The sequence below is a fragment of the Podarcis raffonei genome, chromosome 5, assembly GCF_027172205.1.
Source record: "Podarcis raffonei isolate rPodRaf1 chromosome 5, rPodRaf1.pri, whole genome shotgun sequence".
Taxonomy (NCBI): domain Eukaryota; kingdom Metazoa; phylum Chordata; class Lepidosauria; order Squamata; family Lacertidae; genus Podarcis; species Podarcis raffonei.
Genome location: NC_070606.1, coordinates 100,722,894 through 100,793,919, shown reverse-complemented (window position 1 = coordinate 100,793,919; position 71,026 = coordinate 100,722,894). Strand labels below are relative to the sequence as shown.

Here is a 71,026-nt window from a genome sequence, read left to right as displayed (position 1 = left end):
TATGGTCCAGCTCTCACTTCCATACATCACTACTGGGAAAACCATAGCTTTAACTATACGGACCTTTGTTGGCAAGGTGATGTTTCTGCTTTTTAAGATGCTGTCTAGGTTTGCCATCGCCTTTCTCCCAAGAAGCAGGCGTCTTTTAATTTCGTGGCTGCTGTCACCATCTGCAGTGATCATGGAGCCCAAGAAAGTAAAATCTCTCACTGCCTCCATTTCTTCCCCTTCTATTTGCCAGGAGGTGATGGGACCAGTGGCCATGAACTTAATTTTTTTTATGTTGAGTTTCAGACCATATTTTGTGCTCTCCTCTTTCACTCTCATTAAAAGGTTATTTAATTCCTCCTCACTTTCTGCCATCAAGGTTGTGTCATCTGCATATCTGAGGTTGTTGATATTTCTTCCAACAATCTTAATTCCGGCTTGGGATTCATCCAGCCCTGCCTTTCGCATGTTGAACACACCACAATCTTGTGTAAAGTATATAATAAGTTTACTCACACATTCAGTTCACAGATGGATCCCTGTAGGCAGACTTAGTTGCAAAGTATATTCATGTGGAACTATCCCATATGGAGATAGTCCCTTTGTCCTCTGTTGGCATCTCTAGCTAAAAAGAGCTGTTGCTCCAATGAAGGAGGAAGTCGAAGAGAGGAAAGAGAGGAGGAGGGCTGTGTGCCTTGTGGTGGTTTTGTTACCTGCACAGGTAAGGTCATGCCCACCTCTAGTCCCATGCAAGAGGAAGGATGTCCCAGCCCAGGAGGAAACAGGAAGCTCCGACTGGCTGGAGCAAACATCCCCTTGCAAGTCCACTCTAGGAAAATGAGGAATGTTGTACTTGACTGCTATCTATGTATCATATCCCAGAACGTCAAGGGGCCATATATCTCCTTGTTAGTCCTCTTCACAGGATAAAAGGTACTTAAGGGGCTTCCTGAGGAACGGGCAGCACTGGGTACCAGAAGAAGAAGAAGAAGAAGAAGAAGAAGAAGAAGAAGAAGAAGAAGAAGAAGAAGGGGAGTTTGGATTTGATATCCCGCCTTTCACTCCCCTTCAGGAGTCTCAAAGCGGCTAACAATCTCCTTTCCCTTCCTCCCCCACAACAAACACTCTGTGAGGTGAGTGGGGCTGAGAGACTTCACAGAAGTGTGACTGGCCCAAGGTCACCCAGCAGCTGCATGTGGAGGAGCAGGGAAGCAAACCCGGTTCACCAGATTACGAGTCTACCGCTCTTAACCACTACACTACACTGGCTCTCAAGTGTTTCAGCAGGACATGTTTCACTTTGATGCAGAAGCAAAAAAAGCTAATGCGATTCTAGGCTGCATCAACAGAAGTCTAGTGTTCAGATCAAGGGAAGTCAGAGTCCCACTCTATTATGCCTTAGTCAGACCCCACCTGGAGTCCTGTGTCCTGTTCAGGGCCCCACAATTTAAGAAGGATGTTGACAAGCTGGAAGGTGGGCAGAGGTGGGCGACCAAGATGATCCAGGGTCTGGAAACCAAAACTCATGAGGAACAGTTGGGGATGTCCAGCCTGGATCAAAGGACACTGAGAGGAACTATGAAAGTCATCTTCTGATCTCCATGAGGGCTGCTCCATGGAAGATGGCGAAAGCTTGTTATCTCATGCCCTGGAGGGGAGTACCCAAACAAGGGATTCAAATGACAAGAAAGGAGATTCGGACTAACCAACAGGAAGAACTTTCTGAGAGTAAGAGCTGTTTGGCGGTTCAACATTTCATTTTAAAAAACAACAACACACACAAGGATTCATGCAGAACGAATATTCTTCTTCTAGAACAGGCATAGGCAAACTCCGGCCCTCCAGATGTTTTGGAACTACAATTCCCATCATCCCTAGCTAAGAGGACCAGTGGTCAGGTATGATGGGAATTGTAGTCTCAAAACATCTGGAGGGCCGGAGTTTGAAGCAGCTACTAGAATTTTCAGGCCAGCTTTCTTAAGTGCTTCTAGAACAGGCATAGGCAAACTCCGGCCCTCCAGATGTTTTGAGACTACAATTCGCATCATACCTGACCACTGTTCCTGTTAGCTAGGGATGATGGGAATTGTAGTTCCAAAACATCTGGAGGGCCGGAGTTTGCCTATGCCTGTTCTAGAAGCACTTAGGAAAGCTGGCCTGAAAATTCTAGCAGCTGCTTCAAGATCTGTGTTGCTTGCAAGAAGTCCACCATATACAGTAATTGTCTGTTTGTTTTTAATATAGACCTGGAGACAGTTTTAATTCTATTGTTTAATTGTTTTTTTAATTATTGTTTCCCACCCACCAATATTTTAATTGTTATTATTTCTCTGTAAGCTGCCTTGAGGTGATCATATAAGCTCACTTTGAGGCCACATTTTTTCTTTTCTTTTTTGCCATTACATTTACATCCATGAGAGACAGGCCACTGCTGTGAAGAGGAGGAGGAGGAAGAAGAAGAAGAGGAGGGGGAAGAAGAAGAAGAAGAGGAGGAGGAGGAGGAAGAGGAGGAAGAAGAAGAGGAGGAGGAGGAAGAGGAGGAAGAAGAAGAAGAGGAGGAAGAAGAAGAAGAGGAAGGGGAAGAAGAAGAAGAAGAGGAGGAGGAAGAAGAAGAGGAAGAAGAAGAAGAGGAGGAAGAAGAAGAAGAGGAGGAAGAAGAGGAAGAAGAGGAGGAAGAAGAAGAAGAGGAGGAAGAAGAGGAAGTAGAAGAGGAAGAAGAAGAGGAGGAAGAAGAAGAAGAACTACTACTTCTTATTGATTCTACCCTGCCCATCTGGCCGGGTTTCCCCAGTCACTCTGGGCAGCTTCCAACAAAAGATTAAAAATACATTAAATAAACGTGTTGTGAACACACAACAGCATCACCTGTAACTTTGCAAGAGATCTGGGAGCATCTCCCTCCGTCTGTGCAATGCAGCTCTGTCCGAGGTCTGGGAAATGTCCTGGGCCTCATCCACCATTGCAGCTGAAGCTGGATGAGAGACCTTTTGCTGCCCTTGGACTGACATTGTTTTCGGTCTGAGTCGCTGGAGGACAAGCTGGACTCCTAAAGGATTGGAGTTGTGTGGGGGAACGGACGGGAGGGGTGAACACACACACAAGTCCTGTCCAATGACTTCTGATCCGTTACTGTGAGAGAGAGGCAGCACGGACGAGAGCAGAGCATTGCCGCTGTCTCTGCTAATAAGGAGATTTTTCACGGTGCCACTCCTGAAGTGGAAGGAGCTGTCAAATGAGCCGCTTGACAAATAGCCGTGCCGCAGAGTCCCTTACTTTGTCATTGTAAATAGAGGCCTTGTGCAGGCTGCACGGTTAAGCCCCCGCCTAAGTCTCTCCTCTGCCTCCACCACAGATATTTGACAGCCTGGCATGGAAGCCATTTCCCAGCTAATTGAACACACCAGGTTTGATCCAGGAGGAGGCCAAGGTCCTCTGTTTCAGGACTGGGAAGTTCTGGTAGGGCTGGGGTTGAAATAGCAGAGCCGTTGGGCAGATAAAAATTGTACCCCATGTGAAATGATTTGGGAGGCTTTGACTATGATAGAGAAGAAACAGAAAGGGAGTGTAGCCTTATTGGAAACCCATTCCTTCAGGAGGGCAAAAAGTACAAGAGGTTACCATATCTGGTGGCCCAACTCTATTATTGTTACTGCCCCAACTCTGTTCATTATTTTCATTGCATGACTTTGTCAAAGGGAAACTCTCCACCGGAGTAGAAATCATATATTGAACAGATGGAAAGCTCTTCAATTTGAGCAGGCTGAAAGCAAAGAGTAAGGTTACCGTAACTTCCGCCATAGAGCTCCAGTATGCTGCTGACAGCGTAGTGTGCGCATGCTCAGAGGATGACCTCCACACCATCCTAAATATCTTAGAAGAAGCTTATGAAAAGCTTGGCCTATCGCTCAACATCCAAAAAACCAAAGTGCTGCACCAACAAGTACAAAATAACCCATCTGAAGCACCAGAAAACCAACTCAATGGTGTAACACTGGAAAATGTTGATCACTTCTCCTACCTAGGCAGTTATCTTTCCACAAGGGCCAACATTGATGCCAAAATCTAGCACTGCCTGAGCTCTGAGAGTGCAGCTTTCTCCCAATTGAAGTGCAGAGGGTTTGAGGGCTGGGACATTCGCAGGGAAACCAAAATGCTTGTTTACAAAGCTATTGTGCTTCCAACGTTACTGTATGCTTGTGAAACATGGACCACTTATAAACGCCATCTCCAACTCCTCGGAAGATTCCATCAACGGGGTCTCCGAGAAATGTTACACATCACTTGGGAAGACAGGTGAACAAATGCCAGTGTACTGGAAGAAGCAAAGATCACCAGTGTTGAAGCAATGATTCTTCAACATCAACTTTGCTGGACTGGTCATGTTGTGCGGATGCCTGATGATCGTCTTCCAAAGCAACTACTCTATTCTGAACTTAAAAATGGAAAGCGTAATGCTGGTGGTCAACAAAAGAGGTTTAAAGACTCTCTCAAGGCAAATCTTAAAAAATGTAGTATAAACACCAACAACTGGGAAACACTGGCCTGCGAGCGCTCCAGTTGGAGAACAGCCTTGACCAAAGGTGTCTTGGGCTTTGAAGACACTTGAACTCAGGACGCAAGGGAGAAACGTGCCAAGAGGAAGGCATGCTTGGAAAACCCTCACCGTGATCAACTCCTGCCCGGAAACCAATGTCCCCACTGTGGAAGGAGGTGTGGATTCAGAATTGGCCTCCACAGTCACTTACAGACTCACTGTTAAAACCGAGTTTATGGAAGACCATCTTACTCGGCTATGAGGGATCGCCAAAGAAGAAGAATCTGGTGGCAATGTAAAATCATTAAAAAGGCCTGGGAAAAGACATATAAAGACTTGAAGAGAATGCGGGAAATGACTCTTGTTAAAAAAAACCTGAAGTCATGGTATTGAGATGCACAGAACTTGATGTGCTTATAGAGTGAACGATTTTGTTCCTGCATCTGAGTGTTGACAGATCAGCCCATCCCTATAGAAGGAAGAAGCCACTGCCAAAGAAGTTAAAGAAGATTGGCAAAAAATAATTAATGAACTATGCAGGACATATTAGATAATTTGAAACCCAAGAAAGAAAGAGGATATTGTTCTTTTTTTAAAAAAGGGGGGGAAATGTTTAATGCATATTTTTCAAGGGTTGTGTATAGACTTTTGCATTAGTAGAACTTTTTAAAGTCCCTTGTATTAAGATGAATAAGGTTTGAAAATTGGATTGTTAAGAGTATAAGGCCTTATGGCTGCGCATGAATAAGTTAATACAATGGAATCAAGAGGGGGAGCGGAGGGAGGCCATCTGAGTTAAGATTTATGATTTGAATTTCTATATTTGTTTTGTTTTGCTTTGTTTTTGTATTGTTATTGTTTTTATTTTTATTTTTATTTTTTGTCATTTTTGGAAAATTAATAAATTGTTATCAAAAAAGTGGGGGGGACAGAAATACTGAGCCGCACTCCCTGGGAAGATATGTTCACACCACCAAAGGACCAGAAAAGACTGTTTATGTACACGGCAACAGCCACACGGATGCTACTAGCTCAGAGATGGAAGGAAGAAACAACGCCGACCAGAGAAGAATGGCAAACCAAGTTGATGGGCTGTGGTGAAACGGCAAAATTAACTGGGAAGGTCAGAAATCAAGGACTTTTCAAAAGAGTGGGATGGGGAAAGTATATGATTTACTTACGAGACCACTGCAAGCAAGTTCAAACATTGCCCAAATTTTAACCACACGGAAAGTATGGATAATTTAGAAGGATAAAAATTTGGATAAGTATTGATATGCAGTTGTAAATATTATCAGTAGGACCCATGGAAGGGAGGGGGCTAAGTAAGGAGATTCAGAATAATCTTGATATTTGGACTTTGAATTGAAATTATATATATATATATATATATATATATATATACACACACACACACACACACACACACACACACACACACACCATATTTTTCGCTCTATAATACGCTCCCAACCATAACACGCACATAGTTTTTAGAGGAGGAAAACAAGAAAAAAAATATTCTTTTTGGTTCATGCTGTGGCCACAGACATGTGATCTGACGGTGAGTTTGGGGTAGCCCAATGCAAAAATCCTGAGGATCCATGTGGATCCATGCTTTGTAACCACGTTTTAAGTGGGGAGGGAAGGAAAAGCACTCAAGGGACAAGGAACACGCGTGGGGTGTGTGGAGAAGGATGCTGTTAATAATGCAGAAGAGGGATATAAGAGGAGAAGCAAGCAGGCTCTGCTTCTCTCCCTCCTCCCCGGCTCGCTGAAAAACTTTGCTGCTATTTAGCGAGCTGAGTGGGGAGGAGAGAGGGACAGAGAGCCTGCTTGCTTTAAAGGAGCCAACCGGACAGAAGCCGCTTACACTCGTGTAAGCGGCTCCTCTCCTCTCCCACTTTGCTCCTTTAAAGCAAGCAGGCTCTCTGTCCCTCTCTCCTCCCCACTCAGCGGCTCTTCTCCCACTTTGCTGTTTCAAAGCGAGCCACGGAGGAGGGAAGGAAGGAGAACCATGGATCCTCTGCTCACGACTGCAGCAGATCCCCCCACCATCCGTAGGCATTCGCTCCATAACACGCACAGACATTTCCCCTTACTTTCTAGGAGGAAAAAAGTGTTATGGTGCAAAAAATACGGTATACACACACACACACACACACACACACACACACACACACACCTTCATGGATCACTGCCTTGCTGTGGCGAAGGGCTTGAATAAGAGAAGCTATGAACTATGCCGTGCAGGGCACCCAAGATGGACAGGTCATAGTGGAGAGTTTTGATCAAACGTGATCCACCTGGAGGAGGAACCGGCAAGCCACTCCAGTATCCCTGCCAAGAAAACTCCATGGACAAAGACAACAGGCATATATAAGTTATGACACTGGAAGATGAGCCCCTCAGGTTGGAACCATGAACCTGGGTAAGTTGGATGTGGTCAAAAATGAGATGGCAAGAATAAATATTGACATCCGTGGCATCAGTGAACTAAAATGGACGGGAATGGGCGAATTCAATTCGGATGAATTATGGTGCTGGAGGAGACTCTTGAGAGTCCCATGGACTGCAAGAAGATCAAACCTCTCCATTCTGAAGGAAATCAGCCCTGAGTGCTCACTGGAAGGACAGATCCTGAAGCTGAGGCTCCAATACTTTGGCCACCTCATGAGAAGAGAAGTCTCCCTGGAAAAGACCCTGATGTTGGGAAAGATGGAGGGCACAAGGAGAAGGGGACGACAGAGGACGAGATGGTGGGACAGTGTTCTCAAAGCTACCAGCATGAGTTTGACCAAACTGCGGGAGGCAGTGGAAGACAGGAGTGCCTGGCATGCTCTGGTCCAGGGGGACATGAAGAGTCGGACATGACTAAACGACTAAACAACAACAACAACCAGGAGGTTTAGAAAGCTACTGGGAGTTTGAATGTTTTTAGGCCATTGTTGCTGGCTGGAGAACTGCATCGCAACATCTGGAGACAAGGGGATTTCAAAGGACGGCTCTGCTTTGCATTGCATACGGTTTTAGAAAGTGTGAATTAGGCCGGTTTGCCTTTAGATGAATTTAAGCTGACTTTCTCCCTGCTTATAGCAGCTTCCCAGCTCCACCTGTGCACTCCCAAGCTCATGGAGAGGGGCTCTCATGGAGAGAGAGAGATGGGTTTCAATACCTGATAGCTGTTATCTATTTGATGCGCTGTTTAATATACACTTGCAATGCTTTCCTTTCCTGCCCCAGAGCCTCTGGAATCTGACTTGCTATTTTTTTAAGCAATCTGATAAATAGATGCACCATTCTTCAGTTCCTTACAGAACACAAGTTTGATATACCTTCTTCCTTATATTCCAATTCAGATGAGGAAGAGAGGGAGAAAACAGGCCATTATAGGGGATATTGCAGTTGCAGACCAGGAGGTGGTCTGCACGGCTTTGAATTTCGTTTCCAAAGAGTTGCAGGAGATTATTTTCTCTCTTTTTCTGGAGCTGGGGCAAGTGATGGGCTTTCATGGAACAGGAAGAGACATGCCTTGACAGCATTAAATTAGCAATATGAGGGTTGGTTTATGCTGTAGACATGGAGAGCTTTGAAACAAGCAAGTGTTTTCGTTTTAACCTTCTGTCTGAGGTCAGGCATCTCATTTTGCAGACGGGGAATTGAGGTGTGGAATCTGGATATTTTAAACAGTTTACCTGTTCGCTTTGTTCACAGAGGACGAGATGGTGGGACAGTGTTCTTGAAGCTACCAGCATGAGTCTGACCAAACTGTGGGAGGCAGTGGAAGACAGGAGTGCCTGGCGTGCTCTGGTCCAGGGGGTCATAAAGAGTCGGACACAACTAAACAACTAAACAACAACCACCACCACCACAACAAAAATAGAAGTCTTCAGGCAGCCACCCCCCTCCCGTGTGTGTGTTTGAGAGAGAGAGAGAGAGAGACAGACAGACAGACAGACAGACCGACAGACCAGAGACATGTCTGCAGCCTCTTCATCCCGAGAATGGAATAATTTGTCCCCTGTAGTAAATTCCATAATGAAGCGATGAATCACCAGGAATAAATCTGCACTATTACAAGCGGGTGAGAACAAACTGCTATTGATTTACAGCCTGCAAATCCTGCATGTCTTCCTGTCACAGGAGGGGAAGGCAAGAGGTGTCCTGAGGACGTGGTGTCAACACCTGCTTGGTTTTTAATCCAACTTTTCTCTTCGTTTTATGGCATGCACATAATCATTAGGGAGATTGGGGGGGGGAGAAATCTGGTTCAGGGTACATTTTATTGCAAATGAAAAAGGTGGAAGAGCAGCTTTTGAACTGGTTGCAGCGGGGGTGGGAATCCGGCAGGAGCTGAGGAGGGTCCAGTTTGGAATATATCCCCCCCCCGCCCTCAAACGAAAATTTAAATGTGGGCGGCAGAGAATCATGCGTTTTGAGTGCAGGAACCCAGGATAGCAATTCCGAGAGGCCAAAGCAGGGAAAGTGAAAATGCAAGGGACAAAGGCAGACAGATGCTAGACCCATGCAGGTAGCTAAAGGTAAAAGGTAAAGGACCCCTGGACAGCTACCGTATTTTTCGCTCTGTGACACACTTTTCCCCTCCTAAAAAGTAAGGGGAAATATGTGTGCATCTTATGGAGCGAATGCAGGCTGCGCAGCTATCTCTGAAGCCAGCAGAGCAAGAGGGATGGGTGCGCACCAATTCCTCTTGCTCTCCTGGCTTCAGGGATAGCCGTGTGAAGCCTCTTGAGTGCAGCGGGAGCGCTCCTGCCTCTTCGCTCAAGAGGCTTTGCATTGCTTTCTTGTTTTCCTCATCTAAAAACTAGGTGCGTCTTATGGTCAGGTGCGTCTTATAGAGCGAAAAATACGGTAAGTCCAGTCAAAGGTTAAGTCCATCAAAGGTGATCAACTCTTGCCCGGAAACCAATGTCCTCACTGTGGAAGGACATGTGGATCCAGAATTGGCCTCCACAGTCACTTACGGACTCATTGTTAAAACCGTGTTTATGGAAGACAAACTTACTTGGCTATGTGTTGTTTAGTCGTTTCCGACTCTTCGTGACCCCATGGACCAGAGCACGCCAGGCATGGACCACTGCCTTGCCGTGGCAAAGGAGCTCGAATAACTCAGAGAAGCTATGAACTATGCCATGCAGGACTTGGCTATGAGGGATCGCCAAAGAAGAAGATGACGACGACCAAGTCTGTACCGAATTGCCAGCCTTTTGCTGGGGTAGTTGAGAGCAGAACCTCATCTGGAGTCCAAGAGGGGCCTCCATCAAACAAGTTTCCAAACTCACGATCCCTCTTTACTGTATGGATTAGAGCCTTCGCAGAGCATTTGTTCCCAATTTCCATCAACACTCTTGATAGCAGTGAGCAAATAAAAGACACTACAACCAGAGATTTAAGATGTCTCGGCTGCCTCCTAGTGGCAGCTCTTATATACTTATTTTGCTTTGCCTTTTTGAGAATGTCACGCTGGGCAGTGGGCTCGATCCAGCAGGGTCCTTGGCTTCTCCCGTGCTAAACGGCCGGCCTGCCTGCACTCTCAAGGGTGTCGCTGGGGCCTGGATCTGCTTGGAATGGTAGCACATTTTCCTGGAAGCAAGGTTGCCAGATTTTGGGGGGCAAAGCTGTACTACCAACCTTACTGTATGCTTATGAAACATGGACCACTTGTAAACGCCATCTCCAACTCCTCGAAAGACTCCATCAACGGTGTCTCCAGAAATTTTTACTCTTGGGAAGACAGGAGTACTAATACCAGTGTCCTGAAAGAAGCAAAGATCACCAGTGTTGAAGCAATGATTCTTCAACATCAATATCGTTGGACTGGTCATGTTGTGCGGATGGCTGATTATTGTCCTTGACCAAAGGTGTCATGGGCTTTGAAGACACTCGAACTCAGGATGCAAGGGAGAAACGTGCCAAGAGGAAGGCACGCTTGGCAAATCCACACCGTGATCAACTCGCGCCCAGAAACCAATGTCCCCACTGTGGAAGGACGTGTGGATCCAGAATTGGCCTCCACAGTCACTTACAGACTCATTGTTAAAACCGTGTTTACGGAAGACAATCTTACTCGGCTATGAGGGATCGCCAAAGAAGACGACGACTCCTATTCAGTAGAAAGACAAAGTACATAAGAAATCAGAAGATTCCTGCAGGAACAGGCCCATGGTCCACCTAGTCCAGCGTTCTGCTCTCACAGTGGCCAACCAGATGCCTCAAAGGGGAACCCACAAGTAGGATTCGAACACGAGCCCTCTCTTCTCCTGTGGTCTCCAGCAACTGACATTCAGAAGCATTGCTTCCTCTGTGCAGGCAGAGCAGCGCTATCCTGGCCAGTAGCCATCAACAGTCCTCTCCCTCATTAGTCTAGTCCTCTTTTCAAGCCATCCAAGTTGGTGGCCATCCCTGCCTCCTGTGGCAGGGAGTTCCAGAGTTTAGCTCTGCACTGCGTGAAGAAGTCATTTACAACAATTCTGTCCTGAATCTTCCAAGTACTCAGCTTCACTGAATGTCCCCAAGTTCTCAGAGGGGGACTGGTAGGGGGGAATTCAGCCCATTTTGTCTGGGGTTGCGTTTCCCTTGAGGGCTCAGATTATGTTGCATTGTACTCTGCATTCTTCCCTGGGTGCTCAGTTTTGGAGCAGAGTCCATAAGTGCTTTTGCACAGCTCACAAAGGTCACCTTTCCTGGATCTGACCACCTGAATCTGGTGTACTGTAACGCACCTTCCCTGAATGACTTCAAGTCTTAGTGTCCAAATCAAGGGAAGTCATAGCATTGCTCTATTCTCTTTGGGCTAGGCCTCACCTGGAATCCTGTGTCCAGTTCTGGGTGCCACCATTTTAGGAGGGTCTGGAAACCACGCCTGATGAGGAATGGTTGAGGGCGTATCTAGCCTGGAGAAAAGAAGACTGAGAAGTGATAGGATAGCCAACTTCAGATATCTAAAGGGCTCTCCTATGGAAGATGGAGCCAGCTTGTTTTCCGCTGCTTCCGAACCAATGGACTCAAACGGGAAGGAAGGAGATTCCAGCTAAACATCAGGAGGAACTTTCTGAAGGCAAGACCCACTCAACAGTGGGGTGGATTCCATCAAAAGGAGGTGGACTCTCCTTCCTTGGAGGTTTTAAGGCAGAGGTTGGATGGTTAAATGTCAGGGATTCTTCAGCTGCGATTCCTGCATAGCAGGGGGTGGACTGGATGACCCCTAGGGTCTCCTCCAACTGATTCTATAATAAGGAATACAAGCATTCTGTTCCCCCTCTTTGAATGCACCCCAGGACAGGAGCCAAAAGCAGCTTCTAGGCCCTCGGTGGGGTCTTAAAGGAGGAAAGACACCTTTGGCTGCACAGCATTTGCTAACATCCTCCCCATGTTCATGGAAGCAAGAAGAATTACTGACGAAAGAAGAATGGAGGATGAAGTTGATGGACTACGCAGAATTAGACAATTAACAGGAAGGATTCAAAACCTGTGGGATCAGAGTTTCTTAGAAGACTGGAGTAAATATATGAACTATTTGGAAAGTAACTGTGATGAACAGATTATGCTAGTAGGACTGCCAGAAGTTCTGCAAGGTGGATTATTTGAAACATTGCAATAAAGACTAAGAAGAGAACTAGAGTTAAGGACAATTAAATGTAATATAGAAATTAAGAAATGCAGAATAAGTGATGAAGAACGGAAAATCATCAGAAGTGTTGACGGAAGTCTAAAATATTGTATAAGATGAGAAGCTATGTTGTATGACTGTTGGAACCGTTATGTTTTTAAAAAATGTGTGTGTGTGTGTGTATATATATCTATATATACTATATAGATATATATATATATATATATATATATATATATATATATATATAGTATTTTTCGCTCTATAAGATGCACCAGACCACAAGACGCACCTAGTTTTTGGAGGAGGAAAACAAGAAAAAAAATATTCTGAATCCCAGAAGCCAGAACAGCAAGAGGGATCACTGTGCAGTGAAAGCAGCAATCCCTCTTGCTGTTCTGGCTTCTGGGATAGCTGCGCAGCCTGCATTCACTCCATAAGACGCACACACATTTCCCCTTACTTTTAAGGAGGGAAAAAGTGAGTCTTCTAGAGCAAAAAATACAGTATACACACACACACACACACACACACACACACACACATCCTTCCCATGTTCTTGAAGAGTGGAAAATGCACGTCGATGAACGGATTCACTTGCCAGTGACAGAGCCCCAGCAACATATGCACACACACTGTAGATAAATGCCAGTCCTTTTATTTATTCCAACATTGCCATCTCCAAAGGAAAACACAGCCTCGAATCCTGCCCCAGCATTACAGCGCACTTTCCAGTCTCTCAGCAGAGAACAGTGAAGATATGAGGTCCAGCACAACTTCCCGCCAACCTGACGTGCTCCCAGATGTTTTGGACGGCAACTCCCAGCGCAGCTGTAGTGGCTGACGAGAACTGTAGCACAAAACTTCTGAAAGGCAGCCAGGCTGGGAAAGGCTGGTTTTTGCAACTTCTAACCGATTGGAAGAACGTCGATGCATCGTCTGTGCAATGGCAAAGGAGGAGTGCAAAGGCCAGGAGTCTGCGAGAGCCTTGCACAGAAAGCAAACCATGGAGAACAACAATTTTTGACTGAAAATAGAAAGAAAACATAAGGAAATGGGGAAGGAACGCAAAGGTCTGTAGTGCTTGGCTGAACTGGAAAGGCTTCATTCAGACAACCCTGGAAGCCCATGGAAAACTGCATCGGAAGTACGGCGGCAAACATAAAACAGTTTATCGGGCTCCGTTGCTTTAGGCACATGCTGGTTTCTTCGTCACGCATATGAACTTTGGACCATGCAGAATCTTGAGAAAGTCCTTGTGCTTGCCCTTCAGCCACCCAAATGCCTTAGGGGTGGGTGGGGGTGTTTCTGTACACAATGCAACAACCCCCCACCAACTTCAGTGTGTGCCTCTCCCTTTGGCGTAAACTCACCACACCTTCCACAACTTCGCAAACGGATTTTACATTTAAGAGCAATAATTGTAGCAGTGGGCATGGGTCAGAGAGCAGAGAGACGCACCAAGCCATTGTCTCTCCAGTGGCTCCCCCACCCAAGCTGGAAAAACAATATATATATATATAACATTTTTTAAAGGCAAAATGGCTCATTGTACATCCAGATGTCTTGCACACGCACGCCTCTGGGTTACAGGCGCTGTGCAGTATCGGTTTGGACATTTATGAAGTATCAAGATTTTAATTCAAAACGAAAGGTACAGTCGCACATTACATTGCCAAGCAAAACACAGCAATTGTGGGGGAATCGGGAAGACAGCTCACTGCCTTGACAAAATCTGTTGGAGAGATCTAGATCTTTTAATCAGCACTTCAAAAACCTGATGCACGGGAAGCTCCCCAGCTTTGCACAGTCTTCTAAAACGCCAGATCCCTTCAGATGTGTATTAAACAACCTCCCAAATTATTCCATTTCCCCCTCCTCTGACCCAGGAAAATTTCCGATTTGACTTCTCAAACCCTGCTTCGAAAGAAAACAATTTACAAATCTATTAGGAAAGAGAGACAGGTGCAATAGATGTAGGGGGGCAGGAGGTGTCCCCCCTTTACATTCAGAATCCAGGGTACCAAAAGCAGACAACACAACCTGGGAAGGAGGACAGGCTGAACCGCAAAACAAAGCCAAGCCAGATTATTGCAGGTGGGGTTGTCTTGTTAAGTGTTTAGAAGGAAAGCCTAGCTGCTCATGCTAGATGCTGCTTCTACTCTAGCAATAAAGCCCCCCCAAGACTTTGCACACTCAAGTTTTTGTGGGATTGCTCAGTTGCAGCCTGAAAAGGTTGGTTGGCTGGCATTGGAAGAGTGTGCAAAGGGGAAACCAGTAATAAAACCCACTCTGCCTGAAGGAGCAGGAAGCAACAAATTAAATCGTTGCGTGAAGTAGTCAGAGCTTTGCAGAGTAAAGCGCTGTTATTTTAGCGTAAGGGTTGAGGGGAAGAGGAGGTGTTGCTCTTTTAAGTGCACTGAGAAGCCACCCTATGAATTTCTCTCCCAGCTGACTGGGGGGGAAAGGGAAGCCTCAGTCAAGCCAAAAGTCCTAGCATGGAAGCAACCTTAGGGGCGAGAAACCTTATAGCTCCTGGAAAGGGATGGGACAGGGCGGGCTCAACTTTGACTCTCTAAAGCCAAACCTCCACATGCTACATTGGAGAATGGCAGCCGAAGAGAAGCAGCTGCTGGTTATTCCTCTGCCAAAGAAGGTAGTTTGGGGACAGGTACTACAGTACGGAAACGCGGAAGGAGGCACCGAGGGAGAACTCCCTGTCCGGGGACTCAGCTACAAATAAAATGCTTCAAAGGTGTTGTAAAGTGCAATATACATATGTGGCACTAGGTGGCGACAGAGAGCTAGGCAAAATTCAAAGCGTTTTTAAAAACAGAGCATTTTCACAGCGTTTTTTTAATGTGTGTGTTGATTCCACCTGGGAGCTGCAGAAGAGGCAAGCCGCAAGCCGCCCGACATGTAATGCTGGGGAGGGAACGGGCAGCGGTATTGCTTGCTAACTGAGGGGGGGGGACGACGACGACTCTTGTCTTCAGGCAGAAGTAATGTAAGTGTGTGTGAGACATGGAACTTTGTGCTTTTAAGTGTGCAAGGTGGGGGTTGCCTCCAACCAAAGTGGGGCCATGAGGCACTTTGCAGCAGGAGCTGCTCCTGAGGTTCAGGTGTCCATAATGCCTCCACATATCTTGAAGGGGGATCAGTTACGGAGACCAGGAACCAAGACCCCAACACAAAAGGGTCCAGCTTCCCAGCTGTGTGCAAAGTTCCCTGAGGGATGGACGGACAGGTCATACAACCTCAGCTAAGTGCCCCAATGCCACAAATGATGCCTCCCTGGGAACCCCAGGCCTAGCCGTGCCAGCTCTAGTTGCAAGCCGCAGCCAGGGAAGCTCACCTTGGCAATGAGACCTGGATGTGCCCAGGGAGACCCATGGATGGCATCTGCAAAGGGGGCGGCCTTTCCTCCCAGGAGTGGGTAGGACAGGGGTCAGCAACCCAAGGCCCATGGTCCACAAGCGGCCCATAGACCCCCACTGGCTGTTCGGGGACCCCCGCTGCCCACAGCCAATGGGAAGCTGCACATGCCTCCTCTGCGCCAGAAGGAACACCAGAAATAGCATTTTCGCTTCCGTGCGTGCCTACCGTGGCATCTGATGCAGCAGCAAAAAAAGCTAATGCGATTCTAGGCTGCATCCGCAGAAGTCTAGTGCCCAGATGAAGGGAAGTCAGAGTGCCACTCTATTCCGCCTTGGTCAGGCAAACACCTGGAATGCTGTGTCCAATTCTGGGCATCACAAATTAAGGAGGATGTTGACAAGCTGGAAAGTGGGCAGGAGACCAAGATGATCAAGGGAACTAAGCCTGATGAGGAGCGGTTGAAGGAGCTGGGTATCTTTAGCCTGGAAAAGAGGAGACTGAGAGGAGATAGGAGAGCCATCTTCAAATATCTGTTTTTAAAATGAGTTAAACTAGTTTTGATTGGAATTTAATAAATGTGCAATTGTTACTGTTTCGAACTTTAATTACCTTCTTTAGTGGGTGGTGCAAAGCCTTATTCTATAAGGCTTTTTAATAGGGTTTGAGGGCAACGGGGGTGAGTTTATGGAACAAAGGAGGCAGTGGCTCCAAAGGCTGGGGAAGCCCTGTGCTGGATGATGAACACCCCTTTGGACAAACCAGTTTCACCTGCATGGGAAACTATTTTGGAGCAACTGACTGGGAAGCACTCCTGCACGGAAAGGAGCAGAGGAAAAGGAACAGCGCCAGGTTCAAGGAGGCTTGCTCAGGAAAATTTTTTCCTGCACGAAGGTCCTCATTGTCTGCACTCAGCCTTGCAAGGACCCAAATGCGTTTACGTGTCTGTGCCCTTAAGAAGAAAGTCTTGGCCCCCAAACCTAGTCTTTGACAGGACCTCCCCAAAGTTTCCCAGCATGTTTGGGGGGTGGAGGCACCAGCGAGTAATCTGGGGACAGAGGAAGACCCTTTCTCCCTGCCATGATCCCAATGTCCAACCAGGGGGTAAACATCCAGAGGTTTAAGCATCTCTCAATTTCCTTTCCCTTTGCTGAGCGTCAACAGACTGATGGCCTCTGCTCACCCCGCAAGGGAAATGGAGAAAAGACCCCCCAAAGATGCTTCATGGGAGAGGCTGACAAGACTTAGCAACGGAGGAAGAGACCCCAGTTGTGTGTGTACACAGGCAAGCTTTTGGCACCTGAAACAGCATCGTTCAACGCCGAGCAATAATAAATACAAGGTTTGGATGGGATGCAGCAACATTGGAGAAGTGGGAAATGGCAGATTCATCAGTTAAAAAAAAAAAACATCAACCAACAACCATCAACTATTCTATGTCATATAAAAATAAACCATATATTAAAAAAACAACAACCAGACCATATGGCACCGTGGGAGATGGAGAACAGAACGGAAAGTCCCAATGTGTGTGTTGGTCGATTTGCTGCAAGAGAGAGTTAACACTTTCTGACCAAAAAGGGCAAACAAGCCTAAAAGATCAGGAGGGGAGGGCAGGGCAGTGAAATCTAGGCCGGGACGCAAGTTTGGGAAGGAGAGGAGAGCCATTCCTTTAGAGGGTTTTTTCCAGGGTGCAGATGGTTCAGGTAGGTAGCCGTGTTGGTCTGACGCAGTCAAAATAAATTAAAAAATCCAAAAATTGTCCAGTAGCACCTTAGAGACCAACTAAGTTTGTTCTGCGTATAAGCTTTCCTGTGCATGCATACGAAAGCTTATACCCAGAACAAACTTTGTTGGTCTCTAAGGTGCTACTGGACATTTTTTTGATTTTTTAAATTTATTTCTAGGTGGTGCATCTTAGGGCAAAGTGGGCAACCTGGATTCCCCCTCCCCGCCCAAGGCACTTCAGAACAGCCTATTATAGTGTGCTTCTTTAAAGTTCCTAGGCCTCATTGTTTCAGGAATACGAATGAAACCACAAAGGCTGAAACTTCTGTAAATTGAGAGGAAAGTAAGTCTAAGGCCAGTAGCTAACCTGCTAGGCGTTTCAGAAGAATGCCGAAAGTATGCTTGGCAGCTGTATCTCATTCAGAATATGTCGAGAACATTTGTGCAGGAAAACCTTAGCCTGGAACCAGCCTGAGGTGACTCCATTTCTATGCATGTGTGAAGTTAAGGTGAGGAAATGTGTCTCCAGAAGCCGGTGAAATTTATACACCAGGAGACTGCACTTTTGCTATGCCTGAGTAAAGTTGCCTTAAATACCACAATGGTGCGGCTTTTAAAAAGACCACCGACACAACCTTCTCGTCTTCTCAAATCCACGTGACGCTTCCACCTAGAAGGTGGAATGAACTATCTTTGTCTCCTGTTTGCATTCGCACCAAAGAGGGAAGGAATAACAGAAGGAGCCAAAGAACATCTTGTTGGCAAATTGCGGCCTTGTGAATTGCAGGAGGCAACAAGGATGCAAGAGCATCTCCCCTGGATCAGGCCTACGGGGTCCCCCCCCATCCAGCATCGTCTTCTCACACTGGCCAGCCAGATGCACATCTATGCGTAGCCTGCAAGCCAGCCAGGAGTGCTGTGGCTCTCTTCAAATCTGCAATTCCCAGCAAATGGTACCGTATTTTTCGCTCCATAAGGCACACCGGACCATAAGGCGCACCTAGTTCTGGGAGGAGGAAAACAAGATAAAATTATTCTGGATCCCAGAAGCCAGAACAGCAAGAGGGATCTGGTTTCTGGGATACCGTGTGGCTGTTCTGGCTTCTGGGATAACCAAGCCACTTCAGGGCAGCGGGATAAAGGCTCCCCCTGCCCGAAGAGGCTGTGCACGGCTAAGGCAGACGCCAGGACAGGTGCGTCGCTGAAGGACTGCGCAGTTCTCCCTCTCTGCACAGCACCCCTTCAGCGAAGCTGCAGAAGGAACAGGAGGATGAGACCCTTCTGTTCCTCCTCCGGCTTCGCAGAACGGGCGCTTCACTGAGCGGGCGTTGCGCAGCTCTCCCTCTCTGCGCAGCGCCATTTGCTCCGTAAGATGCACTTACATTTCCCCTTAGCTTTTAGGAGGAAAAAAGTGTGTCTTATGGAGCGAAAAATACGGTGCTCAGAGCACCTCCTCCGTTATGTCGACCCCTCTCTGAAAGCCATCTAAGTTCGTGGCCGCTGCTAGATACTGGGAGAGCCGAGGCTCTGTTTTAAATATGTGCTGCATGAATAAAGCGCTACCTTGGTTCCTGAACGGCTTAGCTGACGGACAAATCGGCTCCCGAACCCTGCAAACCCAGAAGTACGTGTTCCAGTTAGCGAACATTTTTTTTGGAAGCCGAATGTCCGTTTCAGCTGTCGGCATTGTTTCCAGAGCCAATCAGAAGCCATGCCTTGGTTTGGGAAGTTGAATGGACTTCCGGAACGGATGGAGTCCAAGAACCAAGGTACCACTGTAATCGCTTCCTCTTTGTCTGCCCTGAAATCTCCCAAATTTCAGTCAGAGGCATTTGGGTTCTAGAATTACGAGAGAGGAGGGGGAAACCTCTTTGTCCCCACGGTCTCCGCAAAGGAGGGGAAATCTCCATCACACTTTTCCCCCATTAAAAGAAACAGTCCCAAACACCATCGCTTTTCCTCGCTGGGGAGTCTCTCCCGTTCCCTTTATCATGAAGGCATTGGGCTTTCCTTCACGGGAGGTTTCTAAGCAGAGGTTGGACAGCCCTCGGTCAGGGATTTTTTAAAGCTGTGGTTCCTGCATTGCAGCGGGTTGGGCTGGATGACCTTTGGGGATCCCTCTCAACCCTGCGACCCTGGGCTTGTTTCGGCTGCCCCCTTCCCAGCCCCACGAGATCCTCGCTGGGCAGTGGCGGCTGGAAGGCGGCACGACGAGATCCCCAAACCGAAATGCGCGACGGGAGAGGTGGGCTGTGAAAAAGCTGCCCCACAAAAGCCAGATTTAACTGCCCTGCCCAGGAGACCGGAGGGAGATCACCAACAGAGAAACTCAACGGACTGAAGAAGAGGCACTGTTTGTGGACGTCGCGATGCTCAGGAAGGAGACCATCCCCCAGGAGATCCTTGGAGGCTGGAAGGAACCCAGGAGATCTCCAGGAAGGATTCCAGCAAAGTTTGCTACAGAAGAGAGTCAGTATCAGCAAAAAAAAATTGCCTCGTTCGTCCTACTGCTTATAGTGGTAACCTGCAAACAAAAGAAAGAGAAATATTAAGTGGCTTTCAGTCCCCTCGCTGTCTTGAGAAGAGCAACAAACCTTTCAGCTCTTGTGGAAAACAAACACGCTATTATTTTAGTGCCGTATATCAACATGTTTTTAAAAAGAACACAGGAACATGTTGCGGTTCTTAAAACGTCTTACAACTAAATTAACTGGTGTCTGTTTTTAACTTTTTGTGTGACTTCCCTTCTGTACCTTTGTATTAAAACTGCTTTGATATCTGTATGAAACAGCGGTATATAAATATTTCTATAAATAAATTAGGTAAGGGTATCGGCAAGTTTAAATCAGTCCTTCCTGTTTAAAAGACCACAGAGCTGATCGAACCTCATTTCCCTTTCCTGCTTCTGGGCAAGATGGTCGGTGGCGGAGGCTTTCTCAAGAGGCCGACACTTCAAAATTAATTTTTGCAGCTTGTAGATACAAGAATTTGCTGAAAGGGCGCAGTTAACAAATATCCTGAGAGGCATTTCAAAACAAAAATTTATGGAAAAGTGGGATAGATATAAAACATTATGCTCAAAAATACAGTAAAGGTTCGCTGTCTATGCTAGCATTTGACTGACGTTGGAGTGAGACTGAGTTGAGCAATAAGACTAAGAGCACATATTGATATAGGAATGTGTTAGATCATATGTAAAGAAACATACAATAGTAAGAGTACGTTCATTTGTAAAAAAGGAATATGCAACGGGAAAACAAGAAGTGTAGTGTGATGGTATGTATAAGATTTGGGGGGGGTGTTTTTGTTTTTTCCCTTTGTTCTTTCTTTTTTTGTTTCATTTTCTTTCTAGGTATAAAAAAATTGTATATAATGGTATATAATATACAATTACAATTGTATATAATTAAATATACAAATATACAATATAATAAAAGTATATAATATATAATTGTATATAAGACTACTAGTCAGGATTTTAATTATTATTATTATTATTATTATTATTATTATTATTATTATTATTATTAAACCGCCCTACACCTGGTGGTCTCAGGGCAGCTGACAGAACAATGTGGAATGATGGAAGATATGCCTTGTGATTATGCTGTAGCAGCAATATAGTTGGCAGATTCCCAGACTGGATCAAAAGCCTAAGGATACTTCTGAACCTTCAAGGTCCAGAATATGGGAAGTCCATTTGAAATTTAATAATTTGGATTGTAATTTGGGTTTTTTTTTTCTTGATTTGGATTATGATTGGGTTTGATTTGTTATTAATTGGATGTTTATAATGGAAAACTAATAAATATTTTTTTTAAAAAAAAAAGCCTAAGAATGTTCTGTATTCTGCAAATTTTAGAAGTATGTTTGCAACAAGTATAAAGCAAGGAATTCAACACCACAGTATTATAGTCAGAGGCCAGCAATATATCTGGATTCCAGTTGTTGGGGAAAATAAAAATAAAAATAAAATAAAATAAAATTCTGTCTGTCAGGAGGAGTGTTCTCCTTTGTTTCTGTTCTGCTTCCTGGTTTCCCATTAGGGCATCAGGATGGCCACAGGATGCTGGGCTATTATTTTGATTAATTAAATTTGCCCTTCATCCGTAAATCTCAGGGCTGTTTGCAGCATAAACATACAAGAAACCCAACCCCCCCACACAAAATACATAATAAAAACAAGAAGAGAAACAAGGCAATAACCCACAGCCTCCCCCACAACACATTTGAGAGGGTATCAGATGTTAAATCTAGATGGGCCAACAGCACCCAAAAAATAAGCAAGTTGGAGACGGAAAAGGAGTGCCGCTATTCCCCTGAGTGGGTGGGCGTGCTGCCCCCCTCACCTTTATGAGAAGGCTCTGGTCTGGGTGTTTGATGTGCCAAGTTCTGCTGGCTTGTAAGGTTGCAAAGGTGGTCCAGATCCTCGGAGGGCGGAGGGGGAGGCCTGGCAAAGAGAGCAGGGAAACGGTTTGGAAAAAGGATCCGTCGGCCAGCCTGTTCCCCAAAGGTTGATGCTGCAAAGCTTTCCCCCCAAAGGGTCCACTTACAGGTGGTTCTCCCCCTCCCAAACACTTTTTTAGTGTTCTAAATACTTGTTTTTTGCCGATCATCTTACTGATTTATTCTCTTTGTCAGCTGCTTGGAGGGTCTCTGCTCCCCCGCCCTTTACAATCGAGCGGCGTGTAAATTTTATGGAACAAACAGGACTGAGCCACTGTCTGTTAAACATCAATTTCAGCCTCAGTCCCTCCATCTGTAAAATGGGACCTAACCCCGCACACAGAAAGCACTCTGTGAAACATTCACACGATGCCAACGAAGCACCAGCGGTGTGCGCACGACACAATATTGTGAGCCGAAGGGCTGGCGATCTGGTTGCATAGCTTGAGAGGGAAGCAGGGCAAGTTTTTGCTGAGGTGAGCTACCCGCCATGTGACGTGAACTGCGGGTAGAATCTCGTCTGGCTCAACCTTCCTCCCTGCACTTAGAAAGTTGGTGCCAGGGAGAAGGTGACTCCCTTCTACCCGACATACTTTTAAATCAGAACCAGTGAAGGCGGTGAAGGTCCTGTGTGAGTGCCTGGAGGCGGTTGGAGGGTGGATGGTGGCTAACAGATTGAGGTTGAATCCTGACAAGACAGAAGTACTGTTTTGGGGGGACAGGCGGCGGGCAGGTGTGGGGGACTCCCTGGTCCTGAATGGGGCAACTGTGCCCCCTGAAGGACCAGGTGCGCAGCCTGGGAGTCATTTTGGACTCAGAGCTGTCCATGGAGGCACAGGTCAATTCTGTGTCCAGGGCAGCTGTTTATCAGCTCCATCTGGTACGCAGGCTGAGACCCTCCCTGCCCACAGACTGTCTGGCCAGAGTGGTGCATGCTCTGGTTATCTCCCGCTTGGACAACTGCAATGCGCTCTACGTGGGGCGACCTTTGAAGGTGACCTGGAAACTACAACTAATCCAGAATGCGGCAGCTAGACTGGGGACTGGGAGTGGCCGCCAAGACCACATAACACCAGTCCTGAGAGATCTGCATTGGCTCCCAGTACGTTTCCGAGCACAATTAAAAGTGTTGGTGCTGACCTTTCAAGCCCTTAATGGCCTCGGTCCAGTAGACCTGAAGGAGCGTCTCCACCCCCATCATTCTGCCCGTACACTGAGGTCCAGCTCCGAGGGCCTTCTGGCGGTTCCCTCCCTGAGAGAAGTGAGGTTACAGGGAACCAGACAGAGGGCCTTCTCGGTAGTGGCGCCCACCATGTGGAATGCCCTCGCTTCAGATGTGAAGGAAATAAGCAGCTATCTTCTTTTTAAAAGACATCTGAAGGCAGCCCTGTTTAGGGAAGTTTTTAATATTTAATGCTGTATTGTTTTTAACACTTGATTGGGAGCAGCCCAGAGTGGCTGGGGAAACTCAGCCAGATGGGCGGGGTATAAATAATAAATTATTATTATTATTATTATTATTATTATTATTATTACTAGTTTTCTATGTGCAGGGAGATAGAGAATTGAATCACAAAACTGCAAGGTCCAATCCCTTAAAGGAGGCATGGCCAAACTTGGCCCTCCAGCTGTTTGGGGACTACAATTCCCATCATCCCTGACCACTGGTCCTGTTATCTAGGGATGATGGGAGTTGTAGTCCCAAACATCTGGAGGGCCGAGATTGAGGAAGCCTGCCTTAAAGAGATGGAGATGAAAGAGACACAAACCAAAAAATGCATCCTGGCATCACACCGCCATCGTGCCCTGCTTACAACCGAGGCCATTTGACCAGATGAGGCTTCCCCACCTGCACTCCTGGGTCACGGATCGGGGATCCCTCTCACCTCGTTGGCTTGTCGCTTCTGGACCGGTGACCTTCGTGACCTTCCCTTGACCTCGGGCGCACCGATTCATGTGAGTCGTGCTGGGGAGAGGAGAGAGAGCAGGGTGGTCAGCTCAGACCGGAAGACGACAAAATCAAGTCCTCCTTCACGCAGCGCAGAGTTAACCTGTGGAACTCCCTGCCCCAGGAGCCAGCAAGGGCCACCAACTGGGAAGCCTTTAAAAGAGGATCAGACTGCAGTGGCACCTTGGTACTCAAACACTGCAAACCCGGAAGTCAGTGTTCTCGTTTGTGAACTTTTTTCGGAAGCTGAACATGCTCCATTTTGAGTGTTACACTTCCGATTTGAGTGTTATGCTGAGGTCTGTCTGTTTTTGCTATTTATTTTGCGTTTTTGCGGCTCTTCTTGTTTTGTTTTTGCGACTGTGTGGAACCCAGTTCAGCTACTGACAGATTGATTGTGTGACTGATTGTTGTTGTTTAGTCGTGTCTGACACTTAGTGACCCCATGGTGACTGCAGTACATTGTTGACTGCTTTCATTTTATGGCTCAATGGTCTCATTAGATAGTAAAATTCATGTTAAATTGCTGTTTTAGCGTTGTTTTTAAAAGTCTGGAACAGATTAATCCCTTTTGCATTACTTTCTATGGGAAAGCAGTGCGCCTTGGTTTTGGAACGCTTTGGTTTTGGAACGGACTTCCGGAACAGATTAAGTTTGAGAACCAAGGTACCGTTGTAATTCCTTTGGCCTTGGGGATGCTTTTAATAGATTTCTCTTTCCTCTTGGTTTTAATGTACCTGTGCTGGTTTGCTGTCTATTGGTTTAGTTGCTGTCTATTGTCTATCTATTGGTTTAGTTGTAAGTCGCTTTGGGTTGTCCTGGGCAGATTAAATCAATCATCGTAGGAGAGCTTCGCCCGGCAAAGAGAGACAAAGTCAACTGAGGACGCATCACCCACCTTCCAGTCTGGTTCCTGCCTCTTCTTCTCCAGAGAAGACTTTCCCCGTTCCTTCGCTTTCTTGTAAGCTTTCTTCTCCTCCGCCAGCAACAGGCGAGCGATTTCCTAGCAGAAACAGCAGGATAAGAAGGTTGCAAGGATGCTTTGAAAGAGAATATGATGAAAATGATGTATAGATGGTATATTACACCAGTGAAATCAGCTAAAAAGTATAAGACAAATAATAAATGTTGGAAATGTAAAGGAAAAAAAGGAACATTTTATCATATGTGGTGGGAATGTAAAAAAAGTAAAGAACTCCTGGGAAATGATATATAATGAGATGAAAAAGATGTTGAAATATACATTTGTTAAAAAAACCAGAAGCATTTTTACTTGGTATTATAGGTCAGGACATTAATAGGCAAGATGTTAAATTGTTTTTATATGCAACTAAACAGCAGCAAGAGTATTGTTAGCCCAGAAATGGAAACAAGAAGAAATTCCGACAAAAGAAGAATGGCAGATGAAATTAATGGACTATGCAGAATTGGACAAAATGACAGGAAGGATTCGAAACCTGCGGGAGCAAAGATTTACAGAAGGTTGGAAGAAGTATATGAATTACTTGAAGAGCAACTGTAATCAGCAAATTAGGCTAGGAGGACTACAAGAAGTTTTCTAAGGAGAAATATACGAAGTGTTACAAAGTAGAAAAAGATAGAGATATTGGTTATGAGTTTGAAATGTAATAGGGAAGATAAGAAATGCATACTGAGAGATTAGATTGGAAAATTTTCAGACAGGATTGATGGAAGTCAAAAATTTGAATAAGATGCAAAAGTATGTTTAATTACTGTTGAAAATGATATGTTAAACACACACACACGTATATATATATATATATAACGTTACAAGGAGCTCGGCAGCTGGATTAGGCCCACGAGGGGCCCAGCTAGACCAGCATCGTCACAGGGGCCGAAACCCTCCAGGAGGATGCGAGTGGAAGAGCCTTCTCCCGCTCTTGTTCTCTACCGTGATTAAGGTAGGCTGGCTTTGCCCATGGAGGCTCCATTTAGGAATCCCAAGGAGCTAAGAAGAGGCCAGGCAGCTGGGCTCCTCCTCACAGTGGCCAACCAGGCTCCCACAAGGAAATCCCACAAGCAGGACCCCACTGCGCTCTCCCCTCCGGCAGAAAAGCTTTCCTCAAAGATGCTTCAATTTAGAATCCTGCATTGCAGGGGGTTGGACTAGATGACCCTCGGAGTCCCTTTGAACCGTATGATTCGACCGTTTGCAGCAACTGGCATTCAGAAGCATCGCTGCGTCCGGTCATGGGGGCAGAGCAAGCTGACCGCTTTACCCGCCGTGAATTTGTCTTTCAAAGCCACCTGAGGGGCCGTAGCCGCCTCCTGCGGCAGCGAGTTCCACAGTTTAACTACGTGTGGCTACAGGGCACAACCCAAGTGGGCAAAACAGAGGCAAGTCCTTCGGCCACAACCACGGCCTCCCACACCGGGGGACAAGTTGCAGCGTTGGCCTTGGGGTTCGAGGCTAATGCGAGAGCGGGACTCCAACCACGTCCGTAGGTCCCCTGACTGGCTAGCTGAAAGCAACACATTTGGGCCCAAAGGGGTCTAGGATCCGAACTGCTTGGGGGAGCAAGACAGGGACCCCTGTTTACACGCAAGAAAATGGGTCCCAACGGAGAACAAAAGTGGTAAGCTTTCACCACCCTGGCAATTGGAGCGCAGAAAAGACCCACATTTGTCCGATTGCAGCCAGGTACGTTGTTAGGGCTGTGCTCCCCCTCCTGGCCCTAGACTTGAATCCGCCCCACCGCTCTGCCCTCCAGGCACTTTCCCCTGGCCAGAAAACTCTCCTGGGCGCCTCTCCAGCCTGCAGGAAAATGGTCTGTCTTCCTTGCGCCACCAAAAACAAGTTTCTTGGGCAGCGGCGAAGCTACATGGAAGGTTGCAGGCTCCCCATCGAAGGCTGCCAACTTTCCCACCTGCCTTGCTCCTCTCCCCCGCCAGAGACCCTCATAAGGCAAAGACTCTCATCTTCACATTTTTGCAGGGAATGTTCTTCACCTTTAGGGCAGCAGCATGGACGCATTTGGGGTTGTTTTTTTTTTATACCCTTGAAATGCTTTCATCTCTTCCACTGCTCGCTTTCACATCCCTGTTCAATTCTCATCATTCGCATCGTTTTGTATCTGCATGCATATTTACTCCAGAGAGCCTTTTTGGCTGAAAGGTCAACGAACAGTATCCTAGCATGGGGGAAGGAGGATTTGGGTCTGGCTCTGAGCAAGGCCAGCTTTTGGGGGGGGGTGCAGAGAGGCAGCCAATGGCAGGAAGCAAAGGGGACAGCTGCTGGCAGGCTCCCTGCACAGAGATATTTGCAAGCCTGAGCTTGAACACAAAGGAGGGAAAGGAGGGGGATCAGTGGAAAGAGCCTGGAGTCGGAGCTCCACTAAGAAGCAAAGATCTCAGAAAGCCAGTTGCCTCCTCAGCTCCAAAGGCAGACACTCCCCATTCCCTTATTTGAATATGCAAATGCCTACCTCGTCCTGGGCGACCTGCGCTGCTCTCTTGTCCACGTGGCTGGCCTGAAGAGGAGACAAGAGGAAAAAGAAGACCTTTCGTGAAACAATAAACCCAGGCATGGTTGGTCAGCTGCGGTTCTTTCCTTTTAGGACTTACTGGAGGTTTCTAAACAGAAATTGCCCAGTCAGTGATGGTTTAGCTTTGAGTCCGGCATTGCAGGGGTTGGACTAGGTGACCCACCCTCTGGCTACCCTCCGGAGCAGTAGAAAACACACTTGCTCCACCTTCCATGGGACAGCTGTTTAGATATTTGAAGGAGGTTATGGTGCTGGAGGAGACCCTTGAGAGTCCCATGGACTGCAAGAAGATCCAACCTCTCCATTCTGAAGGAAATCAGCCCTGAGTGCTCACTGGAAGGACAGATCCTGAAGCTGAGGCTCTGAGACTTTGGCCACCTCATGAGAAGAGAAGACCCCCTGGAAAAGACCCTGATGTTGGGAAAGATGGAGGGCACAAGGAGAAGGGGATGACAGAGGACGAGATGGTTGGACAGTGTTCTTGAAGCTAGTAACATGAGTCTGACCAAACTGCGGGAGGCAGTGGAAGACAGGAGTGCCTGGCGTGCTCTGGTCCAGGGGGTCATGAAGAGTCAAACAACTACAATCATATCATTTCTGGAGCCTTCTCCTTTCCAGGCTAAACACCGCCAGATCCTTCAACCACTCCTCATCAGGCTTGGTTTCCAGACCCTTGATCATCTTGGTCACCCTCATCTGCACACCTTCCTGCTTGTTAACATCCTTCTTAAATTGTGGCACCCAGGACTGGACCCAGTATTCCAGATGTGGTCTGACCAGGGCAGAATAGAGTGGTGCTATGACTTCCCTTGATCTGGACACTAGATTTCTGTTGATGCAGCCTAGAATCGCATTAGCTTTTTTTGCTGCTGCATCACAGTGAAACATGTGCTGCTGAAACACTTAATGGTACCCAGCGCTGCTTTTTGCTAGTGAATGCTGCTCAGTGCTCCAAACTCAGAGTCACGTCCACCCCCAAAACACTCTCTCTGGGATGAAGTCCAAATCCGTCCCACTCACCAACAGCTCTTCCTCCTGCAGCTTCCGGGCGATCTCTGCATCGTAGAGCTCCTGGTCCTGGGGGGCTGCCGGGCGGCCTTTGTGGTAACTGGCATCCTTCGGCCCCCGCGTTTTCGTTCCTTAAGAGACGAGAAGCCACATTCCTCAGTCACAGAAGGGGAAATAATTAATGTGCCAGCTAAATTCAGAGCTACCCACGCAAATAAAAAAAAATAGTTCTGCACCAAGATAACGCAAATTACGAAGACTGCATGGATCTGCTTATGTTCTGTGTGTCTTCCTGCTTTGGGGGACCAGAGGCTGCAAAAGGGGGCTGCACATAGCCCTGAACAGCTGCTGGATGTTGGTCCATCTATTCTGATTCAGAGCATCCCACCAGGGATGCAGACAGAGGCTTTGCCCACCTGCAACTTTCTCCATGGAACACACCTCCTCCTTAACTGACCTACGCTATCCCACCTTGGTCCAGAAGTCAGGGAAGGGCCGTAATCTTAGCAGCAGAGCCCCTGCCTTGCATGCAGAAGGCTCAATCTCAAATAGCACCTCCAGGCAAGGCTGGAAACGCCTCTGGCCTAAAACCGGCCTCAAAGGCCCAGTTTCCTGAAGGAGCATCTCCATCCCCATCCTTCTGCCCAGACACTGAGGTCCAGCTCCAAGGGCCTTCTGGTGGTTCCCTCCCTGTGAGAAGTGAAGTTACAGGGAACCAGGCAGAGGGCCTTCTCGGTGGTGGCACCCGCCCTGTGGAATGCCCTCCCATCAGATGTCAAGGAAATAAACAGCTATCCTATTTTTAAAAGACATCTGAAGGCAGCCCTGTTTAGGGAAGTTTTTAATGTCTGACGTTTTAATGTATTTTTAATCTTTCATTGGGAGCCGCCCAGAGTGGCTGGGGAAATCCAGTCAGATGGGCAGGGTATAAATAATAAAATTATTATTATCATTATTATTATTATTATTATTATTATTATTATTATTATTATTATTAATTTATTATATAACCCAGGAGAGACACGGCTGCCTGCCTGTGTTGACAATACTATACTGCATGGGCCAGCCTGACTCAGCAGGAGGCAATTTCCTGGGTGACTTTCTGCCCAGCTGAGAGGCTTCCAGATAGCTCAATTGGTAGAACACAAGACTCTTAATCTCGGCCATGAGTTTGAGCCCCATGCTGGGCAAAAGAGTCCTGCATTGCCGGGGTCAGACTAGATGGCCCGTGTGGTCCCAATTCTAGGATTGCATGCACACAATTAAAACAACAACAAAAAAAAATTTCTTTCCAGTAGCACCTTAAAGACCAACTAAGTTAGTTCTTGGTATGAGCTTTCGTGTGCATTTCGTGTGCATACCAAGAACTAACTTAGTTGGTCTTTATGGTGCTACTGGAAAGAAAAAAAAAAATTTTTGTTTTGACTATGGCAGACCAACACGGCTACCTTTCTGTAAATGCACACAATTGCAAGTCACCAGTCACAGAGAGTTTTGTACTCGAAACATGTGGGGCAGCCAGGGGTCTTCTGTGCACTTCGGGGTCTCTCCCCACCCCTTTAGACAAATTCACGGAGGAGGAGGGCTACGAACGGCTCCCAGCTACGACGGCTCTGCCCTGCTCTGTAGCCGTGCTCCTGAATCTCAGCTGCCGGAAAAGGCAGGAAGGGAGAGAGAGGGCTCTCGCGCTCGGATCCTGTTTTTGGGTTTCCCTTTGGGGCATCTGGTCAGCTACTGTGAAAACATCTGTGAGAGCATCTGTGCTCTTATGCTCTCAGGCTGCAGATGCCTGGGGTGGAAGATAATTTTAAAAACGGTCCAGGCAGGCTGGAGGGGTTTGCTCCAACCTCCAGGAGCACCCGGGGTGCAGAAGGACCGCACAGACTGAAATAAGTCCCCCCGGAAAGCACCGTATTTTTCGCTCCATAAGATGCACTTTTCCCCTCCTAAAAAGTAAGGGGAAATGTGTGTGCGTCTTATGGAGCGAATGCAGGTGGGAGGCTCTGCTCAGCGCCCCCTTTAAAGAGCCATGTGTAAAATGTGTGCGGCTCTTGGGGGCTTTTCCGCAAGGAGGGAGAAGGGACTGACAGGCTGCCCTCTGTCCCTTCCCACACCTCCCGGAAAAGCCAGCAAGAGCCACTGCCAGGCTCTGCTCAGCGCTCCCTTGTAAGAGCTCCCTTTCGTCCCGCATCCCTCTTTGCTGAGAAGCCAGCAGAACAAGAGGCACTGCGCAGCTATCGCTCTGGCTCTGCTGGCTTCTCAGAAAAGCAGGAGGAGGGACAGAAGGGTTTGAAGCAAGAAAAGCGAGAGCCGCTTACATGCTCTGCGCAGCATATTTTTTCCCTTGCTTTCCCCCTCTACAAACTAGGTGTGTCTCATGCTCAGGTGCATCTTTTGGAGCGAAAAATGTGGTAACTCCGTCAGTGTGCAAAGAGGCCGATGAAGGGGGCTTCGGCGCTCCTCCCGCACAGCCTTGGCCAAGTCTCGGGTTGCAACAGGGAGCCAGCTATGATTAGCAGCAGCAGGAAGAGGATGCAAGCATCTGCTCACAGATAGACGGGAGCTATTTTCAGCCACGGCAAACATCGCAAAACTGAAAGGGGAAATACCACCGAAAACCAACGTGCGTCTTGTTTGTGTGGAAAGTTGCAAAGATCAGTCCATCTGCCACACACCTGCAACATGGGGGCGAGAAGAGTACCCACCCTGTGGAACTCCCTCCTGTCAGATGTCAAGGGAATAAGCAACTGTTTGACTTTCAGAAGACATCTGAAGGCAGCCCTGCGGAGGAAGTGTTAAACGTCTGACGTTTTGTTGTGCTTTTGAGATTTTGTTGGGAATCGCCCAGAGTTGTTCTTTTGACCAACCTACCTTGCAAGGTCGTTGTTCCAGCAAATACAGAAAGAAGAACCTGCTGAGCACTCAGGAAAACCCACAGACCCTTTCAACACAGCTGGAAGGCTGGAGAAGGCAGCTAAGCATTGTCACTAAGCCTATGATGAGGATTTAAAAAATATTTTTAATGGCCAACTTGCACAGCCGTTGCAAGGAGGAAGCAAAAGCTTTCTCTGTCCAGCTTCTCCATGTCATGAATCCTTTTACAAACGTCTAGCTTACTGGCTCCGCGATCCCTCGCAATGCTGAACAGGATCCCAGTACAACAGCCACCAAGGGGACAATACTCTTTCCATGCCTGCTCCAAAGTATTACTGGAAAACCGGCTTTATTCTGCTGCGGGGTGCAGGCTCCGAGTCTTCGAATCGGTGCCGTTTCACGACCGCCAGCTGCTCTGGGAGAGGGCCTGTGTGTTTTTATCATCTGGGAAGCAGCTGCCTGAGTTTCAGCACAATACAGATGATGGAGGAGCGACAGAGGAGGGCATTAAGCAGCAGAAAACTCCCCGGCGCTAATGTTGCAAAACCGTCCAAAGCAGAGCCATTTTCAAGATATAGCGGCCGATTAAAATGTCACTGCGCGACCAGGAAAAGCATCGTGGCAGGAATACGATTTTCCTAAGTATACCGTTCTAAGTTGGTTTGCAATCTGTTAGCGCTTGGCCTGCAGCAAATCTGGCGTCGGCATGGGAGCCAAGAACGCCTAATTTTTTCCTCCTGTGTGGAAAAATAAGGCCTGTTGCATCTTCCGCCCCAGTCTGACAGAACGGCCTTTGTTTTCAGGCTCAAGACTGTCCTCCGTTTCAGCTTGGAGGGAAAATGAACCAGGAAAGCCAAACAGAGACAAATTAAATTTATATATATATCTCAGAATGATGGAAGATTCCTTCAGCTGGAATCTAACAGTTCTCCAGCACATATGAAATATGCAGAACATTACTAACAGGGCCAGAATTAGACTCTGATGGTTTGTTTTTTTAAAAAACCAACCCACAGAAATGAAAGTCGCACTCCAAATTTGCAATTAGCGTGTTCCTACCTGAAGCCAGAGACTTTCACGCAAATGAAGTTGGGATTCTCTACCCGGTGTGTGTTTTGTGGGTTGCCTAAGCAGGAACCGTTTTATTTATTTCGTAAAATGTATACACTGCTCGAATGTCAAAAAAACAAGCAAATACCATCTCAGAGAAGTTTACAGAAAAAAAAAGATAAAAGCCATAACATCACCGCCGAGAAAAGCCAACAACAATAAACTTCGGAAAAGTTAAAACAGCAACAGACTAAAATTAGAACTAAGCTTGCGTAAATTAAATTGAATTAACTTCCAACAGAACCAGAGGAGGAGAGATTTTGCAGGGATGCCTTCAACAGAAATCAGTGCCCACCTTGGGCGCCTTGTTACCTGGATCCTTATGGCGCTGGGCGTCGGCTCCCAAGTCGTCCCCGCAGTGCGAGGAGGGCGAGGTGCTTGCCCCGTTGCAACGTTCCCTTTCTCCCTCCCTCCTGCCGCCTCTCCGGGGTGGTGGTGCTTCCAGGTCCTGCAGCCTGGGGTCGCGGGAGGGGGGCCTGGGCGACTCCCGGTCCTGGCGGGGTGGTCGCCTCTGGCGATCCGGGTCTGGGGAACAGCTGCGGCCCAGCCGGTGCCTTTCCTCCCAGTCGGTACTCAGGTGTGTCGGCCGCGGGGACCTCTCTGAGCTCGGGGACCGCCTCTCCCGGGGCTTACGGGGCCGGCCACTGCTCTCTAGACGCACCCTCTCGTCTTCCCAGTCCAGCGGAAAAGGGGGCGTCCTGTGGCGACCCTCTCGGCTCCCTGGCCTCCTTTCTTTCCGCCCCATGCTGCTACCTGCGTGGGGCTCGGCCTCCCCGTCCATTGCAAGCGAAGAGGGCCGCCAATGTCTTTCCTGACTGGACGGCTTCCTGTCCCGGCGGTCTCCGTCCCGGCGGCTTTCCTCCTCTGTGTCCGAAGGAGGCCTCCGAGGCCTCTCCCGGCCGCCCCGGTTCCTGTCCTGCCTCTCCCTCCGGCCGCCTCCGGCCTGCCTCACTTCCGAGGAGCTGCCCAGAACTTGCAAGTCCAGCCCCTCGGACAATAGAGGGGGTCCCCGTCGGGGTTCCCTCGGCCTCTGGGGCTCCCTCTCGCCGCTCCGGGCTCGGCGAGGTCTAGCCTGCTCCCGGGGGCTCCCGCACGAGCGCTCTGAGCAGGGGGTGGGGGGCGAGACAAACAAGCGAGACGGGTTAGTGACACACAGGTTAACGGCCCACGTAATGACATGCAAATGGGGGGGGGCGGTAGAAGGAGCAGCAGCAGCAGCAAAGGAAAGGCTGGAGGCTCAGAGGCAGACGAGGAAATGCATGCAAAGGAAGCAAAGCTAATGCTACAGATTGGAACCTGCCTTGCACAGAGTCTGAATGGCAGATGAAGATGATGGACTTTTCGGAGCTAGCCGACCTGACTGGAAGAGTCCGTGACCAAGAGGAGGAGGAGTACCAGGAGGAATGGATGAAATTCAAAGACTATTAAGTTAAATATGTTAAGATAACTTAACTGGAAAAACTTGCAAATCATAGATAGTCTTAGGATTTAAATATGTGATGTTAGAGAACAATATGTTTAAAGTCAAAATGAAAACAAAGTAAGATGTTAAGTGATTAAGTTAATTATATGAGAAAATTGGTTTTGGAAAACTGTTACAATGATATATACTGAAATTCACTCAGGGGGATTTGAGGACGTCACTTAACAATGTCACTAAGATTGGATTAAGTATAGTTCAGATGTATGTTTGTTTGTTTGCTCAAAATTTTGGAAAATTAATAAAAAATTGGGGGCGGGGAATACACAGAGTCTGATCCTTGGTCCACTAAGCCCCACACTGTTTACTCCGACTGGCAAGGTCTTAAGCAGAGAGGGGGGTCTTCCACGTCACCCACTGCCTCTTGCTTTGCGGGGGCAAGTTGGGCTAGATTATCTTTGGGGGGACTATTCCAACTTTGCCATTTTATGGTTCTATTTGCTTTCAGGTAGAGAGACAGCTGCTCTAACCCTGAGCTGCCGTCTCTCCCCGTGAGTTGGGGCTCTGGATTTCAGTATACCTGAAAGAGCGTCTCCACCCCCTTTGTCCATCCCAGACACTGAGATCCAGCGCCAAGGGCCTTCTGGCAGTTCCCTCACTGCGAGAAGTGAGGTTACAGGGAACCAGGCAGAGGGCCTTCTCGGTGGTGGCACCCGCCCTGTGGAACGCCCTCCCACCAGATGTCAAAGAGAAAAATAACTACCAAACTTTTAGAAGACATCTGAAGGCAGCCCTGTTTAGGGAAGTTTTTAATGTTTGACGTTTTAATGTATTTTTAATCTCCTGTTGGAAGCCACCCAGAGTGGCTGGGGAAACCCAGCCAGATGGGCAGGGTATAAATAATAATTTTTAAATTGTGGTTATTGTGGTTGTTGTTATTATTATTATTTAACCCAGGAGAGAGACATGGCTGCCTGCCTGTGCTGAGAATACTGAACTGCATGGGCCAGTCTGACTCAGCAGGAAACCCAGCCAGGGTATATATAATATCCTGGGGGTATAAATAATAAATTATTACTATTATTATTTTTTTTATTTCTGAGAGGGGTGTCCCAGAGGGGTGGTGTTTGGGGGTTGCCCAGCGTGCTGGAAAGCAGCAGGTGAAAACCAGGTTCCCCGCTGCCCTTTCTGGCTCACGGCTGGACCTCCATGGCAGCTCAGAGGGCACCCCAGGCCCCCTTCACCGGGGAGAGGGGCCATCGTTCAAGCCCTGCTCCCATGCTCAGTCCCCAGCGACTCCTGCTAAAGGGATTTCCATCCCCGGTGGCAGGAGAGGTGGGTGATGATTGCGATGCAAGCCAAAGGTGGCCGTATTTGGTTAGCAGGCTAATGTGATATTTTGAGTCCACTCTAGTCTAAGGAAGCATTATTAGTTCACATGCAAAAGATGCTTGTGCCGGAGGAATATTTGGCGGGTTGGGGCTGCCTTGTTAAGAAGAAGCACAGATCTAGAGGGAAATGGGGGTGGTGGTGCCCTTCTTCCTTCACTTGGGTGGGAAAACCCACCACAAACTATGGAACTCCCTACATTGCTGGGGGTTGGACTAGATGACCTATGGGATCCCACCCAACAGGGCTCAGCGATATATTGATATATCATCCAAAACTGGTTTGAAGCCCATACAGTGGTACCTTGGTTCTCAAACGCCTTGGTACTTAAACAACTTGGAACCCAAACACTGCAAACCCGGAAGTCAGTGTTCCACTTTGAGCGCCACACTTCCATTTTGAGTGTTACACTGAGGTCTGCCTGGTTTTGCTATTTATTTTGTGTTTTTGCTTTTGTGGCTTTTTTGTTTTGCTTTTGTGACTGTGTGGAACCCAGTTCAGCTACCGAGTGATTGACTGTGTGACTGCAGTACATTGTTTATTGCTTTCAAGTGGTCTTGTTAGATAGTAAAACTCATGTTAAATTTCTGTTTTAGGGGTTGTTTTTAAAAGTCTGGAATGGATTAATCCATTTTGCATTACTTTCTATGGGAAAGAGCGCCTTGGTTTTGGAACACTTTGGTTTTGGAACGGACTTCCAGAACGGATCAAGTTTGAGAACCAAGGTACCACTGTATTGTGATATCAGTTTCCCAATTTTGTGCGCTGCAAAAATCACATTGTGGGGGAAACCGTGAAGCCTGCCCAGGCTTCTCTCGATTCCTGCAGCCCATTAACTCTGCCACCTCAGCTCTTCCCTGTCTCCTGAAGGAGGCAGCAAACCGCAAGAGCGGGCGTTGGCAAAATTCACGATGCAGGAAAAACCGCAAAGCCCGACGATGCCTGTGCATAGCTCCATCCTTCAGTCGTTGTGACATATCAATATATCGCGATGTTTAGCTGGTGATCTATTGCGATGTTGAAAACCAGATATCGCCTGGCCCTACGCCCAACTCTGCAATTCTAGGATTCCCTCTTGCAGAAGGCAGAGATGGCCACCATCCTTGATGGCTTTAAAAGAGGATGAGAGAAATTCACGGAGGAGGAGAGTTCACTCTTGTGCTGGCAACGCATTGTTGTATCTGAGTAGCCACAGTGAGAACAGGATGCTAGACCAGAGGAGCTCCCTCTGACCTGATCCTGATCCAGCAGTTTCCTCTTAGGTTTCTGAGCAGCAGCAAGCAGGAAGAGACCTCTACAAGAACCTTTTGCTTTCCCGACACACGCAAGCTGAAGGAAAAGAGGTTTGTGCAGATGTGCGAATGAGGGCAAGGCAGAGGCACCGCAACCAGAAAGCAAATCAACCATTTGTTGCCCACGGAAACCCTCAGGATTAGGGCGCGTTTGATCGCAAAAGCATTACAGAGAAGAGAAGCCTCTGCAATTTCTTGTCTGAAGCAATCATCTTTCCAGAGACGACACATTTGGCGGTGATCAGAAAGGCAGTCCCGCAAGCGTCCCCGATTCAGGATCCGTCCGGCTCTCATTGCATAATTCCTCCTCCAACAAGAATTCATTTCTCGTCATGCCAGAAACCTCCAGCGCTTTCCCAGAATAAAAGCGGGGGAACACACCTTGCCAGGATGAGGCACAGGGCGGCATCAGTGCCAAGGTTGGGCTAGAGGACCCTCGGGAGCTGTGCAAGAGCCCCACATCCCACCTGCAGCACATCCCTCCGCCCCCAAGATGACCACCTGCGCTTCTCAAAGCAAAGCTCAGATCAGCAAGAGGAGGGGAGCATCTCTGTGCTATACCAAAGGTGCAGCCCCGGCAGCAGCAGCAACAGGTCCACAGGCACACCTGAGGTTTCGGAAACTCGGCAGAGTTCAAAGAGTCTTTCAGACCTGGCAGAGGCAGCTCTGGCGTCTGCTGCGACCCACAAGCAGACACGAAACCTCCCGGGCTGGAAGACCAGAAGGCAAAGATGCAATGTAGAGCCTTCTGGGTCTGCGGTGAGGACCCCAAAACCACCTGGTTCTAGAGGACGTCGCGCTTACCTCTGCTTTCCGGGTAGTATCCCTCATCGTAAGTGCTCTTCTGCAAGGGCTCTGGGTGGGGCTTCTTCCGACGCTTCTCCTCCTGGAGCTCCTTCTGCTGCAGGATCCGAGCAATGTCCTAAAGGAAGGAAGGAGGTCAAACCCTGGCATTTTTGCAAAGAACGTTCTTGCCAGTTCTTTGGTGACTGGGAGCAGCCGCCAAGAGCACATAACACCGGTCTTGAAAGACCTACATTGGCTCCCAGGACTTTTCCGAGCTCAATTCAAAGTGTTGGTGCTGACCTTGAAAGCCCTAAACGGCCTCAGCCCAGTAGACCTGAAGGAGCGTCTCCACCCCAATCGTTCAGCCCAGACACGGAGGTCCAGCGCCGACGACCTTCTGGCGGTTCCCTCACTATGAGAAGCCAAGTTACAGGGAACCAGGCAGAAGTCCTTCTTGGTAGTGGCACCCGCTCTGTGGAACGCCCTCCAATCAGACGTCAAAGAGATAAACAACCACCTGATATCTGAAGGCAACCCTGTTTAGGGAAGTTTTTAATGTTTGATCTTTTATCGTGTTTTTAATATTCTGTTAGGAGCTGCCCAGATGGGTGGGGCATATTTATTTTTTATTATTATTATTTTTATTATTATTATTTTTATTATTATTATTATTATTATATTTTGCCTTTTTGGACAGGAGCATGGGTGTGTTTGGCTTTTAAGGGACGGATGGATTGTATTTCTAATGCCGCTTTTCATTCAAACAAACCCCAAAGCGGATTACACACTACAGATAACAGTAACACAGCAGAACATGGCGAGTGAAGCGTAAATCATATTACATATATATATTTTTAAATCACCAGCAAAATAACTGCAATCTTTAAACCACTATTAACAAACTGACAACTAAAACAATAAGCTAAACACCACAACTGCAGTGTGGGACTTCTCACATGATTAACAAATCAATAAGGCCTTTATAAGTGATAAAACAGGGCCGCGGATGGCGCTGTGGTGTAAACCACAGCCTAGGGCTTGCTGGCTGGAAGGTTGACTGTTCGAATCCCCACGACGGGGTGAGCTCCCGTTGCTCGGTCCCTGCTCCTGCCAACCTAGAAGTTCAAAAGCACATCAAAGTGCAAGTAGATAAATAGGTACCGCTCTGGCGGGAAGGTAAACAGCGTTTCCGTGTGCTGCTCTGGTTCGCCAGAAGCGGCTTAGTCATGCTGGCCACATGACCCTTAAAAACTGTCTGCGGAAGCGGACAAACGCCAGCTCCCTCGGCCAGTAAAGTGAGATGAGCGCCACAACCGCAGACTTAACCGTCAGGCGTCCCTTTGCCTTAAACAATACTGACAAAACAGCAACTAAAAATAAGCTAGATGCTATTAGGCTCCTACACACGTTACCATTGACATGCTTCGAATTTCTATTGTTTGAATTTGCATTATTGCATCTGCTTATTCTTGGGGGATTTTTTAGCTGAAAGGCAGCATATAAAGAAACGCGAATGCAACGTCACAAGAGACAAGGAGTTGTTGATTGGGCTTCCCAGGGGCACCTGAAACCTTGAGAGGGGCGTGGGACTCGAAGACCCTTTCGTTCCCCTCTGCAATGCAATGAAATTTTCTTTCGATTTGCTGGTTCCTGCTGTTGCCTCCGCAGCAGCAAACACAGCTTCACGGACCCCTAACTCTCCCTGCACCCAGAAATATTCGTTATTGGGGGCAAGTTCCTGGCAGCCTTGCTTTCGACATGCATGGCTGCAAGTCAAAAATCAACTTCTGTGTTCTGGTGATGGTTCTCTCCCCCCCGCCCCGCTTTCCTTTAAAGACGTGAGATTTGGCCCGAGATCAGTCACTTCCCTCCCTGCCCACAACACCAAAGGACTGACCTCATCGTCCTCTTCTTGGCGTCGCCGCTGTTCTGCCTCAATGACCAGCTTGACTTGAATTTCCTGAGCTATCTCGCAGTCCTGCCTCTCCCTGGGAAGAGACAAAGGGGAGGGGGTGGCAGAGGGGAAAAGGTGAGGGGTGGGAGTCCGTGGGAAAAGAGAGAGAGAGAATGGGGGGGGGGGAGCAAGGAGAAAATGCAGCCCAGGACCCCGGCTTCACATTGAGCGACCGAGACGGGAAACACTCTCAAAACAGAAACAGAAAAAACAACCCATGCAACTTTTTCTTCCGGTGCAACTTTTGAACCCTTAGCACAGTGTTTCTCAACCAGGGGCCATATGGACTCCTGCCCCTCCCCCCCGGGATATTCTAAAGGGGGCACAGGTGAAATAATATAATTTATATAAAAATGATACAGTTCTGCCCAGCTAAACCAGGGAGGGGGCAGCCCAGAGGCAAAACGGCCCCCGCATCCCGCACACTCACAGGTCTTTGTGCCGCTCCTGGATCCGGGCCCTTGCCTTGCGGTCCTCCTCTTCCTGCAGCTGCTTGGCCATCTGCAAGTCATACTGCACCAGCCGGTTGCGCTGCACATTGGTCGCCAAATGATGCTCAACTGCAAGAGGGCGCAAGAACAGGCACGTTTAATTCGGCTGCGGGTCTGGGAGGACCAAAACACCCTCTTGGCTGCAGCCGAAGGGGGACCCCGCTCTCTTGCTGGCCCCTTCCGCAGGGTGGAGGAAATTATCGTGGTTTCCACCCCCTTTTGGTTCCGCACCCTATAAAAAACATTATTCAGAAAAGCCGTATGCGTGGGACCAAAACACAAGGACGCTCAGAATGGTAACAGTTAAATGCACATCGCAGATCCCAGCTTCACCCGCCAGGCGAGACGTACTTTCCTGTTCTTGCAGGCTGTGGGCCAGAGTGTGATCCTCGAGGACAGCAAAATCTCGGCACACTGAAAGAAAAGAGAGAAGGGAGAAATTGAGGGAGGAGGTCAACGCTTCTGACCAAAGCCTCGGTTATCATCCCAGAGCCCAGAACTTCTTCCCAAGGCACAAGCAAGTCGATGGCACATGACTGCCGTTAAACTTACAAAAATGTACAGAACAAACTCTTATAAGTGCTGGAAATGTAAAGAGTTAGAAGGTTCCGGAGACCTGTTCGCATCCTGAAGTGAACGCAACTTGCGTCTGCGCATGTCGCGATTTGCTGCTTCCGCGCATGACATCATTTTGAGTGTCTGCATGTGCGCTTGAGGCAAAACCCGGAGGTAACGCACTCCATTACTTCTGGGTCGCCATGGAGCACAACCCGAAAATGTTTATCCCAAAGCTACTTCAAACCAGAGGTATGACTATAATCAAAACCTATTGGGAAATGATTTATAATGAACTGAAGAAGAACTTTAAGATAACTTTTGTTAAAAAGCCAGAAGCTTTCTTGCTAGGTATTATAGGACAGGAATTGCCGAAAGAGCGGATGAAGTCATTTATGTATGCCACAACAGCCGCTAGGATATTACTAGCCCAAAAATGGAAGGACGGTAAGATACCAGCGAAGGAAGAATGGCAAGTTAAACTTATGGAATATGCAGAAATGGCGAAGCTTACAGGAAGACTAAGAGACAATGACAACAGAGACTTTTAAAAAGACTGAGGAGCATTTGGGCTGTCTCTACAGAAACAGTGAAAAGAATTGGACTTACTAGTAGGGTTTGAGTAAACGCTTACAATTAAGAAAATAAGTGCACAGTTAAGAAACAACAGTATGGAAATTAAGTGCAAGATGTAATTTGAAAGGAAATTTGGTATAAAAATGATAAGAATATCAGAGCGTTTAGAAAAAAAATAATCATAGGAAGTAAGATAAAATTAAGCAGAAGTAGTATATATTTAAAGAACCAGAAGGGGAAGTTGAGGGAAGTCACGGGGTGGGGGGGAATTCCATTTTTTATTTTTCTTCTTTTATGTGTCAAATGTGTTGAATATTAAATTGTAAAAGCTAATAAAAATTTATAAAAATAAAAAAACAGAAACAAGGAAGTAGAAACTGCAAAAAGAGGGAGCAGGCAGCGTTCCCTGGCAATGCACAAATCTCCACTTCCCACAAACACAGTCGCAAAGCGGAACACACAGAGCCATTTCGAGGAACCAGGGGCAAAAGTTGATTTTTTTTAGTGGCTTAAATCTAAGCAAAAGGAGCACAGATTTGCCCTTGTCACACATTTGGAGCAAGGCTCATCTCTTTAAAACAGAACCACCCCAAAAGTGCCACAGTTTAAGAAGGGTACTGGCAAGCCGGGAGGTGTGCAGAGGAGGCCTGATGAGGAACGGTCGAAGGAGCTGGGTACACTTAGCCTGGGAAAGAGGAGGCTGAGAGGAGACGAGAGAGCCATCTTCAAATATCTCAAGGGCTGCCCCATGAAAGAGGGAGCAAGCTTGTCTTCTCCTGCTCCGGAGGGTAGGACCTGAACCAATGGGTTCAAGTTGGTTGATTGGGATTGCAGGGGGTTGGACTAGATGACCCCGGGGTCCCTTCCAACTCTGCAATTCTGTGATTCTAAATGTCCCCCTCAGATTTTGTAGGCTGCCTTCTTTCCATGGGCAGATTTGAAAAGGCACACTAGGTTAAAACTCACTTGTATTAAGATGAAGAAGGCTTGAAAAATTGGATTACAGTCATACCTCATTACATTTGGTTCAGGTTACGTTCTTTCAGGATACGTCCCGCGGCGACCCGGAAGTAACGGAACAGGTTACTTCCAGGTTTCGCTGCTTGCGCATGCGCAGACGCTCAAAATGATGTCACGTGCATGCGCAGAAGCAGCGAATCATGACCCATGCAGATTGTGTTCTGCTCATGTTGCAAACGGGGCTCCAGAACGGATCCTGTTCACAACCAGAGGTACTACTGTATTAAGATTATAAGGTTATAAGGACGTGCGTGAACAAGTATTAAACAATGAAACCAAGAGGGAGAGGGGAGGGAAGTCAAGCAAAAATTCTGGTTTAATTTTTTTTATTATGATGGTTCCCCCCCCCCCTTTTCATTATATATTGTTGTTTTCATGCTTACTTTTTATGTTAGCTTTTTGGAAAATTAATAAATTGTTATCAAAAAAAGAAAGAAAAGGCACACCAGGAGATCTGGTGCCTCAAAGCAGCTTCAAAGAGAAGCGTTCCGCCGGGTAGTATTTCTCTCTCCTGTATTGTGAAAATAAAATGAAAACCAACGCAAGAGGCCAAGGGAAGGAACAGCTTGAACAAAACACCACGCCAACGATGGCACACCAAAAGGAAGTCGCCCACGTTTTTGCGATTCTGGATCTGGTGACCAGACGGGCAGCTTCCAGTCGCTGGCTGTAGATGTGTGTGCTTTGGGGCTTTGCAGGATGTCTGCAATTGTGCCTTAAAAATTAAAGCACCAGAACAGGATCGGGGGGATTCTCCAGATAGCCTGGAGAAAGCAAAGTTTTTCAATCTGTCTCCTAAACCCAGAACAGGTTGACGTCGAATGAAACCGGACGTTGGAAGTTTCATGCAGCACGTAGTTAAACTGTGGAACTCACAGTTGTAAGTGCCAAAACAGAATGTCTAGTCGCCACTGGGGAGTGTGTGTGTGTGTGTGTGTGTGTGTTAGCAAACCTTTTATTATTTTGATAAGCGTGATTTAATCTGCAATTCACATGTGACACATTTCTAGCAGAAATCGTTAATACGTGTTTAATTTGGTGTTGACAATAAAAATATTGGCACAGTGGTACCTCGGTTCTCGAACGTCTTCATTGATGAACGTTTTGCAACCCAAACACCAAAAAAAGCCGGAAGTATATGCTTCTCCTTTCAAACGCACCTCGGAGGTCGAATGGCTTCTGCCACGTGTTTTTCGATTTTCTCAATTGAATTTGCAGACAGCCCTTTGCACCTCAAATTTCAAATGTTTTGGAACTCGAATGGTCTTCCGGAACAGATTACGTTCAAGAACCGAGGTACCACTGTACCACACTTCAGTTTTCAAAACACTCTACTCTTCATTGTTAAACCCACAAACAGGATTCGAGCACAAAATCAATCCTCTCCCCCCCTGCAGTTTCCAGCAAATAGTACTCAAAAGCATCACTGCCTTCAGGGTTCGAAATTAGCAGGGCGCCAGGCGCATTTTGCGCCTAAAGGTTCTCCATTTGCGAGCACCTCCAGAAGTCTGGGTGCCGTATTTTGTTCCTGGCTGACACTCAAGGATTAATGAAATCTCTGTGATTGGAAGCCTCAAAGTATATGTCAAGGATGGACTGTAGCTTTGACCTGGCCCAACCCCAGACTTAGTAGGGCTTGGAACTCTGTGGTATGTGCAAACTACTGTGATGCATGGGCCGTTGTTTTGCCTAATCGGATGCCTTCTCTATTCCTGCTTCCCAGCAGCAGTGCAGATCCCAATATCCTCCTCGGCCGCTGCTATCAAGAGCTTTGCAAAGCGTGGATCTCCGAGAAGACCCTTGCCCATCCTTAAGTAGAAAAGGGCCTGTGGGGTGACACACAGGCAAGAGGCGGGAAGGAGAGAGCGCGTTTCGGTTTCTTGTTTCTCCCCTGCCCTTCGCCTTCTCTCATGCCCCTCCAGGCCTTTTGTTCTCCTCTTCCCTGCACACGCCCCTTCCTTGGCTGCCGACACGGACGCTCCCCCTCCCTGGGGAGAAGTGGCGCAGAAGGATGTGCAAGGAGGCACCAGGGACTGTTTGTTGCTTTGGGGGAAGGGGGTGGAAGGACCCGTCCAGGCCAGCATCCTGTTCTCACAACCAGACGCCTGTGGGAAACCAGCAATCAGGATTCGAGCACAAAACCTACACAATCCTGTCCTGCAGTTCCCAGGAACTGGGATTCAGAATCATTGCTGCCTCCAGCTTTTGGAGGGCAGGGCAAAGTCATCCTTCCTGGTAGCCATCAGTAGCCCTCCCCTTCCCCAAAAATTTGTCTCATCCTCTTTTCTTTTCTTCATTTTTTTATTGGAAATTTTATTTACAACATAACATAAACCCCCCAACCCCCCAATACAGAAATCCACCCTCACTAAACGTGAACATAACATACAATGAGCATAACATACAATAATACAAACAGCCAAAAAAAAGACTTCCTTTATCCTGTACCTGGCCACCTTATTTACTTCTTATAAGCTGTTTCCTTTATGAATAATTATTAAAATTTTTCTAATTATAACTTAAATATCCACAAAGTCTCCTGCAGACATTAATCGAAACAAGTCCAGGTATGTATTTTAGGGCACTGTTTTGTGAAGGATTCTCTGCATTTTCCCCATGCTTTTTGAAATTCTTGTCTAGCGTAATCTCTAATTGCCTCTGTTAATCTAGCCAGTTCAATATACTCTAACAGTTTGTCTTGCCATTCCTTTTTTGTTGGCACAATTTCTTTTTTCCAGTTTTTAGCAATTGGGATCCTGGCCACTCCTGTGGCATAGAGGAATATCTTCTGATCTTCTTTTGCTATACCTGTGTCCGTTATCCCTAGTAGAAAAGCTTCTGTATTTTTCATAAAGTTATACTTAAGACATTTTTTTAAGCTCGTCATATACTATGTTCCAGAAGGTCTGTCTCATCCTTTTTTCAAGCCCTCCAAGTTGGTGGCCATCCCTGCCTCCTGTGGGAGGGAGTTCCATAGGTTAACTGCGCTGCGTGAAGAAGTCCTTTTTTGAAAATATGTCCCAACATTCAGCTTCATTAGATGCCTACAAGTTATGGTGTCAGGAGAGAACGAGGAAATCTTTTCTCCATCTACTTCGATCTTAAGGGGTCTTAAGTTTTAACGGTGATTTGGAAACCATCCTTCTATACTGCAGTTTCAGCAAAACTTGCTCTTTACTCCTCTGTCCATTTTTCAAGCCACCTTTGCAACTTGAAAACGAGGGTATCAGATGTGTGTTGATTTCATTTCCAGACGCACCCTTGGAAGCCGTCTAGAAAGTCGGGTCGGCCAAATGTGTTTCCCAAGAGCCACACAGTACTTCCCAGCCACTTCCCAGAGCCAGCATATTTGGAAACTGGGCTTGACTAGCTTAAAAGACTGGAGAGGGCTGCAGGTGGCACTTGTCCCCTTTGGTGTGACGGAATAAGAGCAGTCGGAAGGGACCCCAAGGGTCATCCAGCCCAACCCCCTGAAACACAGGCTTGAATGCGAGAAAACCTCCCAGCCATTGACAAAAAATGTAAAGCAAAATATTTAAATACTCATCATGACAAAAAGAGGGGCGTAAAAACACTCCAAAGATCATTAAAATCAACAGTAGCTAAAAAAGAGGTGAAAGGTAGGGAACTTCACCACATCCAGATGGACTTGCCTAAACAAAAAATGTTATCGGCTGGCCCGGAAAAGGATAAACCTTGTGGGAGATGAAATGCCGAGAATCCAGGGACCGAGGGCGCTTTCTGGGAACAAGAGTCATGGATTTGTGGCTTCACTGGGTGAAGGGAATGTACGGCTCAAGGCTCTCGGCTTGACTCCGGTCTGGATATTTACCAAAAGGAAAAAAATGTTCCCGCAGGAAATGCCTGTTAATTTTAAGCTCCAGTTCTTCAAAACAGAGGAGCGTTTAGAAACAGGCACCGACATTCCAGCAACGGACCACAGGGCGTCCTGGAGGAGCCCGTGAAACGTCCTCATCCCAAATCATGCGCTCCAACTTGGTGCGCTCCAGGTGTTCCTGGCCATCCCAGCTGTGGTCCAAAACAGGTTGCGGAAAGCTGCCATAACCTAAGGCCATAAGCAGAGCCTGCAGGATCAGGCCCATGGCCCTTCCAGTCCAGCATCCTGTTCTCCCAAAGAGATGACTCAGTGGGAAATCCCCAAGCAGGATTTGAACCCAAGACCCCTCTCCTCTCCTGCAGTTCCCAGCTGTGGAGAAAGGCCAGAGCCACACAGGCTACCAGCTACTTTAAAAACGAGGCTGCATTTTAAATTGCATTTTAACCTGTATTTCAGATCCCCCACCCCCATTATGTTTTTACTGTAATTTTACTGGTGTTAGCCGCCCTGAGCCTGGCTCTGGCCGGGGAGGGAGGGGTATAAATCAATCACCATCATCGTTATTTTTATTATCTTCCACGAAACCCAACTAGCTGTGGCCAGGGATAGAAACTCAGGTATACAAGCCAGGGGCCAAATGGCTCCTTAAACCTAGGTTGCAGTTGCAAAAACGGAACACCTAGTTGCCAGTTTGGGGCAAGACTTGTTTTTCAAAGGATGGGCTGACTGCGATCGATTCTCAGGTAAACATCTGGCCAGTTCAGATGACAACCTTGAGCCGGGTTAAGAGCTTTGAGAACTTAAAAGAAGAAATATTGAGAAAGTCAGTCACGTGATCCAGGGACAGTCTGCCTAGAGACTGGCCTTTTCTGACCCCTTTTTCTTATGCTTGTTGAAAAATCAATAGCATTAATTTAAAGGAGTGGTCGGGAACATCCTTGAGTTGTTTGGGGGCTCCTTTTGGGGCTTCGGGAGAGAGCCTAAATCCTCAGCTGGCTGAGAACAATCGGGAGCACCAGAAGCAAAGAGAATGGGATGGAAAAAAGAAGTTCAGGGTGGGCTCCGTTTGCAGAAAAGTCCCAGGTTCAGTACTGCTCTGCCAAAGAATAGCAGAGTTGGAAGGGGTTCCCCAGGGGCCATCTAGTCCAACCCTCCGCCATGCAGGAAGCTGAGCTCCCATGTGCCGCAATATTTGTACAGGAAATAAAACCACGCCATATAGATACAGTGCCGGATTTACGTATAAGCTAAAAAAAGCTCTAACTTAGGGCCCCACTCTCTTGGGGGCCCCCAAAAAAATTAAAGGAAAAAACAACCTGGATATACATTTCCAAAATAGAAGATAAAAAACAAATAAAATAAAACCTACATCCAGCAACAGTGTTTTGTGTTGTGTAGCCTCCCATAAGTCATGGGCCTCGCCTGCTCCCTCAAATATCACTGGTTTGCTCCTTTCTATATATAGGGTGCCTATATTCTGCATGGACTGGTATATACTTCTTAATTGTATTTCAGTTCAACAGTTACTTTGAAAAAATACATATTTTGTTATGTTCAAATGGCTTTAGATACCTTTAGATACTTATTAGTTCCATAAGTGACCATATAGCATATAAAGGTAAAGGGACCCCTGACCATTAGGTCCAGTCGTGGCCGACTCTGGAGTTGCGCACTCATCTCGCTTTATTGGCGGAGGGAGCCAGCGTCCAGCTTCCGGGTCATGTGGCCAGCATGACTAAGCTGCTTCTGGCGAACCAGAGCAGCGCATGGAAACCCACCAGAGCGGTACCTATTTATCTACTCGCACTTTGACGTGCTTTTGAACTGCTAGGTTGGCAGGAGCAGGGACTGAGCAACGGGAGCTCACCCCGTCAAGGGGATTCGAACCACCGAGCTTCCGATCAGCAAGTCCTAGGCTCTGTGGTTTAACCCACAGCGCCACCCACATCCCTACATATATAGCATATATTCAACACAAAAAACAGGGACAACTTCTTGTTGACAAAGGACAGCTGGACATAGAAAGGGCCCCATTACCATCAGGAGCTTAGGGCCTCATCAAACCTAAATCCAGCCCAGTATAGATACTTTCAGCGCACAAGATGCCTTTCCAAGAAGGGCGGTTTGCCAAAGCCTCAAATACCAGCCGTCCAGATAATGGAGATTAAAGGTCTTCCAAGGTTTTGCAATCCTTTGCGGGTGGGGAAACATTTGAGCGCGAAACAACGAGGGAACAGAAACGCAAGCTTGCAAACGGCTGGGGGGTGGGCTGCTTGCTTTCCCTGCCCTCTCCCCCGGGGTGAACCCCCCCACCCCATGTCATCTCCCAGAGCCTGGACAAAGGAGGTCTTCGTACTCTGGCACACGTCACGGACCTCCCAGCCAAAGGACGGCAAAGAAGAACGAGAAAACACAACAATAACCCAACTGAAGGCAAAAGCAGCCCCATTAGGAATGACTCAAGTGACCTTTACCCAAAGGCAGGGAAGTAGGGCTGGCCTCGCGCCACGGAGAATCGGCCAGGATTGGCCGCGGCTGGCGCGTGGAGGTTGCCCTGGCGACGGTGCCCCGCTCTCCACACTCCGATTCAATGGCTCTTGGTGTGTCAACAAATGCGGCCCCCTCCGTCCCCAACAAGGCCAGACCCACAGCCCAGGTTGCGCTGCCTTTTCCCCTTGCAGATTTGCAGAGCTTTCATGCACTGATTCGGTTTGTAGGAACTCGGCAGTTTCTTGTGCACTTTGGAACTCCCTGCCCCTTGATACCTGCATTCACGGTACTCTCTTCGCGCCTGCTAAAAACCAGGTGCTTAGAAAGTTGGTATGGATTTAGCATTTATGTTTCAAACCACTGCTGAAAATCTCGCTTGTTATATTTTTCTTCCTTTTGTCTTTCTGTTAACTGCTTCCCCCCCCCCACAATCAACTAGTGCATAAATTTTGTGAAATACATAATTTCGATCCGTGAAAACACCTGAGCCAGTCACTTCCCCCCAGCCCCATAAAAATGGCGCAAGGCAGTTGTTAATCTGGAAAAGAGTTTTCCGTAAGTTCAAAAAATCAGCCCCCTTGATCCTATAAAAAGCACAATTCAAAATAGCGGTTTGCACAACCCACTAAGGAAAGTAATAAAAGGTAAAGGGACCCCTGACCATTGGGACCAGTCATGACCGACTCTGGGGTTGCGTTACTCATCTCGCTTTACTGGCCGAGGGAGCCGGTGTACAGCTTCCGGGTCATGTGGCCAGCATGACTAAGCCGCTTCTGGCAAACCAGAGCAGCGCACAGAAACGCCATTTACCTTCCCACTGGAGCGGTACCTATTTATCTACTTGCACTTTGACGTGCTTTTGAACTTCTAGGTGGGCAGGAGCAGGGACTGAGCAACGGGAGCTCACCCCATCGCAGGGATTCGAACCGCCGACCTTTTGATTGGCAAGTCCAAGAGGCTGTGGTTTAATCCACAGCGCCACCCGTGTCCCTAAGGAAAGTATTAATGCAATATAATTCAGAACAGCAACAATTCATGGCACATTTACTCAAAGTCCTATTCAAGCTAGTTAGTTTAATTCAACAAAACCGACAAACTTGATCCAGTGATAACGGTTTTTCTAGGTCTGCTAAGCCATTTGCGCCTCCAGCAGCCCCTTGCTGCCCCCGGCCTCTTAGCAGCCTCCCAGGTAACCCCACTGCCCCCACTGGTCAAAGCGAGGCTGGACCATTAGAAATGAAAAGACCCCGGCTCGAACCCGGGCAAAGAATTCAGGAAGGAGCAAAACTTTGAGAGCCACCTCGCTGCAGAGAAACCCCAAACTTGCTTCAATTGAGGCGAAACTTTGGCCACAATTCCAGCTGAGGTTCACCTGCCCTCCTCCTTTGCCCAGGGTAGACTCCGTCAAGCTGGTGCCCTCTAAATACTTCAGACTACAATTCCCATCAGTGCCGAATGGGAATAATAATAATAATAATAATAATAATTTATTATTTATACCCCGCCCATCTGGCTGGGCTTCCCCAGCCACCCCGGGCAGCTTCAAAAGAATATTAAAATACTGTGATACATCAAACATTAAAAGCTTCCCTAAAGAGGGCTGCCTTCAGATGTCTTCTAAAAGTCAGATAGCTGTTTATTTCCTTGACATCTGATGGGAGGGCGTTCCACAGGGTGGGCGCCACCACCGAGAAGGCCCTCTGCCTGGTTCCCTGTAACTTGGCTTCTTGCAGGGAGGGAACCACCAGAAGGCCCTCAGTGCTGGACCTCAGTGTCCGGGCAGAATGATGGGGGTGGAGACGCTCCTTCAGATATACTGGACCGAGGCCGTTTAGGGCTTTCAAGGTCAGCACCAACACTTTGAATTGTGCTTGGAAACGTACTGGGAGCCAATGTAGGTCTTTCAAGACCGGTGTTATATGGTCTCAGCGGCCGCTCCCAGTCACCAGTCTGGCTGGAAGCCTCCAGAGGGCCCCACGTTGACGGAGACTGCCTATATCAGCTTTACTTGCCCTCAATGGAACCCAATCCTGAGTCGACTGACCATCACTAAATTACAAAAAGCAGCTGCTCTGTGGGAGCCTCCCCCAGAACCACCACTTTTCAAAGCAGTCCTAGCCAGCTTCTGGGCGATTGGTGAGCTGTTGGCCTGTCTGAGTTTTACTGCAGGTGCTTTTGAGCAGGAAGCGGGTTCGAGAGGAAGCAAAGAAGGGAGTCAGCGGCAGGCCAGCTGGCCAGGCAGCCCATGCACCCATTCGCACGGCTGCTGAAAATTGCAGAAGCACCAGCTGCATGCAAACCTCCGTCTAGGGAAAGTGCCCTTTCCAGGTTTGCTCTCTCTTCCTCTTGCAATTGCAAGGGCAGTTTCGCCAATACGGCACATCTGCTGCTGGGAGTGGCTGGGTAAATAACTAAGGGAGATATGCAAAAGTGTTCTGGCGGGAGGAGAAGGGGAGTTTCTAGAGCTACACTGTGTGTGTGTATGAGAGAGAGAGAGAGAGAGAGAGAGAGAGAGAGATCTACTCTCTTTCTGAGCTGAATGCTGAAATACAGGGAATTTGGAATTTCTCTTGCATTTCCCCCCATTGGGAACATTCAACCTTAAAATAAGAACACATTAAGAGCCCTCTGGATCTGGAATGCGTAGAGTAAGCAAAGCTGACGGGGAAGATCCGGAATCAGCGTTTCAAAAGAACTGGAGCAAATTCCCATTATATATGAAAGAACATTGTAAACATCTGAAAACGTTTGCAGCTTTGAGTTGAAATGTTTTATAATAAGAATAGGAGGAACTGATTTAGATTTAATAAGGGGAAATATAAAAATTAGAGAGAAGGTAAATAAGTGGTTATAGAAATGCGAAGAATAAAGAAAATATGTACGGAAGTCAGAAAGAGGGGCAGGAGGAGGTTGACGCTCGGATGGAGCGATGTTTGAGTTTATTGATTTATGTATGGAAATTGTGATTATGATAAAACTGAAAATGCAATAAGAATTATTATAAAAAACAGCCAATGGCCCCTCTGGTCCAGCATCCTGTTCTTGCAGCAATTAAGCAGATGCCTGGGGCAAAACTGCAAGCAGGATTCGAACACAAGACTCCTTAGTTTCCAGCAGCTGGACTTCAGAAGCATTGCAGCCTCTTGACTGTGGAGGCAGAGCAAGAGCCACAGTAGCCATCAAAAGCCCCCTGCTCCGTGGATCTGTCTAAGCCTCCTTCAAAACCCTCTAGCTTGGAGCCCATGGCTGCCTCCTGCAGCAGGGAGTTCCACAGTTTAAGGATGTGCTGCGTAAAGAAGGGCTTTCTTTTGCTTGTCCTGAATATGCCAATATTCAGTGTCAACTGAATGTCCACAAGTGCCAGTGTCGGGTCAGAGCAAGGAAAAACTTTTCTCTGTCCGTCCACTTATTGCATGGCACACGTTATTTTATAGGAGGGGTCAGCAGGGGGCCAGTCCACTGTCCCTCAGACCTTGTGGGGGGCCAGACTATATTTTGGGGGGGGGGGGAATGAACGAATTGCTGTGCCCCACAAATAACCCAGAGATGCATTTTAAATAAAAGGGCACATTCTACTCATGTAAAAACACACTGGTTCCTGGACCGTCCGCGGGCCTGATTGAGAAGGCAATTGGGCTGCATCCGGCCCCTGGGTCTTAGTTTGCCTACCCCTGGTTTAGAAGCTTCTATCATGGGCTGCCTCTCGCTTGCCCTTTTCTCCAAACCCACCAAAAAGATTTCTCCATGCGCAATGGGCGCGACCATTGAATGCCAAGCTACGATTTGCACACAGATACAGCGGACGCTCAGGTTGCAAACATAATCCGTGCAGGATGCACATTCGCAACCCGCGTTTGCACACGTACAGGTTGCGATTCAGTCCTTCTGCGCATGCACAAGGCGTGATTTAGCGCTTCTGCGCATGTGTGGCCGCCGGAACCTGGAAGTAACTCATTCCGGTACTTCTGCAACCCGAAAAAAACGCAACCTGAAGCGGCTGCAACCCGAGGTATGACTGTATTTCCAAGCGTGCCTAACCCTATCCCTTCTCCTGTTTAGAAAATGATCTCTGCTAAGATGCTTCCCTTTACACACCTCGGCTTTCACATATGGGCACCTCAAATGCCATTTCCGTGCAGGGGAAAATCCAAGCCGCTGCCCCCCCCAGCAGTGGGGAAATCCAGCCTGCCTCCGTCTCCCCCCTCCCCACCTTCAAAAGCAACCCGACCCTGACCCCACCCCTTGGCGCTTTTCCCACAGCTCAGAAACAGGGAGAAGACATCTCTCTCGCAGCATGAAAGGGAGTGCGCGGTTCTTTGTAGCAAGGCAGGCTTGTGATGCGCAGGAGGTTAAGATCAGGGAGCAGCCTGAGTTCTGTGTGCTCTCTGTGGGAGTCCCAGGGGTCCCTCTGCGCAAGCCCCCTCCCCGCTTTCAGGGCAGACAACAGCCGGGCTTTGAAAGAGAAGCCCCAAGGATAATAGGCAAGGGCCCTCCCCTCCTGAAAAGAAAATCCAGAGGCTTCAAGTCTGGCTGGGGAAAGGAAAATGGCAAACAAAGGGCCTATTCCTCTCTTGGTCTGCAAGCAAAATGACGGTCCTTCAGGGTTGAGGCCGTTTAGGGCTTGAAAGGTCAGCACCAAAACTTTGAATTGTGCTCGGAAACGTCCTGGGAGCTAATGTAGGTTTTTCAAGACTGGTGTTATGTGGTCTTGGCAGCCACTCCCAGTCACCAAAGAACGGGCTAAATCGCACTTTGCGCGTGCGCAGAAGCGCTGAATCGCAACCCGCGCCACTGCGGGTTGCGAACATGCATCCCACACGGATCACGTTCACAACCCGAGTGTCCACTGTATTACAAACAGGTGAACATAATAATACAGTCATACCTCGGGATAAATATGCTTCAGGATAAGTATTTTCAGGTTGCGCTCTGCGGCAACCCGGAAGTAACGGAGCATGTTAATTCCAGGTTTCGCCGCTCGCGCATGCGCAGATGGTCAAAATGATGCCACGTGCATGCGCAGAAGCGGCAAAACGCGACCCGCGCAAACGCGTCTTACGTTCTATTCAGGATGCAAACGGGGCTCCGGAACGGATCCCATTCGTTTCCCGAGGTACCACTGTACGGAAACCTGCAGAGGGCTGAAAGCATTTAAAGGCCACCTTCCCATTCATCCACAACAACCCTGCAATGCCGGCCAGCAGGGTAGTTGCCATATTGTGGCCGTGGCGGGAGGGGTGGAGACCTGAGAGTGACCTGCCTTTATGGCCACCAGGTGTGCTCAGGGGGACGTGGTATTTCAACCAGGGACGTCTTAAGTCACTGCTCACTGTTTTGCTCCCTGCTCCCCAGCGACACCAGCTGCGGGGGACCCTAGCCAACGGTCTCCCTCCGGAGGTGGAGAACTCTCCCTCCTTGGAGGCTTTTAGGCAGAGTTTGGGTGGTCCCGTCAGGGATGCTTTAGCTGAGATTCCTGCATTGCAGTGGGTTGGACTAGATGACCCTTGGGGTCCCTTCCAAGTAACGTCACAATTCTATGACCACCGTTATTTTTATTTATTTGGCCAAAGTCGTTAGAAAGGAAGGTGCATGAAAGCAAAACACATTGCCAGGCCAATTATTACTATTATTAAAACGAGGCATGTTGTCAACTGAAAATGAGTAATTTAACCTACCATCCCCACCAACCTCCATCCTTCAAATTGCCACTGGAAAGGCAAAGCAGGATGTGTTGCTAGTGTGTGCAAAGAGTCCAGATCCATGGAAACATCAGGTGCATCCGCCCAGGCAGGTGGGCAGCTTCACTTGAGCACAAGTGGCCCAGAGACAGGTGCAAATTGCACCTGGCAAATTTCGTTGATCTGTGGAACTCCCTCCCACAAGAGGCAGTGATAGCCACTAACTTGGGAGGCTTTAAAAGAGGACTGCTCTGCCTCCAGGGTTGCAGGCAGCAATGCTTCTGAATGCCAGGTGCTGGAGAGTTGTGTTTGAATCATGCTTGCGGATTTCCCTTAAGGGCATCTGGTCGGCCACTGCAAGAGCTGGACCAGATGTTTGGGCCACTGGCCCGATCCGGCAGGGACCTGCAATGTTCTCATTTGAAAAACACGCCACGTGACAGTGAGTCGCATCAAGGATTGAGCCGCAGCAGCGTCTGCCGGACGGAAAACTCAGACCTACCCCTTTGTGTGGCAGGAAACGAACATTTCACATTTGAAAACACTCCACAACGTCCGCCACAAATTCGGCCCTTGTCACCCACAAAAGGGTCGAGTCCATTTGTCCTGTCCCAACACGATTTATGCCAGACACTCTGCCCCAGCCTTGAACTCCAAAGCAATTAACCGGAACTCATCAATGCACATTCATTTCTATAGCGATCACCAAGAAAGCAGTTGATTTCACCGATTCGCACAAACTGAAATAATAGTGCCATGTGCAAGAGTGAGAGAAAATTTCCCTCTCGGATCATGATTGGAGCCTGATTTGGTAAAGGCTGCAATCCTTCCCATGTTTACCTGGGAGTAAAGCCAAGGCAACTCAGCAGAGCTCATTTCTGAGCCATGTTAGAAACTCAGAGATATAAGCTAGGTACCAAATGGAGCCTTAAATCTAAGTCACAGTCACCACAACGGAACATGACCCTGGAGGGAGCCTTTTTCCAATGCTAAAATTCTGCGATTCCACAATCCTACGATCTCATTGCCTAACTGCAGCTTGCTCTTGCAACGATTCACTTGTCCCAGTGTGCAAGAAGGAGACACAGACAGTGGAAATGGAAATTTAACTATGATCGAAGGCATTGGTTTTTTAAACTGTGGTCGCCAACCTGGTGCCCAGGTATCTTGCTGTAGTCACAGGTGGACCCGTGCCAGTAGCAAAACACGCCTGGTGCCAGGCTAATTTCTAACACTAAGCTCCGGCCCAGCAGAGCGGCCAACTTACATCACAGGATCCTGGGTATATGTTTCCTTGCAACAGGAATGGCCAACTTTGGTAGGCTGTGGGCACCTCTGGGTTTTGGAGCCCCAGCTGCGGGCGCCACCCCCCGGATCCTTCCCCAATTCCTTCACGGGATCAGCTCCCCCACCCAGAGAAAGAGGTGCAGAGAGAACTCAAACGCTTCGCTTTCCTGGCAGAACCTGCGCCTTGGAAAGCAATTGGACCTGAAAAGGGGGCCGTTTTCCCATCTTCCTCCTTTAGTCCTATGTTCCTGTTCAAGGGAGAAAAAATAACGACCCTTATTTCTTGACCAAGCAGGGTGTAAAAGGGGGTTGTGGGTCAAAGGATCTGTGGGCACTGGGGGGGGGGCATAATAATAATAATAATTTCTCATTTGTACCCCGCCCATCTGGCTGGGTTTCCCCAGCCACTCTGGGCGGCTTCCAACAAAGATTAAAAATACATTAAAATGTCATACATTAAAAGCTTCCCTAAACAGGGCTGCCTTCAGATGTCTTCTAAATGTCAGGTAGTTGTTTATTTTCCTTGACATTTGATGGGAGGCTGTTTCACAGGGCGGGTGCCACCACCGAGAAGGCCCTCTGCCAGGTTCCCTGTAGCGTTGCTTCTCCCAGTGAGGGAACCGCCAGAAGGCCCTCGGCGCTGGACCTCAGTGTCCGGGCAGAACGATGGGGGTGGAGATGCTCCTTCAGGTATACTGGACTGAGGCCGTTTAGGGCTTTAAAGGTCAGCACCAACACTTTGAATTATGCTTGGAAACGTATTGGGAGCCAATGCAGATCTTTCAAGACTGGTGTTATGTGGTCTTGGTGGCCGCTCCCAGTCACCAGTCTGGCTGCCATGTTCTGGATTAATTGTAGTTTCCGGGTCACCTTCAAAGGTAGCCCCACATAGAGCGCATGGCAGTAGTCCAAGAGGGAGATTAACCAGAGCATGCACCACTCTGGCGAGACAGTCTGTGGGCAGGGAGGGTCTCATCCTGCATACCAGACGGAGCTGGTAGACAGCCGCCCTGGACACAGAATTGACCTGCGCCTCCATGGACAGCTGCGAGTCCAAACATCGTCTGTAGGCGATGAAAGGTCTTCCTCCCTAAGCTTCCCTGAACAGGGCTGCCTTCAGATGTCTTCTAAAAGTCTGGTAGTTATTCCACAGGGCGGGTGCCACCACCGAGAAGGCCCTCTGCTGGGTTTTCTGTAACTTGGCTTCTCACAGTTACAGAAAGGTAGCCGTGTTGGTCTGCCATAGTCAAAACAAAAAAATTATTTCCTTCCAGTAGCACCTTAAAGACCAACTAAGTTAGTTCTTGGTATGAGCTTTCGTGTGCATGCACACTTCTTCAGATACATGAACACGAAAGCTCACCGGCCTTCTGATCGGCAAGTCCTAGGCTCTGTGGTTTAACCCACAGCGCCACCCGCGTCCCCAGTAGCATCTTGGAGACCAACTAAGTTTGTTATTGGTATGAGCTTTCGTGTTCATGTATCTGAAGAAGTGTGCATGCACACGAAAGCTCATACCAAGAACTAACTTAGTTGGTCTTTAAGGTGCTACTGGAAGGAAATAATTTTTTTGTTTTGGCTTCTCAGAGTGAGGGAACTGCCAGGAGGCCCTTGGTGCTGGACCTCAGTGTCCAGGCTGAACGATGGGGGTGGAGACGCTCCTTCGGGTCTACTGGGCCGAGGCATTGCGCCCACAAGTACCGTGTTAGCGACCCCTGCCTCCAGGTATAGGGCGGTATATGAATTCAATAAATGATAATAATAAAGAATAAGACACATCCCATCCCAGAGTATTTGGAAGAGTAGAAAAGCCTTTCTTTGCTCCCATGCCGGAAGCAGGACAGAGGGTGTCTCACCCTGGGCCAGGAGATAGGCTCCCACATTTCCTGTTTTGCAGGGGGTGGGATGGATGACCCCTGGGGATCCCTGCCAGCTCTACTATTTTATGATTCCCTGATAGAAAAAAGCCACAAACCTTTAAAAAACAAAACACACACCCTGCATTTAAACCCCATTTCCCAACCCAAAGCGAAGAGGCAGTTCGCAATAAAAAGAGGATAACACAGAAAGTACAAATGATAAAATATAAAAGCACAGCTGCAAGGTCTGAAAGGTTAGTCAGCTATGTTTTTATCAATAAAAATGTGCTACAATTAATTTGGGAGATCCACCCCTCCCACTAGTTTATTTTTTAAAAAATTCAAGTACTTAAAGAGGTGTGGTGTAGTGGTTAGAGCGCTGGACCAGGACCAGGGTTCAAATCCCCACTTGGCCATGAATCTCAGTGGGAGAGCTCAGGCCAGTCCCCGCCTCTCAGGGTTGTTGTGGAGCAATTAAATGAGGCGGGAGAGAATAATTATTATTATTATTATTATTATTATTATTATTATTATTATTATTATGTCAGCCTGAACTCCTTTGAGGAAAGAGACTGGGATATAAATGCAATAAACAAGGGGGGGGGAGAGTCTGAGGCCAAGCCCAGTTTTAAAAGACGCGTCCTCTGCAGGGGGTGGACTAGAGGACCTTTTAGATCCCTTCTAATTCTATGATCTTTTTGTCCCCTGCCCCTTTTTGTCTGGAGTGGAGGGGAAGGCCGTGACGCACAAAGGAAGTGGACCTTATGGGCAGAAACGAATGCAGAAAAATCCCTGCACCGAGAAAGGTAGCAGCTTGGGGCGGCAGGGGGTCAGCGGGGGCCTTCTGCCCTTTGCCCCAGACACACCCGGGACTGCAGCTCAGCGGTTACAGCAGCTGCTTGGCATGCAGAAGGAGGTGCCGGGTTCAACGCCCCAAGGGCAGCCAAGACAGCCAGGGGAAAACAGCTTCCTACATGGATCAACCCTTTGCCCAGATTCATGAGGACTAGAATCTGGTTTATTTGGGGGGCCAGGGCTGGGGTGGGGGAAGCTCCGGAGAGAGCAGCTGCTGCCGGCCAGAGCAGGCTACACAGGTCTGAATCGGTGACAGCTTCCCAGGTCTCCAACTGCCCGGGAGATCCGTGGCACGTCTGAAAGGGGCTCCCCGTGTTCCCCATCGCAACGGGGCGCGGCGCCAGGCAGACCCCCGATCCGGCCCTCCAGGCCTTCTGATCAAGGAGTGCCACGGGGGGGGGGCATCCGGCATAGAGACCCACCGGCGGTAGAAACCCCCTCCAGTCCCTCCCCCGCAGAAGGGAGAAAGAATTAGACTCCCCCCCCCCGACTCCGAAAAGGGGGCGCAGAGGAGGCCACCCAAAGGCACCTTCGCGACGCAGGCGACGGCGGGGAGAGAGGTATTCTCGGACGCCCCCCCCCACAAAAGGAAACGCCCCCCAAGAGTCTCGCAAAGGGGTCTCCTCCCTCCCGCCCCGCCCAGGGTCCTGCTTGGGGGTCTCCCTCCCCATCGCCCCCACCCCACAGAGTCTTGCCAAGGGGTCTCCCCCCCATCTTCGAGGGTCGCAAAAGGGTCTCCCTTCTCCCCAACGCCGCCTCCTCCCCCAGTCTTGCAAAGGGGTCTCCTTCCGTCCCTCGACGCCCCCCCCCAATTCCGGGTGTCTCCCTTCCCCCCCCGCCCCCCAAGTCTTCAAAGGGGTCTCCTTCCGTCCCTCGACGCCCCCGCCCCCCGGTGTCTTGCAAGTCTCCCTCTCACGCCCCCCCATCTCGCAAAAGGATCTCCCTTCTCCCCAACGACCCCTCCCCAAGTCTTGCAAGGGGGACTCCTTCCTTCTCTCGACCCCCCCCCCAATTCCCGGTATCTCGCAAAAGGGTCTCCCTTCTCCCCAACGCCGCCTCCTCCCCCAGTCTTGCAAAGGGGTCTCCCTTCCCCCCCCACCCCACCCCAAGTCTTCCAAGGGTGTCTCCTTCCTTCCCTCGACCCCCCCCCATTCCCGGTGTCTGGCAAAGGGGTCTCCTCTCCCTTTCCCCCCCCCGCCCCAGTCTTGCAAGGGGGTCTACTTCCTTTCCTCGACGCCCCCCTCCCGGTCCGCTTGCAAGTCTCCCTCCCACCCACCCCCCGTCTCGTAAAAGGGTTTCCCTTCTCCCACCGCCCCCTCCCCAAGTCTTCCAAGGGGGTCTCCTTCCTTCCCTCGGACCCCCCCCCAAATTCCCGGTGTCTCCCCAACGCCGCCCCCCCAGTCTTGCAAAGGGGTGTCCCTTCCCCCCAACCCCTCCCCAAGTCTTCCAAGGGGGTCTCCTTCCTTCCCTCGGACCCCCCCCCAATTCCCGGTGTCTCGCAAAACGCCGCCCCCCCCCAACGCCGGTGTCTCCCCAACGCCGCCCCCCCAGTCTTGCAAAGGGGTTTCCCTCCCCCCCCACGACCCCCCCGCCCCTTCTTCCCCGCCTACCTTCCTTGACTCCCGGCAGCTTGGACTGGTCGATGCTGATCTCAGCCATGTTGGCTTCGGGCGGCGACGGCGGATCCTTTTCCCGGCGCCCCCCCCCCCGCCAGCTGCTCTGGCCGCCGCCCCCGACGGGGAAGGGGCCGAGCCCCCCGCCGCCTCGCTGCGCAAGCCGGAGGGCCCGATCCCCCGGGAGCAGCGGCGGCTGCAAGACGCCGGAGCTTTTTTTCCTTCCCTGGGGCGGGGAGGTGTCCTGCGCGCCCCCGCTCGCGCCCTGCCCGCCTTCGGGAAGGGGCGGCTTACTCCCGAGTAAGCCCGGGGGAAGCCCGGCGGCGGGGATCGTGGCCTCCTCCTCCTCCTCTCTCCACCCAGGAGCTTCGGGGGAGCGAGCAGCCCGCGCGTAAAAGCGCAAAAGCGCAACCTCCGCGGGCCTTTGGGTCTCCTCGGCTCCGCTGCAAAGCTTGCAAAAAAAGAAAGAAAAGAGCAGTGCTTGAACCCGAAAGTGGGCGGCGCCACTTTCCCTTTCTCCGCCTCCTCCTGCTCAGCCCTCCCCCGCGGAATGCTGGGAAGTGTAGTTTTGAGAGCTTCCATTATTGTGGGGGGGGGGGTTGGCACAAAAACCGCCCGTGCGCTTTCTCAGCCGCTTCAGTGCGCGCCGCAAGATTTGCAACCTGATCCCTGGACGAGGGACTTTTCCTTGCATCTCCCATCAAAAGGGGCCCACCTGTTTCACAATAATCACCTGAGATCCTTTTATGGGGGGTTTGCTATCCAATAAATCATTAAAAATAACTAGCTGAGGTTCTGTCCCCCTCCCAACATTATGCCCATGCCCAGCAGTGTCGGGGCGCCAACTACAGGGGGCTCTGGGTGCCTGAGCACCCATAAAATTTTTGTTGTGGGGTCTCAGCCCCCCCCCCCCCACTGCAGGGTCAGGGGTCGTGTGTGACCAAAATTTAATTTATTTTAACAATCATTGTAAACAGTTAAAATCATTAGTAGGATGTAGTATTGGAATAACACTTGGGAGTTTAATGGTGAATTTTGGACATAATGGAAATGTAAGAGATTTTTTATAAAAGATGCAGGAGGAAATGATTAACAATAGGGTCCAGAAAGTGAAGTCCAGGAGATGATTCTTTGGTATCTTGCTTTTATGATGTATGTTGAATATGTGATTGCAAAAAATTAATTTGAAAAAGCAAATAAATTTATCAAAGAGAGAGAGAGAGGAACGCAGGAGGGGTTCTGTGATTTGCAGCAACTGGGACTCAAAAGCATCGCTGCCTCTGATTGATTGTCCTCTTAATTAAGGCCCTCCAAGTTGGCGGCCCTCACTGCCTCCTGTGGCAGGGAGTTCCGCAGTTTCACAGTCGTGGAAATGCCCTCCTTCCCAGAGGTGTCCCCCCCCCCAACTTCAAAATCCCACCTGGGAAGAGATTTGGAGCCGTATGTGAAGAGAGCATTGGGAAACAGAGCTCATCTCCCTGCGTCCAGGAGTCTTCTTCATCGCAGCCTCTGCCTTCCTGGTAACCCCGTAATAAGCCAAGCCAAGGGCATGATTAGGTGGTTTGCCAAATGACAGGAGGAGGATTTTTGTGGCTTCTGGGGCTGCTCTTAAGGAGCTGGGATGGCAGGTTCGCTGGCCTGCCTTGGCCACAACTTGCTAGCCTTATAATAGCCCTGGGCTGCGACGGAACTAAAAATGCGAGGCTGTTTCACACAGCCTGACACCTTCCTGCCAAAAGCCGTCTTCTGCCTGTCCTGGAGCCCTTAGACTCACAGCCTTTCTCCACCTGTGGGTGCCCAGATGTTCTTGGACTACAACTCCCATCACCCCTAGCTAGGAAGGCCAGAGCTCAGGGATGATGGGAGTTGTAGTCCAACAACATCTGGGGACCCACAGGTGGAGAACCCGGAGGAACAGCCCCTGAGGAGGAAGCAGCAAAAGAGAGGAGTGAAGAACATGAGAAGAGTCTGCCGGATCAGGCCCATGGCCTGCTTAGTCCAGCACCCTGTTCTCACAGGGGCCAACCAGATGCCCCCCCAAAAAACCTGCAAGCAGGATTCGATCACAAGACCACTCTCCCCTCCCATAGTTTCCAGCACCTGGGATTCATAAGCACTGCTGCTGCCTCCAGCTATGGGGGCTGAGCCAGGCTGACTCATAGCCCTCTCCTCCTCCTCCCTGAATTTGTCTATTCCTCCTTTAAAGCCATCCTGGTTGGTGGCCTTCATTTCACCTTGTGGGAGGGAGTTCCATAGTTTAACTCTACGCTGTATGAAAATGTCCTTTCTTTCTTTTTCTTTCTTTTTTTAATTTTTATTGGAAATTTTATTTATAACACAAAATAAACCCCCCACCCTCCATACAGAAATCCACCCTCACTAAACATGAACATAACATACAACAATACAAACAACCAAATAAAAGACTTCCTTTATCCTGTATCTGGCCTCCTTATTTACTTCTTATAAGCTGCTTCCTTTATGAAAAATTAAGATTTTTCTAATTCTGACTTAAATATTCTCAAAGTGTCCTGCAGACGTTAATCAAACAAGTCCAGGTATGAACTTTAGGGCACCGTTTTGTGAAGTATTCTCTGCATTTTCCCCATGCTTTTTGAAACTCTTGTCTAGTGTGATCTCTAATTGCCTCTGTTAATCTAGCCAGTTCAATATACTCTAACAGTTTGTCTTGCCATTCCCTTTTTGTTGGCACAGTCCCCCCCCCCCCCAGTTTTTAGCAGTGAGGATCCTTCCCGCTCCTGTGGCATAGAGGAATATCTTCTGATCTTCTTTTGCTATACCTGTGTCCGTTATCCCTAGTAGAAAAGCTTCTGTATTTTTCATAAAGTGATACTTAAACATTTTTTTAAGCTCGTCATATACTATGTTCCAGAAGCTTTTGATTTTTTCACAGGTCCACCAAACATGTATAAGTGTCCCCTCTGGAAAACGTCCTTTCTTTGATCGGCCCTGAATCTTCCAACATTTGGCTGGATTGCTGTCCACCCTTTCTAAGTCCTATGACAGCTACAATAAACCTACCATTAAAATTATGGACCGGTCATTTCTTCGTCAGGGGGCAAATGGGCAAATTTAGCAAGGGAGCAAATACTGTAACTATCTACCTGTTATGAAGTACTAAATAATTTTGATTAAGCTAAAAAACAAAACACATATATATCTAGGTAATACCAAAATGTATACCTAGGTAAAGGTAAAGGGACCCCTGACCATTAGGTCCAGTCGTGGCCGACTCTGGGGTTGCGGCGCACATCTCGCTTTACTGGCCGAGGAAGCCAGTGTACAGCTTCCGGGTCATGTGGCCAGCATGACTAAGCCGCTTCTGGCAAACCAGAGCAGCGCACGGAAACGCCGTTTACCTTCCCGCCGGAGTGGTACCTATTTATCTACTTGCACTTTGACGTGCTTTCGATCTGTTAGGTTGGCAGGAGCTGGGACCGAGCAACGGGAGCTCACCCCGTCGCGGGGGTTCGAACCGCTGACCTTCTGATCAGCAAGTCCTAGGCTTTGTGGTTTAACCCATAGCACCACCCGTTTCACTAAAGGACATTTACCAAAGATGCACTGCACTAGTGGCGGCGCTTGTCATTCACGATGGCGGCGCATGTCAGACTCAACAACGGCGCTTTCATTCTCAACGGTGCCGTGCACGCAAAATTAACTCTTACATCAAAATATTATGTTCGTATTGTATTGAGCTGCTATGAGGCAGTGGGGTGAGTCAACGGCACCTTTGACACGACTGATGTTTCTCCTAAGTAGGTGCCTAAACAATAATTATAAGTTTAAGTGTGGTGGTGTTGCATACTTAAGTATACGTGTATTGTGAATAAATGAGCAAATTAAAAAGTTTGTTTCTTTTCCCTCCGTTCTTTCGTAAACAAGGCGTCAGCGTGGTGTCTGACATATGCGTAATAAAAGTTAATTTGGGGGCTACACTAAATTTGGGGGCGCTGGCTGGAACTTTGCACCCCGGCGGCGCATTTACTAAAGACAGCACTGGTCAGGGATGCTTTAACTGAGACACCTGCATGGCAGGGGGGTTGGACTAGATGACCCTCGGGTCCCTTCCGACTCTACAATTCTATGATTCTATATCTCCTCCTCCTCCAGGCCTGCACATAACTTCTCAAAATTCATTTCCCGAAGGAGCTGGATTTGCAGGCTGGTGGGAGTCAGGCTTTTCCCAGGTCACGAGAAAAGAGTCATGCAGCCTTTGTGTGGGTTTTTGCTCAATTGCAGGCAGGCAGGCAGGTTAAATGGGGGAGCCTCTCTCTACCTCTCTCTTTCCATGTTGAAAGCAACATCCATTCCTCCCCACGGAACTCGCATGTTGGAGCTGAGATTCCTGCATTTTAGGGGGTTGAGCTAGATGGCCCCTGGGGGTCCCTTCTGACTCTACAATTCTATAATTCTGACCAGAATCTGTTTGGGGTCTTTATACCCTTCACTTTTCCTGGCCGTATCACAACAGAACTTTAATTATCAGTCAGGATGCCTTGTCAAGTTCATCATCATCATTTTTTAATTAAAGGACGGACAATGTTTATTCCTCATGCTGGCCGTATTTTTATTAATCGTTCTCAAGCCTCTGCAAAATTGAGTCTCTAAATTCCAATGCATCTTAATTATGACGTGCTGCCTCTTACAGGAATGGCTTCTGCGGCTCAACATCTCCGTCTTACTCAAAATAGATCCATCTTTGCCATTTTCTGCATACAAAGTGATAATATTAATTGTCGTGCCTGTTGCTCATTTGCTTACTAAAAGATCTAGGGAGGTTTGGTTGACGCCTTGCCTGTTGCATTTCACGCAGACTCATGAGCTGCCTTTTTTTGCAGGCAGGGGAGGGGATAGGTTTACTAATTTCATAGAAATTAGATAGAATTGTAGAGTTGCGAGCAACCCCAAGGATCATCTAGTCCAACCCCTTGCAGTGCAGGAATCTCAGAATTTAATTTAATTCAATTTGATGAATTGAAGGAAAAGGAGGGGAAAGCTCCAGAAATCAAATCTATATATATACCACCATTCATTAAAAAAAATAAAAATCAGTTGTGCATAAAATCATACAACCAAAACTATACAAAGTCAGAAATCAGCTAACTATTGGGGGAAATTCTGGAAAAGTGACTTGAAATTTACAGCATGTTATTCTTTGAAGGAGAACTGTCTGAAAATGATTCACAGTTGGTATTTAACTCTGAGTAGGATGCTAAGATGTATAAGACTGAATTAGATAAGTGCTGGAGATGTGGAACATAGCATTCAGATGACAGATTGGGGAAGATTATGGGGGAAAGATATAAAATTTATGGCCTGTACTGCATTTAAAGAGAATTATATGAAAATGATGTACAGGTGGTATTTAACACCGGTTAAATTAGCAAAAATGTATAAAAGAAAAGAAATCAAGTGTTGGAAATGTAAAGAAGTAGAGGGTACGTTTTATCATATGTGGTGGCAATGTAAGGTTATAAAAGGTTTCTGGGAAACAGTGGCGTAGCGTGGGTTGTCAGCACCCGGGGCAAGGCAAGTAATTTGCGCCCCCTAACCCGTGGATTTGCACCCCTAACCCTAAGCCCCAGATGTTGCGCCCGGTGCGGCCGGCCCCCCTGCACCCCCCACGCTACACCACTGCTGGGAAATGATTTACAATGAATTGAAAAAAATGTTAAAAATAACCTTTGTTAAAAAACCAGAAGGATTTTTAATATGAATTAATATACCGAAAGAATGCAAGAATTTGTGTGTGTATCTGTGCAAATGAAACCATATATCCTAAAGACACTGCAGTCTCCACGGTCCTTCGTTCCAAGAAAACTGAACCCCAGGGAAATGCCGGGAACCCCTGGGGTCTCTCACCTCACAGAGGTTGGAATGGCCTGGAACAATACAGAGGGCCCTGAAATTTCTCAGAAACAGCCTAGCTATCAAAGGTGCAAATGACAGTTTATGGATGTGAGACGTCACAGCTTCCAAAATATATCAGAATCTGAATTTCAGAGCGGATGCCTGAGTTTTACGTTCTTGGTTGGGGCCAAGACTTCTGCCAGGTATTCCAGGAAGTTCACACAGAAGAGCATGATGGGAATATCCACTCGCAACATCAAGAGGGGTGTTAATCAGTGTTCACAGTGTCTGAAATGCACCTCAGTCAGATTACCATCGGCCAAAGTGTTGTCTGTTTTCTTTTGTTTTTCGCTCGGAACAGTCAAGCCTTTGTAATTTGAGAGCTCCTCTCCAGCCTTCCTAATGATAAAGAGTATTTTGTTTCTCTGTGATACGTTTCAAAAGCAATCAATGGGCTCTTGGCTGGCTTCAGACAGATGCCTGCTTTATTCCCTTTGGCAGATTATTGTCCTCTCCTTTTTTAAGTTGGGGGAAAATCACTATAGCAAATTAGCAAGGATGGCACCAGGGTTAGGGAGATATTGGCTGCCCACAAGTGCCCTGCAGCTCAGATTGCATGTTTGTACAGCAGCTGAGCACCGCGATGCCAGATCTAAAGAGAGGAATATCTCCCTTTCCTTGCAGAAACCCCCTGGCAAAGCGAAATAAATGAAGTTGAGAGACTGAGAAAAAAGCATCCTGTGGAACTGGGCGCCACCAGAGATATGGGAGTGAATAAAAGCTAAATCAGTTTTTGAAGGAGATTTTGAAGGGTTGTTGTTTTGGCCATCCAAATAAAGGATATTTAAAAATACACTTCAGGGTCTATTTTAATTGAGAATCAACTTAAGCAACATTGTCACAAGATCAGTCAGTCGGTCATATCCATCAAGTGCTTTGTCATCTGACTAGTGCCAACCTTTGCCAACCTGGTGCCCCCCCCAGATGTTTTGGATGAGAACTGTCCCGGCTGGGGCGGAAGGAAGTTGGCGTCCAAAACATCTGAGGTCTCTTCTCTCCTGGATCCCAGTTGTTGGAAACCGCAGGAGGGGAGAGTTGATCCTGTGTTCGAATCCTGCTTGCAGGTTTCCCGTCACGGGCATCTGGTTGGCCGCTGTAGGAACAGGAAGCTGGACTAGATGGGCCCCCTTTGGCCGAATCCAGCAGGAGTATTCTCATGTACCAGAGAGAACAACAACAACAAATTATTATTTATACCCCGCCCATCTGGCTGGGCTTCCCCAGCCACTCTGGGCGGCTTCCAACAAAATATTAAAATACAGTAATGCATCAAACATTAAAAGCTTCCCTATACAGGGCTGCCTTCAGATGTCTTCTAAAAGTTTGGTAGTTGTTGTTCTCTTTGACATCTGGTGGGAGGGGGTTCCACAGGGCGGGTGCCACCACCGAGAAGGCCCTCTGCCTGGTTCCCTGTAACTTGGCTTCTCGCAGGGAGGGAGCCACCAAAAGGCCCTCAGCGCTGGATCTCAGTGTCCGGGCAGAACGATGGGGGTGGAGACGCTCCTTCAGATTTAGAGGACCAAGGCCATTTAGGGCTTTAAAGGTCAGCACCAACACTTTGAATTGTGCTTGGAAACGTACTGGGAGCCAATGTAGGTCTTTCAAGACCGGTGTTATATGGTCTCGGCGGCCAGTCCCAGTCACCAGTCTAGCTGCCGCATTCCGGATTAGTTGCAGTTTCCGGGTCACCTTCAAAGGTAGCCCCATGTAGAGCGCATTGCAGTAGTCCAAGCAGGAGATAACCAGAGCATGCACCACTCTGGTCCTAGAGAAATTTGAATTTTATTTAGGCAATAACTCTTGGAGTGCAGCTCCCGCTCTGCTGAACCATCAAAGGCCTCCTCCAGCTCCAGCTCCTGCCTTTGTTGTGTTGTGTTGTGTTTTGTGTGTGTGGTTGTGGAAGACAACCAGCTGAGACTGCCCATCATGATTTCCCCTCTCGATGGTTCCCAAGATCAAATATTCTCCATAAGTTTTGTGGCGAACCATGAGCGTTTTCTTTAATCTCTCAGGACAGCCCGTGAGACTTGCTTCCTTGGCCCACCTTGAAGACAGAATAAAACCCAAACAAAGATTGCAATGCCAGGTGTTTCTCTCTCCCCCTCCCCCAATTCTTCTTTTTCTAATTTTTCCGTTGGACCGCAACTCCTGGAGCCATATTATGATGCGAGTGGCGGGTGTCCCTGCAAAACACTCCACACGCAAGGAGCTTGGGACATCTGTTCTCAAGATGCAGAGCACTGTTCAGCTATGGAAGCAGTTTCTGCAAGAGGCAGCGACAGCCACGCAAACGGATGGCTGTGAAAGACTGGACAAATTCCCGGAAGAGAAGGCGACCAGGGGATCCTGGCCGCAATGGCTCACTCAGCCTCAACATTTGGAGACAGCAATGCCTCTGGGTACCAGTGGCTGGAAACTATAAGAGGGGAGAAGATGCTTGCTGGTTTCCTACAGGCATATGGCGACAGGATAGAACCACAAAATCATAGAGTTCAGCCCGGACACTGAGGTCCAGCTCTGAGGGCCTTCTGGTGGTTCCCTCACTGTGAGATGTGAGGTTACAGGGAACCAGGCAGAGGGCCTTCTGGGTGGTGGCGCCCGCCCTGTGGAACGCCCTCCCATCAGATGTCAAAGAGAAAAACAACTATCTGACTTTTAGAAGACATCTGAAGGCAGCCCTGTTTAGGGAAGTTTTTAAGGTTTGATGTTTTATTCTGTTTTTAATCTGTTTGGGAGCCGCCCAGAGTGGCTGGGGAAACCCAGCCAGATGGGCGGGGTATTAATTATTTATTATTATTATTATTATTATTATTATTATTATTATTATTATTAAAGCCTAGATCTCTCTCCATTCCACCAATACTGCCAAAGCTGAACAGTTAGGTAGAAAAAGCCTCTCCTTATTATTATTATTATTATTATTATTATGGAGTTGGAAGGGACCCCCAAGCTCCTGCAATGCAGGAATCTTAACTCTCAAGTACCCTCATTTAGCAGGGCTTTTCTTATCTTCTGATGCCTGTTCTCATTTTATTGGCAGACATTCCACATACACAAAGCATGTTCTTTGCAAGAGCAGGTGAGAACTAAGAAGAGACCTGCAGGGTCCTATCCATCTGCCTCAGCATCTTCTGTCCAACGGGTCCCGTGAGATGTTTCCAGGAGGCTCCTTGTCAGGCAACAAACCCCGGCCTTTCGTTTTCTCCCCTGCACGCGGCATTTATACGGTTTGATTCAGAGGTTGAGGCGAACGCCCACGGATGGATTTGTCTTCAGTGAATTTGCCGAGTTGCGTTTTAAAACCTCCTAAAGCGTCGCCCCACCTTGAGGCAGCAAATCCCATCAATTAATTCTGCTCTGCAGGCAAAAGACAGGACAATGCCAGGACCTCATTCTGTGTGCCAAAGCCAACCGGGCTGGCAGCTGAACCTGACTTCAGCACAGGTGATGGGACAGCATCCTGGACCTTACCTGAGGCCAGCCAGGTGGCTTAGAGGGCAGAGGGCAGGCTGTGCAGCACACCAGGCGAATACCCAACTCCCTCAACCCTTCCTCATAAGGCTTGGTTGCCGGTGTTAGGATCGTCCTACTCTCGTGTTGGACCCTTGCAGAGACACATGCCCGACTGGCAAGTTCTCTCCCTTCTGGTCTGTCGTTCGGGAGCTTCAAAAGCTTTCTTCTGCCCGAACATCACAGCGACTGATACCAAGAACCATCAGTACACTTAGGATCCTGCAGAGTCTTCGCAGTTTGCGTAACAGAACTCAGTAGCGCAGCATTTTGGCTAATCTACTTTATTTACATATAATACACTCGGAGCATTCTGACTTAGCTCCTTCCTCTTTCTCATCAGACAGCAAAGAGAGAAAGAACAAAGGACAATAGTCCCCCTTCACGGAACACAGTAACACAAACATCCTGTCTCCGTCACTTCCCGCTCTGTGGGATGAAAACATACACCATCATGTGATAGATAACAATCCCATGACTGCAAACACGGAGCAGGAATCCTAACAGCTGGACCCTTTGCTTGGCTGAATTGTTGCCTTCCCTCCCAGGACTGTTGTCCTAAGTCAGGCATGTCCAAAGTCCAGCCCGGGGGCCATTTGTGGCCCAGCGCCCGGTTTAAACAGGGCAATTTGGAAAAAATCAATCTGTTGCAGCTCCTGAGCACCTGCCTGCTGTTCTGCTCGCTCTCCCCTGGAGTCAACACTCTGCCAAGGAAGGTTAGAAGCAGGCAGGGCAGGCTGTGATTGGTGCGTCTCCGGTGGTGGCACTGCGTGATTGGAACCCGTTGTTCACCTCTCACTCCCGCCCATCGTTTCCGCTATTCCAAAATGCATTTCTTAAGGATTGTGAGACCCTGCATTGTCCTCAACAACTTTGGGGGAACAATCCTAAAACCATAGCTGTCAACTTACAGATTTGAAAATAAGGGACCAGCAGCCTCGAAAATAAGGGATCAGCAGCCAAAATAAGGGATTTTCCAAGCACAGGTATGTTCAACTTCTGAGCCCCTCCGAGCCAAAGGCAGAAAGCCCAGCCAGCAGCCAAACAAAGCCTCAAGGAAAACCACTGTCACCTCTCCGCTGGGAAGCGCTGAGCAAAGGCGAGTCCCCAGGAAACGCCGCCAATTTGATCAGCACAAGGCATGCAAGCTCCACCCCCCTCAGTTGTTCTTAGACTCCTTATTGGGTGAGCAACGCAGCCAAGCAACACAGTTGGAGCCTCCCTCCTCCCTGGTCGGCAGGGAGGGAGGGAGAGGAGCTGCTTCCTTTGAAACCCGGGAAATTTAAGGGACATCATCAATAAGGGACAGCAGCGGGACACAGCGCTGGGATAAGGGACTTTCCCGCCAAATAAGGGACGGTTGACAGCTATGCCTAGAACATGGTCAAGAACTTCAATCCTGAAAAAAGGAAAAAGGTCAACAACTCAATCAAATACCGTCAGGCAAAATGGTCGGCCCTCACGCATGTTCACTTCATCAAATTTGGCCCTCCTTGAAAAAAGTTTGGACACGCCTGTCCTAAGTGACGTTGTGTTATAAACACAGCTAATATGGAGAAGGAAGAAGGATAGCCAGCCGCATATGACACGTTATGCTTTATTTCAACATGATGGAGTTTATCCAGCTCTTCCATCGCTCTAGAATAAGGAGCATCTCCAAGCACATAAGTCAGGAAAATACAGAGCTTTTCTTGGAGAGAGAGAGAGAGAGAGAGACTCAATCAACAAGGACAAAGCATGGTCGTTCCCCCAAACACCCAGTTTCTTTTCCCATTTGTAACATGTAAGATTTCAGTGGTTAAAATAGTGAAGGCAGTTCAAGAGAAAATACGACATTGCAGGAAGCAAAACTTCAAAGCTGAGGAAACTGGCACCATCTGGAAAGAAGAGTCACAGGACACCTGCTCTGCATGCAGAAGGCCCCAAGCTTCAGTCTCCAGCATCGAACCAAAAGAGACAGTTCAGAGTTGGAAGAATCAGTGGTGGTCTGTGTGCCCACGCAAAGCAGCTTTAAGGAGTGAGTGAGCTGCGATTCCTGCACTGCAGGGGGTTGGACTAGATGACCGGGTGGGTTCCCCTTCCAATGCTACAATTCTATGATTCTAAGGAGAGGAGAGGGGAAGCGGAGAATGAGAACAGGGCTGAGAGCCAGAGAGAGAGAGGCTGTTGAAAGAGATGAGGTCAGAAGGCAAGGCAGATTCCTAAGATTCCACATGGTGTCTGTCATGGTCCTAAGCTGCTTACCAGATAGACAGGACTTGCTGTGGGGGCAGTTTCTCTCTCTCTCCCCCACATGAAGCAGTGATATGGTCACCAACTTGGATCACTTTAA

General features: G+C 48.3%; 1 protein-coding gene across 3 annotated transcripts; it reads right to left on the bottom strand.

The window, feature by feature from the left end:
• Positions 1-18,554: 18,554 nt before the first annotated feature.
• CCDC50 (coiled-coil domain containing 50) lies at positions 18,555-59,433 on the bottom strand. Of its 3 annotated transcripts, XM_053390869.1 has the most exons (12): positions 59,248-59,433; positions 39,831-39,893; positions 39,419-39,548; positions 38,932-39,022; positions 37,053-37,170; positions 32,460-33,248; positions 28,176-28,294; positions 27,096-27,140; positions 24,548-24,652; positions 23,588-23,667; positions 21,605-21,705; positions 18,557-19,779 (listed from the first exon to the last, which is right to left on the bottom strand). In XM_053390869.1, exons 1-12 carry the CDS (start codon positions 59,294-59,296, stop codon positions 19,760-19,762), a joined length of 1,710 nt encoding a protein of 569 aa, XP_053246844.1. In that variant the 5' UTR covers positions 59,297-59,433; the 3' UTR covers positions 18,557-19,759. The 3 variants fall into 3 exon arrangements, with proteins under 3 accessions (XP_053246845.1, XP_053246844.1, XP_053246846.1); XM_053390870.1 differs by lacking the exon at positions 21,605-21,705 and having other exon boundaries at positions 18,555-19,779; XM_053390871.1 differs by lacking the exon at positions 32,460-33,248 and having other exon boundaries at positions 18,561-19,779.
• Positions 59,434-71,026: the final 11,593 nt, after the last annotated feature.

Coding starts and splice junctions, on each gene's coding strand:
- CCDC50 (XM_053390869.1), bottom strand. CDS start 59,296: ATGGCTGAGATCAGCATCGACCAGTCCAAGCTGCCGGGAGTCAAGGAA. Junction 33,249..37,052: donor ATACTACCCGGAAAGCAGAG/GTAAGCGCGACG, acceptor CCCCCTGCTCAG/AGCGCTCGTGCGGGAGCCCC. Junction 21,706..23,587: donor AGAAGCGACAAGCCAACGAG/GTGAGAGGGATC, acceptor TCTCTTTGCCAG/GCCTCCCCCTCCGCCCTCCG.